Genomic DNA, 72089 nt, shown 5'->3' on the forward strand with positions numbered 1-72089 from the left:
CTCGAGGCGGGAGTCTAATCGGAAAAAACGCAGCCAGTGTGATTACTCTCATTGTACGTGAGTAGGCATCCTGCTCGGTAATAAATGCGGGGGTTGGGCCGCCCGGGTGTGAGCCGCCAATGGTGGAAGGGCAGCTGACTCGCTCAGACGGACACTGGCCCAATGTTTGGCATGAGGAGGCTGGAGATGGTGAAGTGACCCCAGACTGGTGCCGCAAGGCGGGAGTGAGTAGGCGGATAACACTAGGGAGGAGTGGGGGGACTCCTGCCGTGCCCAAGTGACTAGTAGACCGGTGAATGCAGTGAACAATTAGATGGCCATACTAATGTAAGGGAAGGCAGAGTTCTAGAAGCAACTAGGAGAATGGATGCCTCTACATATATTGTACTCGTGCAAAGCTTAGGTATGCCAGTGTTTACAATGAAGGATGACCAGTCTCGGAGGCACTAGGCGGGTGGGAGGGAAAAGGGGGAACAGAATCATCTTGATAGTTGGTTCCACGGGATGGAATCGTTCAGGCCACCGGTATCCAATTGAAGACGGTGCACCCATCTTTGCTCTAGTCTGTATAGTGCTTGTTGGTTAATGGATGGATGACATTCCAACACTGTCCATTGAAGGTTGTCTGCCCTGTGTCCTGCTTCTTTACAGTGATCATAGAGCCTGGTGTGTGTCTTCATACAGCGAATGTTGCTGTTATGCTCAATGATCCGTGTTTTCACAGTACGCATAGTCATGCCTATGTACTGCAGCCCACAGGGACAGATGAGCATGTATATACAGCGGCTGCTGTTACAATTAGTGTGTCTGTTCATGTGCCAGGTGAACGTTGTGGTCAGCTTGATATCTTTGCCTTGTATGGTTTGTGGACAGATGATGCAGTTGCCACACCTGTAGTGCCCGACCACTGGTGGCAGGTCCCACAAGGTGTTCTCATGGTGGGTGCCTGCATTCTTGGGTCGAGTGTGGGTCAGGGTGTCCTTGAGGTTAGCAGTTCTTTTAAAAGCAAACCGTGGGCGGGGGATATCCAGGCCAGCGGAGTTCAGAGTGCCCCAATGTGAGTTAATTGTTTTCTTAATGAAAGTAGAGTTCCTGGTGTATGTTGTTACGCAGGTGATGACATCACTAGTGGGCTTCGGGGTTGACTCCAGCAAAGCTTCTCTGTTGTTGTTACGTGCCCTTTTAAAGGATGCGTTCAACAGTCTGGTTGGGTAGCCCTTGTCCTGAAGTTTGTGTTGGAGGATAGATGATTCACGTACAAAATCAGTCAGTGATGTACAATTTCTTCGGATACGGAGAAATTGGCCGAACGGGAGATTGTCCCTCAAGGCTCGAGTATGGTGGCTTTGGTAAGGGAGGAGACTGTTCCTGTCGGTTTCTTTCCTATAGAGAGTAGTAGTAATCTCTGAAGGCTCCAGCCTGATAGTAAGATCCAGGAAGGGAAGGGAAATGGCGGAAATGGTACCCGTGAACTTAAGGTACGGGTTCTGCAGGTTAATCCAGGAGCAGAAAGCCTCACAGCTCGTCCTATCCCCTTTCCATAGGATCAAGATGTCGTCGATATAGTGACGCCAGAGGGAAAGCTGTTCAAGAAAGGGGTTGGTTGCAGCAGGATAGATGACCTGTTCCTCAAAGGAAGCCATGTAAAGGCCGGCGCGAAGGTAGAACCCATGGAAGTCCCGCGTATTTGATGGTATAATTGCGATTCATACCTGAAGAAATTTTCCGTCAGGGCTATACTCGCAAGGGCCATGATGAAAGAGATGGGGGTGCAAGATGTCCACTCCTCAGATCTCAAGGCATTCTCCACTGCTTCCAAGGTGGCTTGCTGGGGGATATTAGTGTAGAGTGCCTCTACGTCCAGGGTCACTATCAGATCGACATTCTCCCTCCCGTCCATATCTTCAATAAGACGTAGAACAGACGTAGGTCCCATCTAGGGACCCTGCTGCTTCAGATTCCTGCGTACGTCTAGAGCCCTGTCCAGAACCTCCTTCATCTGGATTATGTACAACTCAAGCGCATAGCAGGACAAATGCACCCCATCTTCTCTGAGAAAATAAACTGCTGCAGCCCGCAGCTCCGGATGTTCCACTCTCCCAATGCCTTCCCTGTCACAAAAAATGCGCATGTCCAGGTTGATCTCTCTCCTGGCTTTATCTATCCCTGCTGGTTTCTCCGCCCCCCTCCAATGCCTCCTGGGTATGAACTCTGACCAAATAACGTAACAACCTGACCACTGCTGTTTAATCTCCAAGAGATCCCTCTTCATTTGCTTCAGCAGAGCCAAACCTTTACGCTGCACCAGGTCATTCTCCCCCAAATGAATAATCACCACGAATGGAAAAATCCCACCTCTGATCGACCCGTTTAACGTTGTGAACAATTTGTCCCATCTCATACCCCTTTTTCCTTTCCATTAACACCGAAACAACAGAGTCCAAACCCAAATTCAAACCATTCCCTTTCGTAAGCTCATAACGTTCTGCTCATTTGACTAAAGAGTGTCCTACGATGAAGATGGAAAATTACGCCGCAGCAGACTCCACCACCGCACCTGAAAAGACACATATATGAGGAAGGAAATGAACATCATGGGTCCCCTTCCCCAAAGCCCCGCAGTCGAATGTAGGTTTTAAAGCAATCCGACTTCAAATGCCCTAACCACATAATTTCCTCCCTCCCCCAACCTCTTTTAGCTGCGTCTGTGGTTGACCCTATGCAGAAGGAATGTGTACCAAACTGGTGAGGAGACGCCTATACCCTGTCGCCCTATTTGCGCTGGAAAACCTCCCCGGCTCTCCGCACCAACCCCCTGGCCAGGATCCCCCCCAGGCCGCTGGACACACCGTCTTGTCCCCCACTGGCCCCATGACCACCCACTTCCCCACCCCCGCTGGTCTGTCTTGGAACGCTTCAACCGTAGTGTCACCCCACCAAAATGGTGGCTTGTGACACCTAACGGCCGGCTAAATAGCCCCCCAGCCCAAACCCAGCCCAAGTGCAGCCCAGCAAGCCCAATTGTACTCTGGCTGCACCCCTGGCCCAAAACTCCCCGGGGGAGGCAGGCCTCTGGTTGGTCGGCCACCCCCCCCCCACACCCACCAGCCCTATTGGGAGTACTATCTTCACAGACAGTTCAATATGCTTCCAGTTCTCTGATGAGCAGACTCATTTTCCTTTTTTGTTTCTGTTGCTTGTGGCAGGTGCAGCTTAAATTGTGCCAATAGTTACAAGAGTTGGGCACTGGCACCTATTTGTACAGATCAAGGCTTACGAATTATCATAAGACTTTGCCCCAGAACAATAGAGGGAAAGGCAAAAACGGGAAAAAAAGGGCGGAGAGAAGGAGAGGAAAACCATGACAACAGGGGAAAGCAGGAATGAAAAAGAATGTGTAAAATTAAGCAAAAAAGTAAGGAAGTGTGGGAGGTGGAACAAAAGGTGTGTGAGGTGGACTCAACATTCGGCTGCCTTGATATTCAGAACCCCAGAATTTGGCAGCCAACTGTTGAACACATAATATCTTTCACTCCTGCACTTATTTTTGTTTCAATAAATCCTGGGACAGCTGTGATTGTTTCAGAAGAGTGTCATGCGGGTTAATGTGTGCATTCAGTGTTGTCCATCTCCCCCATATTCAGTGCCTCCGTGCTATGGGTCCCATTTGAGTATATGGGGCAGGCTGAGACTCAGTTAGAAACACAACCATCACATCATCATTGTCATTATCTGCAACATTTAGGCAGGGCTCTCAGTATAAATACAATGGGCAGGCCTTGAAAGATACTTTGACATTTTCAAATCGACCTTTGGGTAGGCATTGGTTTATTTAAGTACTGTTACAAACATGCACATTTTCAACTCAGGCACATTGCTAGTTTATAATTACCTTTGGTTTACAAGTAAAGTCTCACCTAAGCCACTCCAACAATTCCTCTCCCATTTTGCTGATAACAGAAACTACTCATTGCTTTATCTAAAAATGTGAAGACGATTTAGGATATGAACATTTGAATAGGTGTTATGCTTTTAGAAATGATTTAATTGTGAGTGCTTGTCAAAACATTTATGCACAAAAGCTTATCTTTTATCAGCACTGCACATCCCGGTGGGTCAACAAGACAAGCTGCACAGATAAAAAGAAAAGAGATAATTAAAGGGTCACGGCAGCCATCCAACTCCCCCCTTAATTCAGTTCCCATAGTTTGGAGAAGGCAGATGGGAAGCCAAGCCTCTTTCAGTCAGACCATACCTCATATGTTTATCTCTACCTGTCCTCCGACACCTTGGGCAGCCAACAGCCGAACGTCGCAGCTAAAGGATAAAAGTAAGAACGCCTGCACCAAGGCTTCATTGAAGACACGCAGAGGTACGTAATGATGTGCCATGCATCATTTTTTGATGATATAGAAGCACTAGAACAATACAACAAACACGATGGGAAGAAAATGCAGGCCATTTCCATTTTTCACAGCAAGTTAGTGGGCACTTTGGGGGTGACCTCCACATACATTGCGCAGTCAACTGGTGCTGTGGACGTGGAGGTCATGTCCAAAAGCCCAACACTGAAAAACAGCTGTTGTGTGCTGCTCCGCCCCCCTCCTTCCCCCATCACCACTGTCCAGTTCGGAGAGGGAGACTCTCCCACTCCGTCACAGGTGAGGGGTGTGACTGTCCTGCCAATTATGCGATCACATCAGTGGAGTCATCCCATCATTGGCAAGACTGGCATCCAGGAAAAGGCTTCCTGGATTTCCCAGTAGTGTGAAAGGGGCTGAAAATAGCCCTTTTCTTCATGCTTCCAGAGAATTGTGCTAAAAGGAAGGTATCGTTGGAAAGCTGAGAACTCATCTTTTCAGAGACACCTCCCTTTCTCTTCAAAGAGCCAAGCAATTACAATAGGATGCGATGGCCTGGCGCTTATCTTAGACAACAAGTATTTTTTTGCAGGTGACGTGGCCTGTGCTCCCCCACACTAAGACTTTCAGTCTATCTGCCCCACTAGGGGCAGATGGGGTTTATTACCCCTAATTTGTCCCATAGGGAATAGAAAATACACAAGTCCATGCCTGCGACTCCAACAAAGAGCACTATGGTCTTTCTGCATTGCCTGGGGTGAAGACTGGGTGATTCATCCCCAATCTGAGCCCCAGAGGAACTGGGTGGGAAGAAAGCCTTTTAGACACCAGGAACATTTTAGTAAAAAAAAAACAAAGTAATGGGGCAGCTCATCATGCACAGGGCCTTTCGTGCACCTCAAAAATGCCATGACAGTCCATCTCAACTTCCAGAATCTGCAGGTATCCACAAAATTCCTACCACCCAGTATTTCACACTTCACCCAATAAAAATGCTACCCCACTTGTGCCATACAGGTACAGTCCCTGTGTTTAGCAGGTTTGCCTGGATGTATGCTGAGCCTGCCATAGGCACTAAGTCCACATCAGCCAATACTGCAAAAAAAGGATTGATTTTAAGTGGAAAAATGTGATCTGTCCATGTTGCATTTTGAACGGTCCCTGTCAAGGGCCCTAAGTCCAACCCCACAAGCAGAGTTCATTTTTTATCAGGAAACATATTGGAATGATGGGTAGTCGGTAATTTGTTGATTTGCACAGATTCTGGAATTTTCCCTCAGAAAAGTAAGGAAAATGTGTTTTTAGTTAAAGATTGAGATTTGTAAGTGCTTCTGGCTAAAAAATAAGCCCTAGTAGATCCATGCTAGTCACACACCCTCGTCTCCCTGAAGGGGGCAGAAAGTTTTAGAAATGTATGGGTTTGATAGGTTTCCCATGGCCAAGGCCCAAAAATCTATAGCTACTCACATTGCAAAAAGGGTTGATATTGAGTGGAAACATTTGACCTATCCATGATGTATTTGGGCCCTTCCCTGTTGCAAGTGCTAGGCACACCCACACTAGTGGGGTACAGTTTATTGGAAGACATATGGCAACACTGAGGGGTAGGAAATGTGTGGGCTCCAGCAGATTCTGGAACTTTCGCTCACAGAAATGTAAGGAAAAGTTGTGTTTATACTAGTGCAATACTAGTGCAGGTTACCCCACCCTGCAGTCTCACACATGTCTAGCTGACAGAAAAGTCTGTGTTTGGTAGGCATCCCTGTGTGGTGGCTGAGCCCAGCCCAACAATCTATAGCTACCCTCATTCCAAACAAATATCAGTTTTGAGTTGAAAGTTTTAATCTGCCCATCTTGCGTTTTTTAGTGGAGATGTAGGGTGCTCATGTTTAGTCTAAGTGTAAACTGATGTGAGGTATGGGTTGCTACAAGGAATGTTCTATGAATAGTTCCGATATTTATGCTTTTCATGGTGGCAAAAATCAAGCTAATACTGTTTGGATTTTCTTGTTCAGTATCAATAAATCATTTTTCCCTTGAGCTAGGGCTAGAGTGAGACCATTTTGGATTACTTGCCTCTTACAGCTCTTGTTTGACAATATATCTTTTCTGACCATTCAACCCTCATTACTAAATGCTCATGGAATAAGTCCAAGGATGGATGACTTTCATAGTCAAAAACAAAAACACTCTATGACAGGACATGCAGCTGAGTCTCCTTTTTTTCATAGTACCGGTACTGAAGTTGCTACTTGGTTTTTATCTCATCTCAATATTTAATTACTGGTTGTGAGAAGAATGTCTTCTGTACCAATTGGATGAAATGTACACAGACAGTGCTTACTTTCAATGATCCTTTGTAAAGGTGTTCAATTTTTTAAATGCCATAGCATTTTGCATAGATTTTACCCCTTTGCTTTTTCCTCTGAACTTTCAGCCTTGTTCTTTGGTAGTAGTGTCTATCAAGAATGGGATGGATAGGTGACATGTAGCCATCTTTGGGGATGGTTTTGGATATTTGCCCAGATGTTGGACTCCATGTCCCTGTGTGGGCACTGATTAATGAGGGAGGATACCTGGGTAATATATGTATTGTATTGTGGGCGCACCTACAAAGCACGTCATACCGCAGACGAGACACACTCGTACATTAAAAGATAGATAGCATTCTCACTGTAGATTGTTCTTGGCTGGAAGGATGTGGAATCATAATGTGAGATGTATTTTGTTGTCATGTGGGGCTACCAGATTGATGCTCTTACCTTATCATCTGTTACTGGTCTAAGCATGCAGTAGAGCCAAAAAGAGTGAGGGATGGAATGTTTGAAGTACATATTATTGGTTAGGAAAGATAGGAGCTGTAAGTGCTGAGATGTGACTTTTGCTTTAAGTGTTTTGGTGTCATGCGTGTCAAGTAACGGATTGGTCTTCTCTTGTTGTTGAGATTATTGTGTTGCATTGGAATGGAAAATAAAACAATGATAGATAGGTGTACATATGATCATCTGTACCGTCTAAGTTGGAAGTTCTTAGATAAGGAAGGAACCCAGTCATTTGGTTTTGATACCATCCTTTTGTGGAAACTGGAACTGTTTATTGGTTGATGTGATCATGTCATCTATTTCAGATGAGCCTTGTGTTGACCTCCTTGCTGAATTCCAAGTGATCTTGTATTTCTTGTCCTGTCTGGAAAAGAATTCCATAATTGTTTCTGCTTGTAAAAGGAATGAGGTCCCACCAACATGTTCTATTGTAAGTGTGAAGATTAGCCAGGCTACCAGTCTCAAATGGAGGGATCTGTTATTTATGTATCTATAGAGCTTCATTTGGATGAAACATGGATCCCTACAGGGGATGGACTTGTGGGAAAAGTAGAGTGCCATGAAGGCAGAGGGTCTGGTCATAGAAGCAAGTGAATCACATTGAGCACAGGTTTGATGCATTTCGAGGGGAAAACGCGTAAGAGAGGCCTTGATGCTGAGACATGGTTCTTTAAAATCTTCAAATAAGGTAGAGTGGACACCCTAAATACAGATGATTTACATAGTGTAGATGAGATCTGACTTTGTGATGATGGCCTATAGTCCAGGATCTGTCTTACATTTCTTACTTTGTCTGATGTCACTTCCTGTGTTCCTCACTGCTTATCCTTTCAGAGGATTCCTCACTAAGCTCTTTAGTTCTGATGGGTAACACAATTCCAGCAGGTTTCACACTTGGCCGAGGCTCAAAAGTTGTTCTTCACACTCACCTTAATAACCAGGGCTCGAGTCGGGGGTGAATGCAGGTACACGGCGTCCCCCCACTCTTTTCACAGGGTGGACGCCGTCCCCCCTGTCAAGAAGCTGGGACCCACATTAAAATGCTGAATGTGTCCCGGTGTAATTTTCAGACACCAGGACACGCTCAGCACGTGAAGTCATGAGGTCATTTGCATATTGTCAGTCCCCCCACTTCTTTGTATAGGACTTATGCCCTGTTAATAACCTATGCCAATTTTCAAGTTGGCACAGTATTGGTGCCCTGGTCCTCTTGAAATTATCCACAGAATTTAACATTGGCAATCACATCTTGATCTCATGACACTGGATTTACAACAGTAGTACTTCAATAGATGAGATCAAGCCTAACATTCAATTTCTTGTGTGTCCTATTTAGCTAACACCTTAAAAGTTCAATGAGGCACACCCGAGTGACTGGCACTTTCACTTTTATTCAACACCATTTTACCTCCTAAAGCAGATTATATTAAAACACTATTTGAATTATGCAAATAACATTTACATTATACTGCATGAGAAATCCCTGCCACCCTCCTTCAAGCCAGTCTTTTCTCCACTGTGATACTGTTGAAATGCCGGATGGAGTACAGTTGTTCGAAGCTAAATCCATCCAAAAAAGCACTTTTTCATGGGTACCTTCTCCATTATCATCAACCCAATTTGGCCGACCTCCTTGGGGGCATTGCTGTGTGTGCCAACAAGTTAAATTTGGGATCTAACTTGTCCTTTTCTCTCTGTGGCTACCCGAGTCGCTGTCTCTTCCACTTGAGTTCAAATAAAAAAAGTGTTATTATCTTCGAAAAGAACAAAGAGTCCATTGTACTCTACAGCGGAGGTGGGCTCCTTTGTATTTGATGGGACTGGTGCAAGAGCTGCAAAGTGTTGAAGCCAGGCAGGAAAACGTATGGTTTCAATTAAACAAGAACCCTGTATAGGTGCAAATTTTACCACATTCTGGACAGCTTAGTTCCTCGGTTTTGCATGGTTACTATAGCATTTGCACCGTTCCTTATCTTTTACCAAATTGTAACGTAACACCTGCCCATTTTACTGCGTTTCCATTATAGTGTTTGTGAGGACTGAGTATAGTGCACTCTGTTGTGCTACCGAGTGCTTTTCTGTTTTTGTTACTGGGAAGTGTGGGTCAGTTTAAGGGGATATGGATTAACCTCTGTTTTAAAATCTATTATTTCTAAAAGACTCGAGAGACGTTGAATTAATTGGAAATCGTTTTGATTTAAAAATCGAATCTTTCTAAGATCACTTATACTTTATGAGAAACTGCACTAGCACTTTAGTCATTTTTTTCAGTTTTTATCTCGGTGGCCATTTTAAGTCAGACCTTGAGGCTGACCAGCTGAGCCTTTTTACAGCTAGCTGAGATGCACTATAAAATATTACGCCATGTGCGATTGTGCTGGTGGTGCCGCAAAGATTCGCCTTAGGCAAGCCCATCTGCACAAGTCCATACCAGAACGCTTCCAGCCGCACACCACACTGCCAATTTAGCCTCAGGTAGGGTCTCCTAGTATTTTTAATGCAAAAAACAAGCACCCCCTGAGTTGGAATTTCGAAGTTCCAGAGGACAGGGACAAATACTTTGTATAAACAGACAATTGAAATAGGACAGCTGGCTAGGGAAATTCATAAAATACAAAAATTCATAAACATTATATATAATCAAAATAAACTAGAAACAAATCTACTTCGTTTGCTCAATTTTTAATAAATTTTTTTTAAAAAGAGAGAGAGGAGGGGAATTAATAAACATACATATAGCACAAAAAAAGATAACATCACAATAATTAAAAATGACAAAAGAACACAGTTCTTAAACACTTCTCATAAAAATTCCTATCTCAAATAATCTAGTTACATATATTCTCAGCTGGTGACAACCAAAGTTGTCCCTACTTCAGCAATTAAAATCAACCATGTCACAATGGGTGGCAAAACATAATCTGTTCGACGCGCGTTTCGGCGTTTCCACAAACGCCTTCTTCAGGAGCCACAAGTTTGTACTGTAACATATGTATAAAAAAGAAAAGGAATATTTTACAAACAATTCATTTTATTCCCAAAAATTCTTTCATATTAATTTTAACTGTTGAAAAAGACATATATACATTCCCTCCTTCATCAATATATCACCTAAAAATGCAGCCAGCATAACATTCATATCTTAAAAACCAGTAACAAAAACAATTTGTTCTCATTTCCCTAACTTTACCTAGCTGTCTTTTTTGATAAATAGTTAATTAAAAGAGAAGAAGGTCTCATCTCCTAATATACTTCTAGAGCAGTTGTTAGTTGAATCTAAAAGCAATGAGCAGTGGAAATGCTAGATAATTTTTTATACTAACATTCTAAAGAGCCAAGAATTATTAATGTAAAAGGCACTCAATTGCTGATACTCAAATTACCTCAATCTATTTTCTTTCAAAAAAATGTGTTGTCTCCATATTTTATATATATTATACTTACTTCAATTAAAAAGATCGGTCTTCATATGATCAGATTACTTCATATCTATATAGAGGACACTCCATTTATGGTCAGACAGGGGTGTCAATTTATGTCTGCAATTATCAATAAAAATTCGTATTACAAACAACGATAATTTCAAGGGTGCGATATACAAGTTTAAAGCCTCTCTGTTAGACAATCCATTGGTTCTAAATAGAACCATAAGGAATATACTATATTTTGTAAAGGTCAACAAAGGGGGAACTTACTACTCAGACTCAATATTATCTGTTACATCCAGACTCTAGGAATTCTTAAATGCCTCAAATGATGATGCTGATTATGATAAACAGGCGTCAATCATTCGCAAGAAGTTTCTCGAGCGTGGATACCCACACAGGCTTATAAGGAGCTCTTATAAGAGAGCCCGTTTCTTTGATCGCGACGCACTGCTAACTCCCAAAGAACAAACGGTAAAAGACCAATTGGTATGCGTAACTACTCATTCTACATTGAATGAGCGTATACGTCAGATAATTAATGCTAGTTGGCATCTGTTGAATTGCAATCCAACGTCGAGTGAAAAACTACCAAAACCATTATTTGCATTCAAAAGAAACAAGAATCTTAAGGATAAAATAGTCCACTCCAGATTTAATACCAACATCTCCAATAATGGCCCCATACAGAGATCATTGCTAAATAATCTGCCAGTACGTGGAACAGTAAAATGTTCCTCGTGCAAATCATGCAACAACATTATCGGAGGTGAGGAATTTACTCACAACGGGTACACGACAAAGGCAAATGATCTCTGGAATTGCAAGACTACAAATGTAATCTACTTTATAAGATGTGTATGTGGCCTGGGTTATGTCGGCGAAACCTGTAGGTCCATCCAGGTCCGCATAACAGAACACAGGTCCGCGATTAGGACTCACAAAGTGGCAGCACCACTAGTTAAGCACTTCCTTGAAGAAAACCACAAACCCGAGGACTTCCAATGGCGCATCCTTGAAAAAATAAGAACTCCCGATAGTAAAGGGGGATGCGCCATTAGGAAGAAAAGAGAAGTCTTCTGGATTTTTGTTCTTAATACATATAGGATTGGGCTGAATTGCGATATCCCCTGGGAGAACGCAATCATGTAAGGAAACAGTAGATATATGGTATAGTACCATGATATGGTATAGTACCATAATGTGGCCCATCGTCCCTTATATAAAGATAATGTAATATCTCTTTGCCTATGAAGACCGTTATAGCTAATAGAGATATACATATGTCACCCTTAACGAATGCCATTTGTTCGTATCAAAAAAACAAACCCTTTTTCTCCTTTAAATAGATTAAAATTATAAATTATAAGGCAATGGACTGACAACTTGCATATGTAAAAGGCCTTTGAATCGTGTATGACACGTACATGTCAGTGCACTGAATGCGTTATTTTTACCTGAATCGCATTTATTCGTAACATTATACATTGGCTATATTGTAGATATGCCTTTAAACGTTTACCTTCAGATTCTTGGACCCTTTGCGTCATGACCTCATTGGGTCACATGTGCGCGTAGCTACGTACAATTTAGACCTGAACACGTTAAAAGAAGGACTCCGTGTCCACACACGGAGGATATAATTTCCAACGGTCGGGAGACGCCAGCGGCTATAACCTGCCCGTCCACGGCTCGACGTTTTTGACTCTGTTACATCCTGATTAGAGGTAAGAAGCGCGATAGATAACGGCCGATCTACTTTAGACAGCTACAAGCTGTTCGAAGTGTTCTTTGAATGAGCGTTTTTGATAAACAGAAAAAATGATTCTAGATTAATATGTTTTTTCCAGTAAATACCGGCGTAACTCCAAAATACAAAGGACAGACCGGATTAAAGAGTTGAAAGTACTTTACTCCATATCTGGGAATGTAAAGCCCTATATCTACGTAAAAATTATGAGATAATATGTTACTAGAATACACATAAAATGTAAGTGAAAATAATACCCTAAGATAGACTTACAATGTTGTAACTACCAAATATCTTATATAAGCTTTATTTAGTAATTTTGGTTCTTGTATTAACAGCTTTTGCACCGGACAATGTTGAAAGGAAAACAAATAGATTGACGAGTGGCGATCTATCACTGTAGAACTTACCGGGGTGAGCCTTTTAGTCATCTAAAAATTTAAGATTTCTTGTACGCTATAGAGTATGATTGGTAAAATAGCCCCGGTTTACTCCAAAGGTAGCTCTAAAATGACTTTCTCGCTACTTACTGCGTTTAGCTATTCTGGCTTCATTTGAGGCATTTAAGAATTCCTAGAGTCTGGATGTAACAGATAATATTGAGTCTGAGTAGTAAGTTCCCCCTTTGTTGACCTTTACAAAATATAGTATATTCCTTATGGTTCTATTTAGAACCAATGGATTGTCTAACAGAGAGGCTTTAAACTTGTATATCGCACCCTTGAAATTATCGTTGTTTGTAATACGAATTTTTATTGATAATTGCAGACATAAATTGACACCCCTGTCTGACCATAAATGGAGTGTCCTCTATATAGATATGAAGTAATCTGATCATATGAAGACCGATCTTTTTAATTGAAGTAAGTATAATATATATAAAATATGGAGACAACACATTTTTTTGAAAGAAAATAGATTGAGGTAATTTGAGTATCAGCAATTGAGTGCCTTTTACATTAATAATTCTTGGCTCTTTAGAATGTTAGTATAAAAAATTATCTAGCATTTCCACTGCTCATTGCTTTTAGATTCAACTAACAACTGCTCTAGAAGTATATTAGGAGATGAGACCTTCTTCTCTTTTAATTAACTGTTTATCAAAAAAGACAGCTAGGTAAAGTTAGGGAAATGAGAACAAATTGTTTTTGTTACTGGTTTTTAACATATGAATGTTATGCTGGCTGCATTTTTAGGTGATATATTGATGAAGGAGGGAATGTATATATGTCTTTTTCAACAGTTAAAATTAATATGAAAGAATTTTTGGGAATAAAATGAATTGTTTGTAAAATATTCCTTTTCTTTTTTATACATATGTTACAGTACAAACTTGTGGCTCCTGAAGAAGGCGTTTGTGGAAACGCCGAAACGCGCGTCGAACAGATTATGTTTTGCCACCCATTGTGACATGGTTGATTTTAATTGCTGAAGTAGGGACAACTTTGGTTGTCACCAGCTGAGAATATATGTAACTAGATTATTTGAGATAGGAATTTTTATGAGAAGTGTTTAAGAACTGTGTTCTTTTGTCATTTTTAATTATTGTGATGTTATCTTTTTTTGTGCTATATGTATGTTTATTAATTCCCCTCCTCTCTCTGTTTTTTAAAAAATTTTATTAAAAATTGAGCAAACGAAGTAGATTTGTTTCTATTTTATTTTGATTATATATAATGTTTATGAATTTTTGTATTTTATGAATTTCCCTAGCCAGCTGTCCTATTTCAATTGTCTGTTTATACAAAGGGTCTCCTAGTATACCATAATCTAGTGAGGAATGTATAATGCTCTGGCGGCCTGAATAAATCCCCAGTTCAATACCAGTAGTTTTCAGCTGGTTTCCCCTGGTTTGTCTTTGGGATGCTGGCATATGGCAGGTTCACTCAGTGAGTAATAAAGGGGAATCTTGGCCCAGAAAGCTCCTGGGCAATAGTATCAGTCAGTGCTGAGTGCCAGCAGGTGGCGTCTGAACAACCCTGGCCTCTGTCTGGGCAGGGATTTTAGAGATATAATACGCCCAAAATTGAAGAATTGTAACTTCCTTTGCTCCAAAGAGGAGAGTGGGACATTAGCAGGTACTCCCATTAAATTACAATTTCCATCCTCACTCATGGGAATACATTGATTACAAATGTAATAACTTGTAGTAATGTGAAATCTAGCTTATATAATGCAATGGTATGTCTCCAGTTTTATTAAGCTTATTTATGTTACTCCCCCAGCCACTAATTTACCCACAGGTACATTAACAGATGGTCTCAGTGTGAAACCATCGAAGGAGGAAAGAAAAATCATATTTTTAGAAAACACAATTTTAGAAAGAAATATTTGAGATTCAATGTTCAACAATCACAAAGAATCATGACACAATATATGATTCACAATTTAATATAGTCATCTTTTGGTTCAATAATTCACAAAGCACCAATAAACCACAGTGCCCCGGAATGGGAAGGGGGTAGTGCAGGGAATTGTGTGGGTTGGGGGACGAATAGTGAAATAATACTGGTCAATAGGACCCAATTTTAAACAGAGATTCAAAAGCGTGTTGGCTCATAATTTTAGCCACACTCTGTGCATAAATGTCATACAATAATTAGTACAATAGCCTCAAAAAATAACCATTAGATCAGTGTAACAATATGGTTGGTTTGTGGGCACGGTAAAAGATCTTTTACCGTGCCCACAAACCAACCAGCTAGCTATGGAAGAGGTGGCCCTTTTCATAATGATGGGGAAAGTAATATGCGAGTTATGAAGAATATATGTGTTTCGTTGAGTGAGAGAGTTTATGGTCACCCATTTCACAAAAGACTGCGCAGTTACAGGGATTTGTAAAGAAAAAACAAAAAATAACAGCCAGCTTGCTGAGTATTTGTGTTCCCTTTGGAAAGCAAAGGTTTCTGCTTATATGGTTTCTTTGACCCCAATATCCATGCAGAAGCACTGAGTAAATCTTTGTGAAGAATGAGGATGTTTTTCCCCTCCAGACCTTGATAGAACACCAGACCCTGAATGTGGGCCGGCTGGGTAAAAGTTAGCACCAGTGAAAGATGCTCCCCAAGGGTGATTATTCTAAATATAGGGAAATCAGGGATACATTATCACATCACCACACACAGAATCACTTCTAGGGGCTTCCAGGTTGAACACAATGCCCCAAGTTTTTTTTAAACATTTTTTATAGCACTTTTATCTAATGTTCAGCCACGATGCAATAATTTGAGTACTGTTGATATACACGGCAGTTAGTGTTAGCACCAAGATCTCTCTGGTTACATTGTTTAGTAAATAGGGCATTAGCCAAGGTCAATACAAGTCTAAGCCCCCTAAACTTGGCTTTGCAGTCCTAATTAATAATTTGTATCTAAAGATGTACTTCTTAAGTATCCCTAAGTTACAAAATGTACCCCTCAAACGTATGCAAAGTGGTTTTGTCCAAACAGGTACACAAACACATCTTTGCATTACAAAACATTTGTCATCTATCGTTCTGGGAATTTAGATCACATACAGCAGTATTTCACTTTCCTTAACCAATTCATGTGGTGTCGGACCTTCTGTGCCAAGTATTGTGCTAGTTATTGTTGGACAGCTGAGCATCTCTGACCAAACATTGAAACGTTACCTCTTCATATGTGATGTAATAGAGGCAGTGCCCATCTCTGAGAGACACCAGTTAAGGAGGCTAAGTGGGCAAAAGTGCACTTTGTGTTATGGAATACTTGACACTGCTTTCTTGGATGTAGGTTCACAGACTGCCCAAGAGAACAGGCTGTACATTCCTACAGGTACACATTACCTCCATCGCTGGCCATGTACACCTGCTACTGGGCGACAGCATTCCCTCATGGGTGTTAAGAACACTATGAAAATACAAAGCACTTACCATAACGTGACGGGACGTGATGTGACATAACCATTTTGCACCCCTGTCTATCTGCAGTTCTGCCTGTGTTTTTCTTTTCTAGGATGTAAGCTGATGACGTTTTTTCCTCTACAAACTAATACATTTCATCATGGTTGCATGCCTGCATACAGGCATTTTATTCATGCATGAATACATCCATACATTTGTAAATGCATGCAGGGAAACACGCATGCATTAGTTTTCAGTTGCTGATGAGCTAAGAGAACAAAAATCACATTACTGTGTACATTGACTTGCATATTTCTGCTCGGACATTTCCTGGTGCCTGAACCACATTTGGGATGTCACACCATTTATAACAACAGATGAGTTCAAAACAGAAGAATTTTGGGGCAGATTTACAAGCCCCTTGCGCCACCGGTGCGTCACTTTTGTGTCGTACCGGGGGCGCATTTTACTGCTCCATATTTACAAGGACAGGAAAAGCCACCCTGCGTGACTTTTCCTGCCCTTGTAAATACGGCCCCTTTACAAGCAACACTTTGCGTGAAAGGGTCGTTCCAAGGGTGTTGCTGTAGGTGTTCCCACGCAACACCCATGGAACCATACACATTTCCAGATTTATGAGGAATCGTAAACCTAGAAACAGTGGCGTGGCAAGGTCAGATGGTACCCGGTGAAGAAAATATCTTGTCACCCCCCGCCCACATTGAAATTATTAAAAAAAGGTAACAAAAGATAGTTACACATATTTTTGCCATTTTGTAACCCCCTCAGTGCCATTTTGTCACCCCCCCTCAGTGATGACACCCGGGGCGGCCCGCACACACCGGACCCCACTTCCTACGCCATTTCCTGGAAATGCGTAAAAATGCTACACATAGCCGTAGCAAGGTTCAACGAGGAGAAATGTTTTCATTTCTCCTCGTTTTTTTCCTCTATCAATCCCGCTGGCCGCGCGACGCGCGACGCGAAGGGGAGCTAAGCAGGACAGCATCTTAGTCCCACATTCCGCGCGCACGCCAGCTCTGGCCCGCCCCCTTTCATACATGTCCTATGGGCGCGGGCCACCAGGTGTGAGAGGCGGCCCTTATGGGGTTTAAGTTGGGTGCGGCAGCGAGGCTCGGCCTTTCCTGCCGTCGCGTCCCGGCTGCTCTGCGCTGTTTGGAACCGTCGTCGTCGTGTGTTCTAGGTAGGTGCCACTCTCTCGCCTCCCCCCGGCCCGTCCCTGGCATGATACCGGGTTGCACAGGGCCCGGTGGCAGGATGCCACGGGGGATGGAGAGGTGGCCGCGGCAACAACCCCGGGTCACAGGCTAGATGCGCTCGGGTATTTATTGCACTGGGTCAAGCGCTCGTCAGGAGGCCCCTGTTCGCATATAGGCTATCGGCAACCTCCCTGACGTTAGGTGCGGGAGGGCGCGTCGGGCCCAGCGTAACTACAATGCCTGACCAGAGGGGCTTGCTGCCACGCAGCAGGCCAGGATTTAAATGGCCGGAGGTTTCACCTGGCCCCGTGGCACGGGTTAAAATGCCCCCCATCAGTAGAATTGCATTCAATGCAAAGTTAGCGGTCCACTCCGGGGCTTGGTACGATCGCGAGGGGGTCTCGGTCATTAAACTGGCTGTAGTATTTAACACATGAAGGGATGTTAGCAGACCGACACCGCCAGAGTATGGGGGGGGGGGGTTTAAACTTAAGTTACCCCCCGTCGCGCACCCGCTAGCCTCGCGGCACAATGAGGGACTGTGAGCGGCCCCGGGCTCCTGTGCCGATCCAAACGTGTGTCTTGCGGCGGGATACCCGGGGCCATTATGGCACCAAGTGAACAAGGAGTTTGTCTCGTCCGGGAAAGGAACGTACCACCCCAACCCCGCCGCCACCAACGGTCCGGGCAGCCGGCGACAGGGTTCGTGGTGCAGCATTGACGCTGTACATCTTGCAATTCTAGAGACAGTGTGGTGGAATGGGAACGCCGCTGACTATGACGCACAGGCTGTCGGTTCGAATACAGCCAAAGTAAATTATTCCGCAGGCCAGGAGGGCGAAGCACTTAAGCTCCGTGCCTAGAAACAGGAAGGTGGCCCCATGTGTCTTGAATGGAACAATAAAGGTGTCGTAGGAGTTTGTCGCGTCCGGGTAATTTAAACCTTCCCCCATCGGCTGATTTTGCGCGCGTATGTGGGTAACAGATGCCATCATCTCCAGGGTAGAATCCAGAAAGGATAAAAAATATTTAGTTAGGGAATCTCAGTGAGTAAATATGCTCAATGCAGAGCGTTTTAACGGTGTGGTGTAACATACATTGGCGCATGGGGACGGTCAGCTAACTAATTGTGTTTGTTTTATGAAATCGGGTCATAATTGTTGTAGAGAGAACAAACAAAAGCAAAACAAATATACAAATACATTTGCTTAAACGATGTGTTAGTGGTGCAGAGAGTAAAGGAGCCTGTGAAATAGCTTCCGCACTGGGAGACAAGGGTTCGATCCCTAGCAGGGGCAGACAAACGTATTGCCGAAAGTCACCACTGTTTATCAAAAAAGTAAAAGTGAATCGTCCCGACAAAGGCACGACAAAGAGGTGAGCGTAACAGGGATTATTCTAGAAATAACAGTAGGTGCTGAGATGGAATGCTTTTAGTTATTTTTTGGAAATGGAGGAGTTGAGCGACAGCTATAGGTCCGAAGGGGGTAAGGTTTCCGGCAATTTTACAGGCCTGAGTTGTGATGACAGGCTACCTTTCGCCCTTTAAACGGTTGACGCTAACATTTGTATCTTTTAAGGTCTATGAATTGAAAGTATCAATGAAGTTAATGGCTGCTATGCGAGCGCCACATGTAATTTAGGGCGTTCGGAAAGGTAATTCCGTTGGCACTTGAATGTATGTTAGTGTGGGTTGCTTCGGGACGGGTCGCATTTTTAGTTCAGCATTGTGGGACTCGCACTGGCCATCTTTGTGCGCGTGTGGATATGGTTTCAGACTTGTTGCCCATACGGTAGCAGGCCTCTCTGCAGACAGTGCACGTGCAACACTAATTGAAAGCGGATACCCGGGCGCATGTCACCAGTCATCTCCAGTCTCGTGTCATCTCCAGTCTCGTGTTTATCCGGTTCCAGTAGCATCTCTGGCCCACACTGATGTAACAATAGTATATCTCGGTTAGACGAATAACAATCCACGTTAGATACATTTAGAAATAAACCTGCACCACTGCTTTCCCACTAATTTGTCTCATGGTTTCCTTGGTATGTGAGTGTTATGGGGCGCAGAGTGGAGTAAGCGCTGGGAGTGTGGGCACTATGCGTGCTGCATTCTACAGCACACATTGGAAGAGGAAAATGCCTGTAGTGGTTGTTTTTGTGCAGGAAAAAGCCCCTTCCTGCACAAAAACAATCTTCCCATGACGCAGGCATCCTTGCACATGGTGCAAGGGTGCCTGCGCCAACGCATGGCAGCTGTTTGTGCGCCAGGGGAGAGCACAGGAATATGACATATTATTGTAAATATGTCTCATTCCTGTGCTTTGAAAGTGCCGCAGCGTGGCACAGCCAAAGGCCTTACTGCTGCACTTTCTTGTAAATCTGCTCTTTAGAGTTTATATTACGAAATTATGTCAGTCTGCTTGTAAGCCTTGGATTCATGTTTTTTTTTTATTGTAGTTTTATATAGCGCGAACTCGACCTGAAGGTATCTAAGCGCTTTAAATGAGCATTACAGACTGACACATTTTTTTTTTTTTTTTAGGCAGGCGGAGATTAAGTGATTTGCCCAGAATCACAGGATGATTACGCCTCCCGCCAGACTCGAACCTGTTTCCAAAGCTTTCTACAAAGGGTGCATGACAACAGCTTCTTCAAATTCAAAGTTTAATGTGCACTAATGTGATCATTTTCTCTGGTAAGTCGCTGTACAGTTTTCAATTAACAACCCCGCCGTTAGTACTGTGCACTGCCGCAGCTCACAAATGTTAGTTCTTTTGACGGCTCACCCGCAATGCGGCGTGACTATTACTCAACAAGAGCAGCTTCCGGTTATTCGCAGACTCTGAGAGGCGCAGCCACGTGAGAGCTTGTGGCAGGTAGACGTCAGAGTCCCAAGCCTTAAACGCCGCCCCAGTGCGGCCAAATAGTAAATTACGCATCAGCACCGAGAATGGAAACAGAAGGTGATTTTAGATTTAAAAAACAAGATTCGTTTTATGATGACCTTCTATGTGAAGTGGGCAGGCCGCTTTTTCACAAGAGAAATGCTGAGTGGGAAGTCCAGCCGTGAGTCATTGAAATCCCCCTTCTTGAAAGGCCGTGTAACCTTGCATTTGACACTAGGTGGGGCTGGGCTGAAAAAACAGAAAAAGTGCCTGGAGCCACAGTGGTCACGAAAGTGTCATTGTTTCGGCTTTTGCAGGATTTTGGTGCTGAGAAAGTGAGCACAGCAGGTTATAGGCCAACCCTATGCCTGAGGGGTGTCGGGGCACCAGGTGGCTTTGAAGCACATTAATGGACAAGTGTTCATGGTTCAAATTCACATAACAAGCATTCTTACTAATAGAATAAGCCGTTTGAAACGTTGCGCTACAGAAATGTTTGAGTCAGAATATTGACATTGTGAAAGTAAGTCTAGATAGGTAAGTATGGGTTTACTGTACTTAGCTCCACAATATGTCCCTTGAATATATCTAAATTTTCTAAATACGTTGATGTGGAGTCCTGGATAGACGGTGTGTGATTGGCATATTATTTATTATGAGATGCCAGATATATATTTTTAACCCACATCACAACATTTGACTGGTTTCATTACATTATGACTAACATGTTTGTGCTATATGCAACATAGGTACTTAAGAGAACGTCAAAATGAGGGAGGTGTACTGTCCAGCTAGACTCCAAATTCATCCTTCTGGATGATTGTTTTAAATAAAGTCCTTGACATGTTTGTAAGTTGTGAGGAGACTGCCTAATGGATGTCCCCAGAATACACATGTGGAGTCCTCATACCAGGGTTCCTTTGCATTCATCATGTCTAAGACATCTTGCGATGTGTGTGTGGTGGTTAATTAACAGGTAGGCCAGTGAAAAGTGGGGTGCATTCAGACCCTGATCGTCTTCTTTACAAAATGGTGGACTCCTTTGTGTCAAACTTGTGATTTGCATCTCCAGCATCTCAGCTTCTACATACACATTTGTATCTCCTTCTTCAAAGCGCGGGACCCTGGTGGGTGAAGCCCGTGTCATATCAGTTCCTTTGCTCATTGTAATTGGTTCCTCTGCCAGTTCAAAACTCACCCTACCCCACATTTCCTGTGCTATGCTTATCGCCCTTGGTAAGAGGTGCAGATGCAGGCCTCAGTCTGAGGCCAAAACAGATTGAACCTGGGCCTATCTGAACTAGCCTGACTGGGGACTGTGAGGTCAGAAGTGCGCAAAATCTGAACTTCAACATTAACACGTTGAACCTCAAGAATTGAAGAAGTCTGCAAATCTTTGAATAAAGCAGACCCTGACCTCCTGTCTTCAACTTCAAAGGTCTATTAGTACAACCACGTTCTGTGCAGGTAAGTGTGGTGGGGCGGGGCGGGGCGCGAGGTGGGGGTGAGTCAACAGACAGTGGAATAGGGAAAATTAAATTAATAAATACATCCTATTATGTCTATCAACTCCCCCCTCCGGTCCCACCATGCTTATCTGCACCGGCCGCGGCTGTCTTTGTATGGGGCCCCTTGACCAATACTTGGCCCATTCTTCATCATCTGGACACAGAGAAGTCCTGCTCCCAATTCTTGTTACATTAGTTGGATTTATAGAGTGATCAACATGCATACTTTTCACTAAAACTAAGAAACTGCTACCTTATACCATAGATAGGGATTATACTGCCAACTGCCAACATCTTCCTGAAATTCTGGAGATTATTGACTCATTTTAGAGAGAGAGATTTGTTACTTCAGTTTTTAGCTAAAATGGTGGTAATGCCCTATTACCAAATGTTTGTGTCCTGGTCTTTCTAGAATGAAAGAGATAGTAAACACCTTATGTAAAGGGCCTTGTCAATTAAAATCAAGGTAGTCTTTCAGAAATGTTGCTCCAACCACATGTAGAAGGTATGTTGAGCTATAGTAAGAATTTTAAACTGAATTCGCCCCTCAATAGGAAGCCAGTGAAAGTGTCAAACAAGCTGTATTGCATGTGCTCTGATTATGGGATCAGTGGCATAATGAGATGCCATATTTTGGAGGCATTGTCATTTTGGAACTTCAAATTTCCTAAAACTGGTGTAAGCTCTTTTAGGATGTTCACACCTGGATTTAATCATGGCTCCAGGTAATCATCCTCTGTCTGTAATGTTCTCATAATAATGGCATCACTGTGGTAAATCTTTAGATCCACCTAACACGACTGCATAACTACATTGATTGGGGGTGACAAGGAGGTTCCTCATCAATGATGACACCCACATCCTTAATTGTAGAGCCTGAAGAATTGATAAGGCTAAGCTAACCTGGCCTAAGGTCTTCTGATCACAGGTTTGTCACTTTAAAAGTCAATAAAACCTTCTGTTTTGCCCCATTTTATTTACTTTGTCTGAATCCAAGAGTGATTGGCTCGCATACCACGTTTTAGATTATTTCGGTATCAACTAGTTGGAAAAAAATCTGAGTGTGATCAGCATAACTGAACAACTACAGGTTTGTAAGTTCATCAAAATGTGTTAAGGGCTGAAGGTTTACGTTGAGCAGTTTTGATGTGATGGAAAAGCCCTGACGGATGCCACAAGGAAGAGGTAATGCCTCTGATGAGAATGAAGAACTGGACAGGTCAAAGTTTAGGCCGACCGTAATGGAGCTCAGACTGGATACAAGACCCACTCGGGCCCCAGTGAACAAATTACCTTTCCTGGTCACAACAGCGAGATTCTTTGTGAAATGTGTCAATGTTGATCCCGCTGGTTGAGGATGCGTCAATTCTTCTCCACATAACCAGGTCGATGCACCACATCAGACATGAGATGCGTTGATGTCTGTGTTGCAAATATTTGGGTCCACTTTCAGTGACCCAGACACAGAAGCAGGGGTAGAGACTTTGATATCCCTGAGTCTCAAGCAGCTGGAGGCAAGCCAGCAAGCCCATGGAGCACACTTGGAAAAAGGGAGAGTTCGGCTTTCCGTCATCAGAGTCAGAGAGCAGCAGGTAGCAGGGCAACACGTGAGAAACACAGGAGAAAAGCAGGCCTTCCAAGTCTGCAGTCCAGAAATGAGTCCTCCAAGTAGCACAGCAGTCCTTCTGGCAAAGTGCAGTTGAAGGTCCAGAAGTGTCTGAATTTAGGGGGTCAGAGACCCGATTCCTATGTCCAAATGTGCCCTTGAAGCGCACTTCAATTCAGGCCTTTGAAGTGCACAGATCCCCCTTTCTTACCAGCCCTAACTCCATACCAGCCCTTTGTGTGCCTCGTCAGGGGAAGTAAGCATTATATAAATGCAATTACAATACAATACCTTAAGGGTGACCTTTGTGGAACAAAATGTGAGTTTAAGGCTTGGCAAGTAGTTTTAAATGCTGAGTTGAAGTGACAGTAAACTGCACACACAGGTACTGCAATGGCAGGCCTGAGACAGGCTGAATGGCTGCTGGTGTGGGAGGCACAATCAGTGCTGCAGGCCCACTAGTACCATTTAATTCACAGGCTCTGGGTATATAGTATACCACTGTACAAGAGATTAAAAATAAACTAAAGATGCCAATCACCTATACACCAATGTTACCATGTTTAAGGGAAAAGCACATGCACTTTAGCACTGTCCAGCAGTGGTAAAGAGTGCAGAGCCCTAAGGCCAACATAAAGAATAAACACATTGACAGCTGTAATTTGCTGCAAAGATAATTGTCAGTGGGTGTGTCCCCATGCATTAGTGCTGGAGCAGATGGCACTAGATCAAGCGGGAAATCTCTGCATAGTTTATTTTCTTCCCCTTGACTGTTAATAAGTCTTGAGAGCCTGCAAATTCACCTTACTGCTGTAACCTGTCTTGAGACAGGGAACCTATCTGTCTGCCATGGCCTTGCAGTATGCCTATACAGGAGCCAACCTGGTCCATGGGGGTCCTGCTTCGGGAATACTTATTCTCAACAGAATGAGCCTGCTCAATAACCAACAAATTGCCACAGGACTACTGCCCCGGAGGCAACAAAGCAGAAAGAAAGAAAGAAGTGCATCATCTAGGTCGTGAATCTGCTTCATATCCAAACCCCAACACTACAAGTAACAAGAGGCAGCATGCCCTGACATTGCTTTGTAGGTCCAGGTCCAATGGCTAAGATGAGTTACCTTTATACTGGAACTGATGGATGATCTTCCTGGATTATCTTCCACAGAAATTGTTTTTTTCTAGTTATGGGCAAGACCACACTCTAACGAAACAGGTAATGGTTGATCCTGATTAGACCAGCTGTTCCCATGGGTGCCTCACCACTGAAAACATGACTGTATCAGGTAGTTTCTATTATTAAAGGTTGCTAAAAGTAAAAAGTGCCCATGGGTATGGGTATTGGCTCATTAAACATCTGGCCCTAGCATAACTTGATTCGCCAGTTGGTTAGGCTTGAGAGTTTGGTCTGTGCCCCTTAAAGGAGACTAGTAAGTAAGTAAGTAAGTAAGTAAGTAAACTTTATTGTACAGTTAATTAAAACCATTACAAACAATTTCCATTTTTACGCAGTTTCAAGCTAAAAAAGAGAGGACAACAAATTACAATAATAGTTCAACACTAAAAAGGCTTTTTTGTTCAGAATACAAGATAAAAACTATAAAACACGTGGTTAATAATTTCTGAGCCTCAGATAAACATAAAGGCTAGCCCAGAAATTCCCTTGTCAGAACCCTTTCTACTACAGGGGATGCTGGGAAGGGAATAGAGTACCATTCGTACGGATTATTAAAAGCCTTAATAAGGCGACCAGGGGGCCTATGGAACGATTTTGTTGCTCAGTGCACATATGATTCAGAAAAGGGGGTGGTGATGAACAGAGTGTCTGAATTAAGCAGACCACTCTTACCCAGTCCAAAGATCAGGGCTTGATCCATCACCGTTATTTATCTCACTGCCCCATCCCAGCTCAGAACCTGGCTATATGCAAATTAGTCTGTCCCTGGCCCAGTGCATCATGGGAACAGGGCAGACCAAACTACCAAGCCAATTCTTCACCAGAAAGGAGACAAGCTACCGGGGACCGGTTTCTGGCATTTCAGCCTCTTCGGCGCGGCTTGCTTGAATCCTGATGGAGCAGTGAGAAAGGGACTCATGTCTGAGTATACCCTGCCACACCTATAGTGGCCAAAATCGATTCAGAAAAGGGGGTGGTGATGAACAGAGTGTCTGAATTAAGCAGACCACTCTTACCCAGTCCAAAGATCAGGGCTTGATCCATCACCGTTATTTATCTCACTGCCCCATCCCAGCTCAGAACCTGGCTATATGCAAATTAGTCTGTCCCTGGCCCAGTGCATCATGGGAACAGGGCAGACCAAACTACCAAGCCAATTCTTCACCAGAAAGGAGACAAGCTACCGGGGACCGGTTTCTGGCATTTCAGCCTCTTCGGCCCGGCTTGCTTGAATCCTGATGGAGCAGTGAGAAAGGGACTCATGTCTGAGTATACCCTGCCACACCTATAGTGGCCAAAATCGATTCAGAAAAGGGGGTGGTGACTGGGTGAGAGTACTCTGCTTAATTCAGAGACTCTGTCCATCACCACCCCTTGTTGTAAATAATTTTGTCCACCCCAAGCGTGGAAGGGTATACTCAGATGTGAGTCCCTTGCTCATTGCACCATCAGGATTCAAGCAAGCCGGGCCGAAGACGCCTGAAATGGCAGAAACCGGTCCCCGGAAGCTTGTTTCCTTCCCAGTGTAAGAATTGGCTTTTGTAGTCTGGTCTGCCCTGTTCCCATGATGCACTGGGCCAGGGACAGACTAATTTGCATACAGCCAGGTTCTGAAACTGGGATGGTGCAATGAGCTAAAAAACGGTGTTGGATCTAGCCCTGATCTCTTGACTGGGTGAGAGTACTCTGCTTAATTCAGAGACTCTGTCCATCACCACCCCATGTTGTAAATAATTTTGTCCACCCTAAGCGTGGAAGGGTATACTCAGATGTGAGTCCCTTGCTCATTGCACCATCAGGATTCAAGCAAGCCGGGCCGAAGACGCCTGAAATGGCAGAAACCGGTCCCCGGAAGCTTGTTTCCTTCCCAGTGTAAGAATTGGCTTTTGTAGTCTGGTCTGCCCTGTTCCCATGATGCACTGGGCCAGGGACAGACTAATTTGCATACAGCCAGGTTCTGAAACTGGGATGGTGCAATGAGCTAAAAAACGGTGTTGGATCTAGCCCTGATCTCTTGACTGGGTGAGAGTACTCTGCTTAATTCAGAGACTCTGTCCATCACCACCCCTTGTTGTAAATAATTTTGTCCACCCTAAGCGTAGAAGGGTATACTCAGATGTGAGTCCCTTGCTCATTGCACCATCAGGATTCAAGCAAGCCGGGCCGAAGACGCCTGAAATGGCAGAAACCGGTCCCCGGAAGCTTGTTTCCTTCCCAGTGTAAGAATTGGCTTTTGTAGTCTGGTCTGCCCTAGTCCCATGATGCACTGGGCCAGGGACAGACTAATTTGCATACAGCCAGGTTCTGAAACTGGGATGGTGCAATGAGCTAAAAAACGGTGTTGGATCTAGCCCTGATCTCTTGACTGGGTGAGAGTACTCTGCTTAATTCAGAGACTCTGTCCATCACCACCCCTTGTTGTAAATAATTTTGTCCACCCCAAGCGTGGAAGGGTATACTCAGATGTGAGTCCCTTGCTCATTGCACCATCAGGATCCAAGCAAGCCGGGCCGAAGACGCCTGAAATGGCAGAAACCGGTCCCCGGAAGCTTGTTTCCTTCCCAGTGTAAGAATTGGCTTTTGTAGTCTGGTCTGCCCTGTTCCCATGATGCACTGGGCCAGGGACAGACTAATTTGCATACAGCTAGGTTCTGAAACTGGGATGGTGCAATGAGCTAAAAAACGGTGTTGGATCTAGCCCTGATCTCTTGACTGGGTGAGAGTACTCTGCTTAATTCAGAGACTCTGTCCATCACCACCCCTTGTTGTAAATAATTTTGTCCACCCTAAGCGTGGAAGGGTATACTCAGATGTGAGTCCCTTGCTCATTGCACCATCAGGATTCAAGCAAGCCGGGCCGAAGACGCCTGAAATGGCAGAAACCGGTCCCCGGAAGCTTGTTTCCTTCCCAGTGTAAGAATTGGCTTTTGTAGTCTGGTCTGCCCTGTTCCCATGATGCACTGGGCCAGGGACAGACTAATTTGCATACAGCCAGGTTCTGAAACTGGGATGGTGCAATGAGCTAAAAAACGGTGTTGGATCTAGCCCTGATCTCTTGACTGGGTGAGAGTACTCTGCTTAATTCAGAGACTCTGTCCATCACCACCCCTTGTTGTAAATAATTTTGTCCACCCTAAGCGTGGAAGGGTATACTCAGATGTGAGTCCCTTGCTCATTGCACCATCAGGATTCAAGCAAGCAGGGCCGAAGACGCCTGAAATGGCAGAAACCGGTCCCCGGAAGCTTGTTTCCTTCCCAGTGTAAGAATTGGCTTTTGTAGTCTGGTCTGCCCTGTTCCCATGATGCACTGGGCCAGGGACAGACTAATTTGCATACAGCCAGGTTCTGAAACTGGGATGGTGCAATGAGCTAAAAAACGGTGTTGGATCTAGCCCTGATCTCTTGACTGGGTGAGAGTACTCTGCTTAATTCAGAGACTCTGTCCATCACCACCCCTTGTTGTAAATAATTTTGTCCACCCTAAGCGTGGAAGGGTATACTCAGATGTGAGTCCCTTGCTCATTGCACCATCAGGATTCAAGCAAGCAGGGCCGAAGACGCCTGAAATGGCAGAAACCGGTCCCCGGAAGCTTGTTTCCTTCCCAGTGTAAGAATTGGCTTTTGTAGTCTGGTCTGCCCTGTTCCCATGATGCACTGGGCCAGGGACAGACTAATTTGCATACAGCCAGGTTCTGAAACTGGGATGGTGCAATGAGCTAAAAAACGGTGTTGGATCTAGCCCTGATCTCTTGACTGGGTGAGAGTACTCTGCTTAATTCAGAGACTCTGTCCATCACCACCCCTTGTTGTAAATAACAGTGCACATATGAGGCTGTTCTGGTCTTGAGAGCAATTAGCCAGATCTATAAATGCGAGGTTACCAGGGCATGATTTGAATTTGTGCTAAAAAAAAAAAAGAAAAGAAAAATGAGGGGGACTTATTACAAGCAAGAGCAATGACAGTTGTTGCAGAGTAGCTAGGGTTTGCCGCCCCCGGGGTAAAATAATTTCGCTCGATCTCCCTTTCTGCCCGACTAGATATTGGAACCTTTGGTGCAGGGAGGCGACATGAGATAACCCACTGCATGATCTTAAGCTATCATAGTTTCGAACCATCAAAAGTTTAAAACATGTGATACCAAAAAGTATTCATTAACAAAGTGATTTTAAAATCGCGATCGTCGCCCCTTCAGATGTAGTGTCTTGGATCAAAAAAGTCCAAATGCCAATGCTGTTCTTCCTTTTTCTTCGCTGGGATATTCAGGAGGTTTTCTTTAAATAAGTCACGAGAGTGTGTTCTCCTCTGCATCCGTACTCCTGTCTGCGTGAGGCTCTATTTGTTTTTGAGTCGAGCTTCGGTCGCTGTTAAGAATTTTACCATCCGGCAGCTCAATTAGATATCATCGCCACTAAAGCATGCCAGCACCGCTTGCCTGCAAGTCCGAATCCTTTTTCTCTATAAGAGCAGTCTCAGCAGGACCCGTTGATCTTGTAATAGTTCCCTGCATATGGTTATCAGATGCACTATGTTTTCTTCACCTCCGTCTTAAAGACAACACTTTACTGGTGTCTGGGCCCGTAACCAAGGGGGTAGATGATTTGCAGAGGGTAGCAGCCCTAGACACAGCTACAACAATTTCTCTTTTGTTTGTTTTGAGAAGCCAGTCTGGAGGTATCCTTGAGGCAAGGGTTTAGTGTAGGATTGTATTGTAAGCCAGCCCTGTGCACGTTCTACTAGGGACGCTTAAGGAGACTAGTCTTCCAGAACAAGGTCACCAAAACATCACCACCAGGCATACCAGGAGCACCAAGGATTTTGCTTGGTGTGTTCCTAGTCCTTTGGGTGGTGAGTTTCAGGGATACATCTAATTATGGGTGTGGATGTTTTTTCAGACAGATCTTTTTTTGCGAGCGGTGGGCAAGTCAATGAAAGCTCAAGCCAGGCTAGTCTGAAGATTGGCAGAGCTCGAGGTCCTTTTGGAACCTCAAGCCCATAACGAGCCAAGCTTTCATGGGACTTCTGCCTGACATACTGCCTCTACCCAGGATGTAGCGTTGTGGCCAGACTGCCATCTTTGGAACTGGGTAACCAGATTCGAGTCTTGGTGTCGGCTCATCATCCTGTGATTATGGGCACATCATTCAATCTGCCCTTTCCTATAAACAATGAATTTGACCTTGTGTAATGAAACTTGTGCTCTTGTAAAGCGCTCCAATACCTTCAGGGCAAGTTTGTGCCATATGGAAACTGCACGAAGAGTTAAAAGCAAACATCTACCAATTTACTGGCTGATTTGTACAACGTGTAACCAGAAAGCCTGGATAAATTGTGGCTACCATACCTACATTCTGTGATCTTAGGCAAATATTTTCTTTGACCAAAACTTCTTTTTGTTCATTATCACATATGAAAGCAATTTCAAATATGTGAGTTCAGATTGCTATTCGTACAAAAACCAATTTGTTTGAGTTAATAGATAATAACTTTGCTCTATAATAATCTGGGTCATGCACCGAGTTTACATAACAGCGGTTCAGCCACTTAGATCACTGATAGTTCATGTCTAAGAACTTTCCCTTGTAATAGGCATTTCTCAGTGCAGTGCTATAGTGTGAAACATTAATGTCAAAGTTTCTACATGTTAAAGAAATACACTTTTTTTAAATTTTCAGAGACTTTATCATATTTTATATGTTGTATGATTTACATAGCAAAAGTTTTCAGGGCTCGGCTCGTTATTGGGCTCTTAGAGCCAAGCCAGATTCTTGACTCTGCTCTCCCTGTTAATTTGTTGGCACACCCACCTCTATATTTTCCAGCTACACTTGGCTTCCTCCCAATATGTCTTCCTCCTCTTCTGTTGCCAAGTGCATATTGCATGTCAGGAAAAACATTAGAAGATAAATTATGCTGTGCACGGGATAACAAACAAGCAGTATTTTGCTTCCCCCATGATAAAAGACGTAAACTGGCTCCCCCTTGAAGCCTGGATCAACATCAAAACCTCCTGCATCACTTAAAAAGTACTTTAGAACAAGAGCACAGCTTACCTGCCAAGAAAACTAGCCACGTCTTGGAGACAACATCAGATCAGGAACATGGATATTGCCCAATTGGGGACAAAACAATGGATGAAGATCAAAACAGAAGGCTAGCCTTTTTTGTTCAAGCTCCCAAAATCTGGAACACATTTGCTATCAACTTCATATAAGGACACAATATACCACAAATAATAAAAAAACATCTGAAGACACATCTGTTCAAAGAATACTACTCTTGATCCAACAGGCTACCTTTAACCATCTCCCAGTGATTGTATCTTGTGTTTGTGTTCTCCCTTTATAATATCTACAGTACTTTTTCTTTGTGTTGAGGCTACTTTTGCATGTTATAGAACACTTTGCACATGTGGTTTCTGCAGTGTTCTAGCCTCCTAGCATCTGTTGAGACCTGACTGGTAGAAATAACAGTGCATGCCAACTCTTACAGAAATGTGGAAATTAAGAGAATGTGGTTAGAAAAAGCTTAGCTAGATGTCAGTGGAGATGATGGGCATATGATATGCTATGACATACACCACTCTCCCCTGGATGCCATATTAAGGATAATCTCAGATAATTAGGTTGCTAGAAGCAACAAGTTCTCCTCCAAGGGAGAAACAAAAGAGATAAACTTGTCGATTTGGCAGCAGCCGCAAGACTCTGCTGGGAAGGTGCAGGGTCAGTGAGAGCGATGGCACATTAAGCATTGGATTTTTGGCCATCTCTGGGTTGCCAGCACTGAGGGGACGTGTGAGTGCATGGAGAAACACACTGAGGCCCGTCTCCAACCAAAGCTACGCCTCCATTGATCAGCACTGTTGCATGTAGTGGGGTCTATTAAACCCTTGCATACACAGCAGGAACAGACCCACTTCCAGTCTTCACAGGTACACCTACAGGAAAAGGAAAAAGAAACCTTAACAGCAAGTCTCCTCAACAGACTAAGTTTGCTCGAGTCATTACATTTTTTATTGTGTGTTTTTAGTAAACATTTGAAAATGTTTTAAAATTGCATTTTGTGTGGGGGAAAAGGAAAGGAACTGTGACTGCTAATCATTTATGTTGCTTTTCAGGAAAATTGTGGGGGGAACAATCCTTCTGTGTGGGCCATTTTGAATTAGAAGACAACAGAGGTACGGTGTTCCTGGGTGGAAAGTTGGCCACCTGGTGAGTACTTAGAGTGGTGGGGAGGTGGGGAATACCTGCTTTCGGTACTAGGCCCCTCATACACCCAGCAAGCTAGGTGTCATGCTTCATCATATGGGTCTGCTCCTCATCGAGCCGGCAATGCTTGACGGGCACCCATAAAGAAACTCTTTATCGGAGATCTTTTGTTCCTTGCCGTGCAGGTGCCGTGGGTGTGAGGGGCCTGGAAAAATGTAGATGTGGTGTGTGGGTTAAAACAGGTAAGGGAATCCTCTATAATTATTTTTATTCTGGAGAGGTCACAACCTGATTAAAAAGTAAAAAGAAGTAGGAGGGCGACTATTTTGTTTTAATCTGACATAAATGACGCTCTACCCCTTAGTGGTTAACATGTTTCTCACCTATAAAATGTCTCTAATAGATCAGTTGCCCATTCCTCAGGACCTAGTGACTAAATGAAAACTATCTACAGTGTGTGGTGTGGTTCTACATACCACTTCTTCTCTCGGTAGGACGTTGCCACGGAGAAAAGCAGCCAACTTCTTAAGGATTCAAGTGCTGCTTCATAAGACCGCAGCAGAGTATATGGACATTCAACGTAGTGTCGCTGCTCCCACTCAGAGCAGTCCGGCTCACCTACCAGCTCCACGTTGAATGTCCATATACTCCGCTGCGGTCTGATGAAGCAGCACTTGAATCTTTAAGAGGTTGGCTGCTTTTCTCCGGGGCAACGTCCTACCGAGAGAAGAGAAGTGGTATGTAAAACCACACCACACACTGTAGATAGTTTTCATTTAGTCACTAGGTCCTGAGGAATCACCAACTGATCTATTAGAGACATTTTATAGGTGAGAAACAAGTTGACCGCTAAGGGGTACAGCGTAATTTTTTTTTCAGATTAAAACAAAATAGTCGCCCTCCTTCTTCTTTTTACTTTTTAATTAGGTTGTGACCTCTCCAGAATAAAAATAAGTATAGAGGATTCCCTTACCTATTTTAACCCGCACACCACATCTAAATCTTACCAGGCCCCTCACACCCATGGCACCTACACGGCAAGGAACAAAAGATCTCCGATAAAGAGCCTCTTTATGGGTGCCCGTCAAGCATTGCAGCGCCGACTCGATGAGGAGCAGACCCATATGATGAAGCATGACACCTAGCTTGCTGGGTGTGTGAGGGTCCTAGTTCCGAAAGGAGGTACTCCCCACCTCTCTTGAGTACTCCCTAGGTGGCCAACTTGCCACCCAGGAACACCGTACCTCTTTTGTTTTCTAGTTCTACCCAGGGCAAGTACGGTGGACCTTTATCAAGCCCTCATTGTCCCCCTTATTGTTTACTAAGGCCATTTTGAATTGCCATCTCTCAAGGGCAGTTAGTGCTCTAGCGCCAAATACTAATCTCTGCCTCACACCAGCGTACTTAAACACTGCCATGGCACGGATATACTGGCTCTCCTCCACAGACTAAGGTCGCTCAAGCTGTTATGTTTTTTACTCTGTGTTTTTACTTATCATTTGAAAACCTTTTAAAATAGATTTTTTTGTGGGGGAAAAGGATTTGTGATTTGGGAACTGTGACTGCTAATCATTCTATTGCTTTACGGAAACGTTGTGGGTGGAACAATCCTTGTGTGTCGGCCATTTTGAATTCCCATTCCTCAAGAGCAGTTAGCGCTCTAGTGCACCGAATCCTCATTTCTGCTCACATCAACTAACTTAAACATGGCCATGGCATAGATGCTCAAAAAGCAAACCTGTTGTTGTGATGATGTATAAACATGCTAATGTCTAATGTGATGTAATACCTATTCCCCATCCTCATTGGCACTGCGTGTCACACCATACCCCACATTCCATACTTGTCAGTTGAATATCGGTTGCTTGTCATTATTCAGTTTACCTTCTTTTGAACCAGATGTGTCTGGGGCTTACTTGAATAAATCTTCATTTTGAACCGCATTGCACACTTTAACTTCATTTCTAAAGTGGCAACGAGCGGAGACGGTCCCAGACGCTACTTCCTTTCAAGACGAGTTTTTCAAAGAATTTGCATGATAATTAGTTGATTCTTTCTACATCAAAAACATTCGGCAGAATGATGTAATCATGCAAGCACCGCCAAAGTCAGCATGCATCCCGGAGGCAAGTAGCTCATCTTCATTTCTGTGGCTGGAAGTGTTGATGAGTTATGACATGTGGACGTGTATGGTGCAACTGAGCGGAGCGCACCAATGTTGATCCTGGGCTGCACTTGATGTTATGGTGACGTCAGGTCAGTGAGGTATCCAGCACGCACAGCTACCAGCTCCTACGCTCCCTAGATGCGCCCCACAGGCGAAAGAAAAATAAATGTGTGTGTGAAGCGGCCATCTTCGAAAACAGCACTATCATTGCAAGTAGCTCCATATGCTTTCTCCTCAGCTATTTTGACACCAATCATCTCTAACCTAAGATGTCAGCATAAGTGCGTCCATCTGGCCAACTTACTTTTTGAACAGTAATCTGGTTTAAATCTATGGCCCATTCAGAAGGAATATCACAGTTCTGTAACTATTAATGGTGAAATATATCTATATTTATTTATTTTCTCTTTCACAGTTTGCATAAAAAATAATAAGAGAAGAAGGATTACAGGTCCTAAAACTTGAATTTATCAAACTACTAGGTATAAAGGTAAACCGTATGCTACAGGTTGTTTGAATATTTGTTGAATAGTGACTTAATTACATAGCACCACACTTGAGTGGAATTTATAAGTGTGTTTTCATGCTTGGGGATTGAGACAATGTGTGCTTTAAATTTTATGAATCTTACAAACCCACAGTCATTCCTACCGTCAAAGGATGAACCATCTTTACCCTGGAAGGAATGGAAGGAGTATTTCTGCATTTACATGGACACATCTGAAGATGAGGACTTCATTCCTGAAAAAAGAGAAAGTTTTATTGCATTGTTTGGGTCCAGGAGGTCTAAAAACATATAGCCAAATAAAAAAAAGAACGGGATGGGGGTGATGTATTTACATATGCTCTAGAGGATCTTGATGCACATAATTTCCCTATTGTTTGTGTAGCAGTGGACAGATACAAACTTTCTCAACGTAAACAGGGTAAAAATGAGTCTGTGGAAGATTATGTGTCCGCATTGAGGGTGTTAGCATTCACTTGCAGATTTGGTACTCTTCAGGATTAATTTATACGTGACCAAATAATAATGCATGCCAGTAATCCCAATATTCAGGATAAGTTTTGGGTGAATTGGGAGTCACCTTTAAAGGAAGTTGTTGCTTTAGTAAAGAATGTGGAATTAACAGGACATTGTGCCAAGGCTGTTCTTGATGATGGCCAGGATGTCAAGCTCGTCAGTAAGGTCAGTTCTGTAAGAAACAAGAACCTGGAATCTAAACAGAATAGCAAATCCAATGATATGCAAGGGAAGTTCACCTTTTTTAGAAAACAAAAAGAATCCCTCTAGAATTGAGTCTGAATCTCTCTAATTCTAGAAGATTTTATCACTGTGGTTCTGAAGAGCATACTTTAAAAAGTTACCGGCAAAGTTACAGAAGTGTTCATCTTGTGGCTTAATTGGTCACTATGCAAAAATGTGTAGGAGAAGGGTTGATTCTTATAACAAGAAGGTACAATGTATACACAATGTTAATGATAGTACTTCAGACGAGTCTGATGGTTGTGATAATCCTAATGTCAACTATCTGGCAGATGCATCAAAGTAAATACCGGGAGCAAATGGGCAGATTCTCAGAATCTGCACCTTTGCTCCCGGTATTTTTGCATTTGGGATGCATCATCCCAAATGCAAAAATCGCAATTTAAGGAATCTCTAAATTGAGATTCCTTAAATGCAATGCATGAAAGTAAAAAAAATAGCGAATTCGCTAATAGGGGGAGCAAATTACCATGAAGTTGGACTTCATGGTAATTTGCTAAAACTTTGAAAAAGCACTTTTGTGCATTTTTCAAAATTTCATGTTGCGCACACACATGCCCTTAGGGCATGTGTGTGTGCAACATATGTGCATAGATCAATTTCAGGGGTGCAACAGGGTGTCATTTTGACACCCTTGCACCCTTGAAATTGCATGAGCAATTTGCGAGTACCTACTGGTACTCGCTAATTGCTCATGCAATCTCCAATACATTCCTATGGACCTGTAGGCCCATAGGAATGAATGGGACAGCATTCCTTAATTGCGATTAGCAATTTGCGAGTAGCAATTAAGGAATGTTAAGGAATCGCTATTTTAATAGCGATTCCTATATGCATAGGCTTTTGCTATTCCTAAATAGCGATTCCTTAAAAATCGCTATTTAGGAACAGCAAAAGGCTACGTTGATGCATCTGCCAGTATGTGTTTTGCATCGATTACGACATACTTGATGTTGATAAGATTAGGGTTAAGAAATACATTTGTGAGATTGTTATGGCTGGTGTTAAATCAAATGTTGTAGCAGACTGGTTCACCTTTCACAATAGTCTGCGAAGAAATTTGGAAACGTCGCTTTGTGGAGAAACTGGGCACGCAATTGGACAAGGCGGAGGTCATTGCAAAAAGTTATACAGGTGATAGAATTGATTTTGTTGGATGCAAAAATGTAATCTTTCAATACAAGGATAGAACAGCCAACTGTGGATTGTTTGTTGCTGTTTTAGAGTGGAAGGACCAGGGAAATTGAGACACCATTCTTAATACAAACAGTGCTGAACCAGTGTTATCCATCAATGATTTAGACATGAACTGTTCATCATTAGTTAAAAGTTACCCCAAGGTATTTTCGGGCAAGGTTGGCTTACTTAATGATTTTGTTTATTGAATTGAAGTCCATCACCTGTTGTTTTTGCAATTGAATTGAAGTCAACAGCCGTTCCATGCATTCACAAGGCCTGACCATTACCCATGTCAGTACGTGATGAAGTACATAAGGAATTACAAAACCTAATTTCTGCAGTTATTATTGAACCTGTGGAATCTGCAGAATGTGTTTTTCCCTTGCTGGTTGTGAATTGTCCCAGAGGCAAGGTCAGATTTTGCATTGATCTCAGGGTAGTCAATAAAAATATTTTAGTGGGCGAATTTCCACTACCCCGCATCAATTAAATGTTTTCTGCTACCAAAGGGATGTGTTGGTTCTCAACTACAGACCTAAAATCAGCGTATCACCGGATACCTTTAGATGTAAACAGCAAAAAGTACACTTCTTTTATAACACCATGTGGATGCATCCAGTTTACCAGGGTACCTTTTGGATTAGCATCTGCTGCCGCACTTTTTCAAAGAGTTATGACCAACAACTTTGAGGTCGTTTGTGGTGTGATGTTCTTCCAGGATGATATCCTAATAATGGGAAGTGACAAATCTGAACACGATCTTCGTTTGAATCAAGTGTTGGAAAGTTTGAAAATGAAAGGAGTGACTGTGGAACTCAGCAAATGTAAATTTGCATTGAATAAGGTCGTGTACCTAGGTCAAAAGATTAGCAAGGAAGGAATCAAACCCAGACAAGGCCATATTGATGCAATTGTTAAAGCACCAAGTCCCACAGGGAACGATGAGGTCAGGGCATTTTTAGGTCTCACGGAATATTATACGAAATGTATAATGAATTTCTCTGAAAAGACCTACCACATACGTCAACTTTTGAAGGGGAAAGCCAAGTTTGTTTGGTCCAGAGATTGCCAAGTATCCTTTGATAAGGTAAAAAGAAATTGACAAATGCACCTATTCTCAGATGTCAAATTATTGAATTATTGAATTTTGTCAACCCTAAGCGTGGAAGGGTATACTCAGATGTGAGTCCCTTGCTCATTGCACCATCAGGATTCAAGCAAGCCGGGCCGAAGACGCCTGAAATGGCAGAAACCGGTCCCCGGAAGCTTGTTTCCTTCCCAGTGTAAGAATTGGCTTTTGTAGTCTGGTCTGCCCTGTTCCCATGATGCACTGGGCCAGGGACAGACTAATTTGCATACAGCCAGGTTCTGAAACTGGGATGGTGCAATGAGCTAAAAAAACGGTGTTGGATCTAGCCCTGATCTCTTGACTGGGTGAGAGTACTCTGCTTAATTCAGAGACTCTGTCCATCACCACCCCTTGTTGTAAATAATTTTGTCCACCCTAAGCGTGGAAGGGTATACTCAGATGTGAGTCCCTTGCTCATTGCACCATCAGGATTCAAGCAAGCCGGGCCGAAGACGCCTGAAATGGCAGAAACCGGTCCCCGGAAGCTTGTTTCCTTCCCAGTGTAAGAATTGGCTTTTGTAGTCTGGTCTGCCCTGTTCCCATGATGCACTGGGCCAGGGACAGACTAATTTGCATACAGCCAGGTTCTGAAACTGGGATGGTGCAATGAGCTAAAAAACGGTGTTGGATCTAGCCCTGATCTCTTGACTGGGTGAGAGTACTCTGCTTAATTCAGAGACTCTGTCCATCACCACCCCTTGTTGTAAATAATTTTGTCCACCCTAAGCGTGGAAGGGTATACTCAGATGTGAGTCCCTTGCTCATTGCACCATCAGGATTCAAGCAAGCCGGGCCGAAGACGCCTGAAATGGCAGAAACCGGTCCCCGGAAGCTTGTTTCCTTCCCAGTGTAAGAATTGGCTTTTGTAGTCTGGTCTGCCCTGTTCCCATGATGCACTGGGCCAGGGACAGACTAATTTGCATACAGCCAGGTTCTGAAACTGGGATGGTGCAATGAGCTAAAAAACGGTGTTGGATCTAGCCCTGATCTCTTGACTGGGTGAGAGTACTCTGCTTAATTCAGAGACTCTGTCCATCACCACCCCTTGTTGTAAATAATTTTGTCCACCCTAAGCGTGGAAGGGTATACTCAGATGTGAGTCCCTTGCTCATTGCACCATCAGGATTCAAGCAAGCAGGGCCGAAGACGACTGAAATGGCAGAAACCGGTCCCCGGAAGCTTGTTTCCTTCCCAGTGTAAGAATTGGCTTTTGTAGTCTGGTCTGCCCTGTTCCCATGATGCACTGGGCCAGGGACAGACTAATTTGCATACAGCCAGGTTCTGAAACTGGGATGGTGCAATGAGCTAAAAAACGGTGTTGGATCTAGCCCTGATCTCTTGACTGGGTGAGAGTACTCTGCTTAATTCAGAGACTCTGTCCATCACCACCCCTTGTTGTAAATAACAGTGCACATATGAGGCTGTTCTGGTCTTGAGAGCAATTAGCCAGATCTATAAATGCGAGGTTACCAGGGCATGATTTGAATTTGTGCTAAAAAAAAAAAAGAAAAGAAAAATGAGGGGGACTTATTACAAGCAAGAGCAATGACAGTTGTTGCAGAGTAGCTAGGGTTTGCCGCCCCCGGGGTAAAATAATTTCGCTCGATCTCCCTTTCTGCCCGACTAGATATTGGAACCTTTGGTGCAGGGAGGCGACATGAGATAACCCACTGCATGATCTTAAGCTATCATAGTTTCGAACCATCAAAAGTTTAAAACATGTGATACCAAAAAGTATTCATTAACAAAGTGATTTTAAAATCGCGATCGTCGCCCCTTCAGATGTAGTGTCTTGGATCAAAAAAGTCCAAATGCCAATGCTGTTCTTCCTTTTTCTTCGCTGGGATATTCAGGAGGTTTTCTTTAAATAAGTCACGAGAGTGTGTTCTCCTCTGCATCCGTACTCCTGTCTGCGTGAGGCTCTATTTGTTTTTGAGTCGAGCTTCGGTCGCTGTTAAGAATTTTACCATCCGGCAGCTCAATTAGATATCATCGCCACTAAAGCATGCCAGCACCGCTTGCCTGCAAGTCCGAATCCTTTTTCTCTATAAGAGCAGTCTCAGCAGGACCCGTTGATCTTGTAATAGTTCCCTGCATATGGTTATCAGATGCACTATGTTTTCTTCACCTCCGTCTTAAAGACAACACTTTACTGGTGTCTGGGCCCGTAACCAAGGGGGTAGATGATTTGCAGAGGGTAGCAGCCCTAGACACAGCTACAACAATTTCTCTTTTGTTTGTTTTGAGAAGCCAGTCTGGAGGTATCCTTGAGGCAAGGGTTTAGTGTAGGATTGTATTGTAAGCCAGCCCTGTGCACGTTCTACTAGGGACGCTTAAGGAGACTAGTCTTCCAGAACAAGGTCACCAAAACATCACCACCAGGCATACCAGGAGCACCAAGGATTTTGCTTGGTGTGTTCCTAGTCCTTTGGGTGGTGAGTTTCAGGGATACATCTAATTATGGGTGTGGATGTTTTTTCAGACAGATCTTTTTTTGCGAGCGGTGGGCAAGTCAATGAAAGCTCAAGCCAGGCTAGTCTGAAGATTGGCAGAGCTCGAGGTCCTTTTGGAACCTCAAGCCCATAACGAGCCAAGCTTTCATGGGACTTCTGCCTGACATACTGCCTCTACCCAGGATGTAGCGTTGTGGCCAGACTGCCATCTTTGGAACTGGGTAACCAGATTCGAGTCTTGGTGTCGGCTCATCATCCTGTGATTATGGGCACATCATTCAATCTGCCCTTTCCTATAAACAATGAATTTGACCTTGTGTAATGAAACTTGTGCTCTTGTAAAGCGCTCCAATACCTTCAGGTCAAGTTTGTGCCATATGGAAACTGCACGAAGAGTTAAAAGCAAACATCTACCAATTTACTGGCTGATTTGTACAACGTGTAACCAGAAAGCCTGGATAAATTGTGGCTACCATACCTACATTCTGTGATCTTAGGCAAATATTTTCTTTGACCAAAACTTCTTTTTGTTCATTATCACATATGAAAGCAATTTCAAATATGTGAGTTCAGATTGCTATTCGTACAAAAACCAATTTGTTTGAGTTAATAGATAATAACTTTGCTCTATAATAATCTGGGTCATGCACCGAGTTTACATAACAGCGGTTCAGCCACTTAGATCACTGATAGTTCATGTCTAAGAACTTTCCCTTGTAATAGGCATTTCTCAGTGCAGTGCTATAGTGTGAAACATTAATGTCAAAGTTTCTACATGTTAAAGAAATACACTTTTTTTAAATTTTCAGAGACTTTATCATATTTTATATGTTGTATGATTTACATAGCAAAAGTTTTCAGGGCTCGGCTCGTTATTGGGCTCTTAGAGCCAAGCCAGATTCTTGACTCTGCTCTCCCTGTTAATTTGTTGGCACACCCACCTCTATATTTTCCAGCTACACTTGGCTTCCTCCCAATATGTCTTCCTCCTCTTCTGTTGCCAAGTGCATATTGCATGTCAGGAAAAACATTAGAAGATAAATTATGCTGTGCACGGGATAACAAACAAGCAGTATTTTGCTTCCCCCATGATAAAAGACGTAAACTGGCTCCCCCTTGAAGCCTGGATCAACATCAAAACCTCCTGCATCACTTAAAAAGTACTTTAGAACAAGAGCACAGCTTACCTGCCAAGAAAACTAGCCACGTCTTGGAGACAACATCAGATCAGGAACATGGATATTGCCCAATTGGGGACAAAACAATGGATGAAGATCAAAACAGAAGGCTAGCCTTTTTTGTTCAAGCTCCCAAAATCTGGAACACATTTGCTATCAACTTCATATAAGGACACAATATACCACAAATAATAAAAAAACATCTGAAGACACATCTGTTCAAAGAATACTACTCTTGATCCAACAGGCTACCTTTAACCATCTCCCAGTGATTGTATCTTGTGTTTGTGTTCTCCCTTTATAATATCTACAGTACTTTTTCTTTGTGTTGAGGCTACTTTTGCATGTTATAGAACACTTTGCACATGTGGTTTCTGCAGTGTTCTAGCCTCCTAGCATCTGTTGAGACCTGACTGGTAGAAATAACAGTGCATGCCAACTCTTACAGAAATGTGGAAATTAAGAGAATGTGGTTAGAAAAAGCTTAGCTAGATGTCAGTGGAGATGATGGGCATATGATATGCTATGTTATACACCACTCTCCCCTGGATGCCATATTAAGGATAATCTCAGATAATTAGGTTGCTAGAAGCAACAAGTTCTCCTCCAAGGGAGAAACAGAAGAGATAAACTTGTCGATTTGGCAGCAGCCGCAAGACTCTGCTGGGAAGGTGCAGGGTCAGTGAGAGCGATGGCACATTAAGCATTGGATTTTTGGCCATCTCTGGGTTGCCAGCACTGAGGGGACGTGTGAGTGCATGGAGAAACACACTGAGGCCCGTCTCCAACCAAAGCTACGCCTCCATTGATCAGCACTGTTGCATGTAGTGGGGTCTATTAAACCCTTGCATACACAGCAGGAACAGACCCACTTCCAGTCTTCACAGGTACACCTACAGGAAAAGGAAAAAGAAACCTTAACAGCAAGTCTCCTCAACAGACTAAGTTTGCTCGAGTCATTACATTTTTTATTGTGTGTTTTTAGTAAACATTTGAAAATGTTTTAAAATTGCATTTTGTGTGGGGGAAAAGGAAAGGAACTGTGACTGCTAATCATTTATGTTGCTTTTCAGGAAAATTGTGGGGGGAACAATCCTTCTGTGTGGGCCATTTTGAATTAGAAGACAACAGAGGTACGGTGTTCCTGGGTGGAAAGTTGGCCACCTGGTGAGTACTTAGAGTGGTGGGGAGGTGGGGAATACCTGCTTTCGGTACTAGGCCCCTCATACACCCAGCAAGCTAGGTGTCATGCTTCATCATATGGGTCTGCTCCTCATCGAGCCGGCAATGCTTGACGGGCACCCATAAAGAAACTCTTTATCGGAGATCTTTTGTTCCTTGCCGTGCAGGTGCCGTGGGTGTGAGGGGCCTGGAAAAATGTAGATGTGGTGTGTGGGTTAAAACAGGTAAGGGAATCCTCTATAATTATTTTTATTCTGGAGAGGTCACAACCTGATTAAAAAGTAAAAAGAAGTAGGAGGGCGACTATTTTGTTTTAATCTGACATAAATGACGCTCTACCCCTTAGTGGTTAACATGTTTCTCACCTATAAAATGTCTCTAATAGATCAGTTGCCCATTCCTCAGGACCTAGTGACTAAATGAAAACTATCTACAGTGTGTGGTGTGGTTCTACATACCACTTCTTCTCTCGGTAGGACGTTGCCACGGAGAAAAGCAGCCAACTTCTTAAGGATTCAAGTGCTGCTTCATAAGACCGCAGCGGAGTATATGGACATTCAACGTAGTGTCGCTGCTCCCACTCAGAGCAGTCCGGCTCACCTACCAGCTCCACGTTGAATGTCCATATACTCCGCTGCGGTCTGATGAAGCAGCACTTGAATCTTTAAGAGGTTGGCTGCTTTTCTCCGGGGCAACGTCCTACCGAGAGAAGAGAAGTGGTATGTAAAACCACACCACACACTGTAGATAGTTTTCATTTAGTCACTAGGTCCTGAGGAATCACCAACTGATCTATTAGAGACATTTTATAGGTGAGAAACAAGTTGACCGCTAAGGGTACAGCGTAATTTTTTTTTCAGATTAAAACAAAATAGTCGCCCTCCTTCTTCTTTTTACTTTTTAATTAGGTTGTGACCTCTCCAGAATAAAAATAAGTATAGAGGATTCCCTTACCTATTTAAACCCGCACACCACATCTAAATCTTACCAGGCCCCTCACACCCATGGCACCTACACGGCAAGGAACAAAAGATCTCCGATAAAGAGCCTCTTTATGGGTGCCCGTCAAGCATTGCAGCGCCGACTCGATGAGGAGCAGACCCATATGATGAAGCATGACACCTAGCTTGCTGGGTGTGTGAGGGTCCTAGTTCCGAAAGGAGGTACTCCCCACCTCCCCACCACTCTTGAGTACTCCCTAGGTGGCCAACTTGCCACCCAGGAACACCGTACCTCTTTTGTTTTCTAGTTCTACCCAGGGCAAGTACGGTGGACCTTTATCAAGCCCTCATTGTCCCCCTTATTGTTTACTAAGGCCATTTTGAATTGCCATCTCTCAAGGGCAGTTAGTGCTCTAGCGCCAAATACTAATCTCTGCCTCACACCAGCGTACTTAAACACTGCCATGGCACGGATATACTGGCTCTCCTCCACAGACTAAGGTCGCTCAAGCTGTTATGTTTTTTACTCTGTGTTTTTACTTATCATTTGAAAACCTTTTAAAATAGATTTTTTTGTGGGGGAAAAGGATTTGTGATTTGGGAACTGTGACTGCTAATCATTCTATTGCTTTACGGAAACGTTGTGGGTGGAACAATCCTTGTGTGTCGGCCATTTTGAATTCCCATTCCTCAAGAGCAGTTAGCGCTCTAGTGCACCGAATCCTCATTTCTGCTCACATCAACTAACTTAAACATGGCCATGGCATAGATGCTCAAAAAGCAAACCTGTTGTTGTGATGATGTATAAACATGCTAATGTCTAATGTGATGTAATACCTATTCCCCATCCTCATTGGCACTGCGTGTCACACCATACCCCACATTCCATACTTGTCAGTTGAATATCGGTTGCTTGTCATTATTCAGTTTACCTTCTTTTGAACCAGATGTGTCTGGGGCTTACTTGAATAAATCTTCATTTTGAACCGCATTGCACACTTTAACTTCATTTCTAAAGTGGCAACGAGCGGAGACGGTCCCAGACGCTACTTCCTTTCAAGACGAGTTTTTCAAAGAATTTGCATGATAATTAGTTGATTCTTTCTACATCAAAAACATTCGGCAGAATGATGTAATCATGCAAGCACCGCCAAAGTCAGCATGCATCCCGGAGGCAAGTAGCTCATCTTCATTTCTGTGGCTGGAAGTGTTGATGAGTTATGACATGTGGACGTGTATGGTGCAACTGAGCGGAGCGCACCAATGTTGATCCTGGGCTGCACTTGATGTTATGGTGACGTCAGGTCAGTGAGGTATCCAGCACGCACAGCTACCAGCTCCTACGCTCCCTAGATGCGCCCCACAGGCGAAAGAAAAATAAATGTGTGTGTGAAGCGGCCATCTTCGAAAACAGCACTATCATTGCAAGTAGCTCCATATGCTTTCTCCTCAGCTATTTTGACACCAATCATCTCTAACCTAAGATGTCAGCATAAGTGCGTCCATCTGGCCAACTTACTTTTTGAACAGTAATCTGGTTTAAATCTATGGCCCATTCAGAAGGAATATCACAGTTCTGTAACTATTAATGGTGAAATATATCTATATTTATTTATTTTCTCTTTCACAGTTTGCATAAAAAATAATAAGAGAAGAAGGATTACAGGTCCTAAAACTTGAATTTATCAAACTACTAGGTATAAAGGTAAACCGTATGCTACAGGTTGTTTGAATATTTGTTGAATAGTGACTTAATTACATAGCACCACACTTGAGTGGAATTTATAAGTGTGTTTTCATGCTTGGGGATTGAGACAATGTGTGCTTTAAATTTTATGAATCTTACAAACCCACAGTCATTCCTACCGTCAAAGGATGAACCATCTTTACCCTGGAAGGAATGGAAGGAGTATTTCTGCATTTACATGGACACATCTGAAGATGAGGACTTCATTCCTGAAAAAAGAGAAAGTTTTATTGCATTGTTTGGGTCCAGGAGGTCTAAAAACATATAGCCAAATAAAAAAAAGAACTGGATGGGGGTGATGTATTTACATATGCTCTAGAGGATCTTGATGCACATAATTTCCCTATTGTTTGTGTAGCAGTGGACAGATACAAACTTTCTCAACGTAAACAGGGTAAAAATGAGTCTGTGGAAGATTATGTGTCCGCATTGAGGGTGTTAGCATTCACTTGCAGATTTGGTACTCTTCAGGATTAATTTATACGTGACCAAATAATAATGCATGCCAGTAATCCCAATATTCAGGATAAGTTTTGGGTGAATTGGGAGTCACCTTTAAAGGAAGTTGTTGCTTTAGTAAAGAATGTGGAATTAACAGGACATTGTGCCAAGGCTGTTCTTGATGATGGCCAGGATGTCAAGCTCGTCAGTAAGGTCAGTTCTGTAAGAAACAAGAACCTGGAATCTAAACAGAATAGCAAATCCAATGATATGCAAGGGAAGTTCACCTTTTTTAGAAAACAAAAAGAATCCCTCTAGAATTGAGTCTGAATCTCTCTAATTCTAGAAGATTTTATCACTGTGGTTCTGAAGAGCATACTTTAAAAAGTTACCGGCAAAGTTACAGAAGTGTTCATCTTGTGGCTTAATTGGTCACTATGCAAAAATGTGTAGGAGAAGGGTTGATTCTTATAACAAGAAGGTACAATGTATACACAATGTTAATGATAGTACTTCAGACGAGTCTGATGGTTGTGATAATCCTAATGTCAACTATCTGGCAGATGCATCAAAGTAAATACCGGGAGCAAATGGGCAGATTCTCAGAATCTGCACCTTTGCTCCCGGTATTTTTGCATTTGGGATGCATCATCCCAAATGCAAAAATCGCTATTTAAGGAATCTCTAAATTGAGATACCTTAAATGCAATGCATGAAAGTAAAAAAAATAGCGAATTCGCTAATAGGGGGAGCAAATTACCATGAAGTTGGACTTCATGGTAATTTGCTAAAACTTTGAAAAAGCACTTTTGTGCATTTTTCAAAATTTCATGTTGCGCACACACATGCCCTTAGGGCATGTGTGTGTGCAACATATGTGCATAGATCAATTTCAGGGGTGCAACAGGGTGTCATTTTGACACCCTTGCACCCTTGAAATTGCATGAGCAATTTGCGAGTACCTACTGGTACTCGCTAATTGCTCATGCAATCTCCAATACATTCCTATGGACCTGTAGGCCCATAGGAATGAATGGGACAGCATTCCTTAATTGCGATTAGCAATTTGCGAGTAGCAATTAAGGAATGTTAAGGAATCGCTATTTTAATAGCGATTCCTATATGCATAGGCTTTTGCTATTCCTAAATAGCGATTCCTTAAAAATCGCTATTTAGGAACAGCAAAAGGCTACGTTGATGCATCTGCCAGTATGTGTTTTGCATCGATTACGACATACTTGATGTTGATAAGATTAGGGTTAAGAAATACATTTGTGAGATTGTTATGGCTGGTGTTAAATCAAATGTTGTAGCAGACTGGTTCACCTTTCACAATAGTCTGCGAAGAAATTTGGAAACGTCGCTTTGTGGAGAAACTGGGCACGCAATTGGACAAGGCGGAGGTCATTGCAAAAAGTTATACAGGTGATAGAATTGATTTTGTTGGATGCAAAAATGTAATCTTTCAATACAAGGATAGAACAGCCAACTGTGGATTGTTTGTTGCTGTTTTAGAGTGGAAGGACCAGGGAAATTGAGACACCATTCTTAATACAAACAGTGCTGAACCAGTGTTATCCATCAATGATTTAGACATGAACTGTTCATCATTAGTTAAAAGTTACCCCAAGGTATTTTCGGGCAAGGTTGGCTTACTTAATGATTTTGTTTATTGAATTGAAGTCCATCACCTGTTGTTTTTGCAATTGAATTGAAGTCAACAGCCGTTCCATGCATTCACAAGGCCTGACCATTACCCATGTCAGTACGTGATGAAGTACATAAGGAATTACAAAACCTAATTTCTGCAGTTATTATTGAACCTGTGGAATCTGCAGAATGTGTTTTTCCCTTGCTGGTTGTGAATTGTCCCAGAGGCAAGGTCAGATTTTGCATTGATCTCAGGGTAGTCAATAAAAATATTTTAGTGGGCGAATTTCCACTACCCCGCATCAATTAAATGTTTTCTGCTACCAAAGGGATGTGTTGGTTCTCAACTACAGACCTAAAATCAGCGTATCACCGGATACCTTTAGATGTAAACAGCAAAAAGTACACTTCTTTTATAACACCATGTGGATGCATCCAGTTTACCAGGGTACCTTTTGGATTAGCATCTGCTGCCGCACTTTTTCAAAGAGTTATGACCAACAACTTTGAGGTCGTTTGTGGTGTGATGTTCTTCCAGGATGATATCCTAATAATGGGAAGTGACAAATCTGAACACGATCTTCGTTTGAATCAAGTGTTGGAAAGTTTGAAAATGAAAGGAGTGACTGTGGAACTCAGCAAATGTAAATTTGCATTGAATAAGGTCGTGTACCTAGGTCAAAAGATTAGCAAGGAAGGAATCAAACCCAGACAAGGCCATATTGATGCAATTGTTAAAGCACCAAGTCCCACAGGGAACGATGAGGTCAGGGCATTTTTAGGTCTCACGGAATATTATACGAAATGTATAATGAATTTCTCTGAAAAGACCTACCACATACGTCAACTTTTGAAGGGGAAAGCCAAGTTTGTTTGGTCCAGAGATTGCCAAGTATCCTTTGATAAGGTAAAAAGAAATTGACAAATGCACCTATTCTCAGATGTCAAATTATTGTATCCACGGATGCTAGTGATAAAGGCCTCAGCACTGTTCTTTCACAAAGAGATAAAGAACATAAAGAATGGGTGGTAGCTTTTGCGTCACGTTCCCTCACCACTGCCAAAGAAAAATACTCGGTGATAGAACGTAAAACATTAGCATGCACATGGGCCTTTGACATTTTCGATTGTATGCTTGGGATTTTCATGTTGTACCTCGCACTAACCATAAACCCTCACGAAAATGTTGTCTACGTCTGGGTTAAAAAATGCCTCCCGCAGATTAAGCAAAATGACTGTGAAATTACTAGATTTCACTTACGATATTGTGTATTGGCCCGGGGTTAAGAATCGGATTGCTGATTTTTTTAAGCAGGTTACCCTTACCCTTAGCTGATGAGAATAATGATATACAGGATGAGAATGAATGGTTGCATTACTATTTGATGTTGGGCACGAGGGAATCACCCTTTCAGAATGGATAGAATCTTCATGCGAGAGGGATTACCAAATGTCATTATTACTGACAATGGTACACAATTTACCTATTTTGCGTTTAAAGATTTCTTAAAGCTTAACTGCATCAAGCATAACACTGCATCTGTTTATCATCCTGAAGGGAATGGTTTGGTTGAATGCTTTAATAGGTTACTCAAAGGTAGCATTCAACTGTCTAGATGTGGTAATATGAGGTGGAAAAGTGAGCTATTCAAGCTGATTTGGTTTTACAGAATTACCCCAGGTCTGATAAGTGGGAACAGCCTGTTCAGAATAATGAGAGGAACGCTAGCACTTAGTAAAGAATATGGGGCCGATTAGGATGGAGGAAGGACTGTGTCCGTCCGCCATCCTGTCGTGGCAAGGGACCGTCCGCCATAATGGCGGAGGTCCCGTGCGGCGAATTAGGATGCACCCACCACAGTGGCGGGTGCATCCCGCATTTTTAACATTGCGGCGGGCGGTGCCTCAGTCCTCCTGACCTCATCCTGGTGAGGTTCGCATCTGCTGCCCGCTCCGGTTTCTCGATCCTGCTTGCCCTCTGCTCACTCCACATCATGGCCTTGCCTGCAGCCCTTGGCCATCACCTGTTCTCCTGACACGTTATTTAAAATTCAACTTTTTCATTTTTGCAGCCCTTAGCAATCACCCATTCTCCCGCCACCGTTTATTTAATTTTTCTTTTTTTTGTCTTTACCATTGTTCCCATCGCTGCTGCCCCTGTGGCCCCTCTCCCCCAGACTGCCCCTGCTGCAGCCTCTAGTCCCTCCCCTTCCCCTACTTAATGGCGGCCGCTACAGGGGAGCGCCAAGTAAGACCCTATGGTTTAGGTGGACTCCCTCCCCAGCAGCTCCGCTGTGCCGTTGCTACTCCTCAGTCCTCCTGACCACATCCTGGTGAGATTTGCACCTTCTACCCGCTCTGCTGCCTGATCCAGCCTGCCTAGGATCCTGTCTGCCCTCTGCTCACTCCACGTTCTGCCCTTGCCTGCTGCCCTTAGCCGTCGCCTGTTCTCACACCACCGTTATTTAAAATGCAACTTTTTTCTTTTTGTAGCCCATAGTTGTCGCCTGTTCTTCTGCCCCGTTTCTTTAATTTTTCTTTTCGTTGTCTTACCCATTGTTCCTGCGCTGCTGCTCCTGTGGCCCCTCCCCCGGACAGCCCCTGTTTCCACCTCCCAGCCTCTCGTCCCTCCCCCCTCCCCCACCCCTACTTAATGGCGGCCGCAGCGAGGGAGCGCAAGTAAGACCTCTGGTCTAGGTCAACTCTCTCCCTGTGCCATCGCCGCTCCTCAATCCTCCTGACCTCATCCTGGTGAGGTTTGCGCCTGCTGCCCGCTCCGCTGCCCGATCCTGTCTGCCTAGGATCCTGCCTGCCCTCTGCCATCTCCACTTCCTGCCTTTGCCTGCAGCCCTTATCCGTCGCTGCTTCCTCTGTAGCCCCTCCCCCGGACTGCTTCCGCTCCTGCCTCCCAGCCTCTCGTCCCTCCCCCTTCCCTACTTAATGGCGTGCAGTGGGTGCACCAAAGGCAAGCCTTTCAGAGCCCGTCCGCGGCCAGCACCGGGGACCCTGGCTCACCTATCATTCACAGCTACGATCCAGCCACCCTCCTCGCACTCAACCCCGGAAGAAACAGCAACTGCCAGCAGGCCACGCCTAACATGACCCACGGCCAGTTCTCCTGCCACCACTGCCGCCAGGCCTTCACCACCGCTCAGGCTGCCAACACCGCCAACGCCCTAAGATGCATCTTCCTCAATGTGCGCTCCATGTACTGACACACCATGGACAACTGGAACCTCCTGGACTCGCTCTTACTCAACAGCGCCTTCTTCAAGGGAACTTGGACCAACGCCTCCTCGGCCCATGATATCGCCATCACCATCCCAGATGGGTACAAAATCCAGAGGAAGGACCACCCTAACCACCCAGGAGGAGGCATCGCCATAGCGCACAAAAGCACCCTCCACCTCCCCACCTCCCCACCTCCAGCGAAAACTTACCAGCCGACGAACACCTGCACTTCCAGATCCAGACCAGCCCCAACTCCACACTCTGTGGCACCCTCGCCTACAGACCTCCCGGACGCTGAGCACCCTTCGCTGACCTCATTGCACCCCACGACATCTCCGCCACGGACTACATACTCATTGGAGACCTGAACTTCCACCTCAACAACCTCAGCGACCCCAACTCCGCTACCCTCTGTGACAACCTCACCAACATTGGACTGAAACAACTCATCACCACACCAACCCACAAGGCAGGACACACTCTCGACCCCATCTTTGCTGGAGGTAGCAGCCTTCACACCACGCAGTCCCCTATGGACTGACCACGATTGTGTACACTTCTGCATCAACAAACAAAAGCAACCCGAACCTGCCCCGCGCCTCATGCTTAGGAACTGGAGCAAGGTCACCAAATAACAACTCAACTCCACCCTCAACGGCAACCAACTCTAACCTCGCGGCCATGGAATTCCACACTTGGATCGCCAACTGCGCAGACAAGCTCGCCCCGTTACGCAACCCTAACGAGCAACACCCCAGAAAAGCCGCCTGGTTCACCAATGATCTCCAGCAAGCCAGGCGCACCTGCAGATACCTGGTGAAGAACTGGAGAATTAGTAAGACACCCGAAGACTACACCACCTACAAGGACGCTATGACGGAATACCATCAATGCATTAGAACCATCAAAAGGACCTTCATCCACAACAGAATCTTCGCCAACTCCGGCAACTCCAAGAAACTTTTCACCATCATCCAGGAACTCACCAAGCCCCTCAGCGATGCCACGGACATCACCCCCTCCCAGGACCTCTGTGACAAACTCGGCTCCTACATTCACCTGAAGATAAAGAACCTCTACGACAACTTCAATGACCACACGCCTGAGCCCGCAGCCAGCCCGCCTGCCGGGTGGCAACACCAGCCAGACCACCATCTCCGCTTGGACACCGATCACGACCAAGAAGACCATCGCGACCATAAAAGGCATCCACTCCGGGGCCACCACAGACCCCTGCCCACCCCACATATACCACTGAGTCGCCACCACCATCGCACCCGTATTACAACGAGCCATCAACACCACCTTCAAGGGATGTATGATGGTACCACGCGTACTTTTACAACGCGTACCGTTACAACGCTACTTTTACCACGCAAGTCGTTACCACGACTTGCGTGGAGGGGCGCTGGATAGTAAATTTTTTTATTTACTATTCCAACTCCAGTCCCCGTGGACTCTAGGGAAGGAGTTGGATAGTAAATTAAACTATTTACTATCCTGGAGCCCCCCCCAGCGCAAGTCGTGGTAACGACTTGCGTGGTAAAAGTAGCGTGGTAACAGTACCGCGTTGTAAAAAATGCGTGCTAACCGTTGTTTACCCCTTCAAGACCGGCTCCTTTTTGATGACTAGAAATGCGCAGAAGTCAGGACCCCTCAGCAGACCCAATAGACCTCAAGAACTACCGGCCAATCTCGCTCCTCCCTTTTGCAGCTAAAGTCGCCGAGAAGACCGTCAATGCAGATCTGTCAAGGTTCATCGAAGACAAAGCCATCCTCGACCCTTCCGAATCCAGATTCAACCACAGCACCAAGAACGCCCTACTCTCTTCTACTGACGACATCTGCACCCTCCTTGACCAAGGCCACAACACAGCCCTGATTCTACTCGACCTGTCAGCAGCCTTCGACACCGTCTTCCACCGCACACTCACAGCCAGACTACACAACGCCGGCATACAAGGCACCGCCCTCGACTGGATCAGATTTTTCCTCACAGTCAGCAGCCAAAGAATTAGACTGCCACCCTTCCTCTCCAAACCCAAGGAAATCAACTGCGGAGTACCACAGGGATCATCACTTATCCAAAACCTCTTCATCTTCTACATGGCTCCCCTCGCCATCATTGTCCGACGGCATGGCCTCAGCATAGTCTCCTATGCCGACGACACCCAGCTCATCCTCTCCCTCACCAAGACCCCCACCACCACCAGACTCAACTTTCAAGAAGGAATGCAGGATACCGCAGCCTGGATTAACAACAGCTGCTTAAAACTCAACTCAAAGAAGACAGATGTCCTCAGAACCATTCCTTCGGCATGGAATAACACCTGGTGGCCCAACACCTTCAGCAGCCCCCGACCCCCACAGACCATGGCAAGAACCTCGGTATCGTACTCAACTCCTTCCTTACCATGAACCGACAGGTCAACGCCGTCACCTCCAGCTGCTTCAACACCCTCTGCATCCTCCGTAAGACCTTCAAATGGATCCCCCCCAAGGCAAGGAAGACAGTCACCCACGCACTCATCACCAGCAGGCTGGACTACGGAAACACCCTCTACGCCGGCATCAACAAATCCCTACTCCGCAAGCTCCAGACAATACAGAACACCGCCGCCAGACTCGGGGTCCGTCGACACAAACACATTAGCCAACACCAAGCTCCACTGGCTCCCCATTGAGAAAGAGTCACCTTCAAGATACTCACCTACGCCTACAAATGCCTACACAATACCAGACCCCAATACCTCAACAACAGAATTGCCTTCCCCGTGCCCGAACTCAACCTCCGCTCCACCAACCTGCTCCTCGCCAGAGCCCCTTGCATCCGCAGAGCCAGAGCAGGGGGAAGATTCTTCTCCTACATCGTGGCCAAGACCTGGAACGAGATCCCCACCAACACAGGCGTGCCCCCTCCCTGAACATCTTCAAGAAGGCTCTGAAGACCTGGCTCCTCGACTGATACGGAACTGCTGAACCCCCCGCCCCCTCAGGGCCTTGAGAACTTCACAGGTGAGTAGTGCGCTCATAATTCCCCTGATTGATTGATTGAGGTACCCAATATAGGCTCAAGTAGCAACTCAACCATTCTCCCCTACCATTACACTACATAACAGCTCTTGGGACTGACCTTTTACCTCGTTACGGTACTGTCTACCCGGAAAACTAGCCTCATCCATTATGCATGAGGATTCTTGGAAACTCAGCAGGACTACCATCTCCTGCATAATAAATATGTATAGGGGTAATTCCTTCCGTCATCCTGAGTCCGACATGACACACCAAGGTAGAACCCCGAGGGTAGCACTTTGGGTTCATAAACACCATATCTTGCTGAGGTAGTCAGTGGAGAAAAGGACTTCCATGCAGATACACTGACGCGAGACACTGAGGTTCCTGCACACAGACACTCCAGCTCGCAGTGGTCTGATATCACTTGCTGGGTGTCCATCTTGAGACTAAGACAGGGCTCCACACTCACTCACTGCAGGTAATGGGGTTAACTTCATCCTAGAGGGATTCTTCGCACTACACCTACATACATACTAGGTACACTCAGGTACATCTAGTTAGGATCGCATCTGTCAGAGTTCGCTTATTTAGTGCTTCAACCACTGTACGCAGGAGCAGTATGTCGCAAGTTCCCAATTCTCTCCTGAAGCTCCCTCAGCCACATACGATAAGAAGCATGTAAGCCAATGGAGTTCCACGGGGGAAAGGGGATGGGACAGAGAAGAGACTGCCACACACTCGTCTGAGAGATCTTCTACTTCTTCAGACTTCAGACTTCAATTGTTCTTCTTCTCAGGCTGCTTGTAATTGTGCTGCAAAAGAAATATAATTACTTCTCTTCTACTTCCTATATATTTCCTTATTTACTTTTCTTTGGGGACTCTGATTTTCTATCCATCCTGCCCTTGTGTGGATTTGCTTCTCTTCTATATTTTTCTTGATTTCTTGTTCTTCTTTTCTGTGTGCTGCACAAATGTGCTCAACCAGAGCCAAGTGCGCCACTCTTCTCGCGCTTCACCTGCTTCAAGATAATTGGGGCTGGAGACTAGACTGCCAACCTTCCTTCCATCTGCATAAACTTTGGCGGCCATTTTGATTGTCACTCGAGATCGCTTTTTAACAGCCAAAAAATGTTTTCCTACATTTTCTGTGCTTGCCAGTTCTAAGCACATTGACTGATTTCCTGTTTGTTCTTTGAAATCTTGTGTTCCTGACAGCATCGTAGAAGTACGCATTTTACAATAATGAATTTTAATACCTGCTTGTATTCACTGTTTTAGCACTCTGGTAGAAATCCGGCATCCTTTTACTTTGTTGGTGCTTATAATAATTTATATCTGTAACTGTCTTATGGTTGTTACAGCACACCTATTTTACACTAGAATGACGCAAATTCAATAAATGCTTATTGAGAAATGGCCCCACTGTTTATTCTGTGTATCTCTTTGAGACGAAGTGAGCACGAATGACTGAGCGAAAAGTATTGCACTGTCTCCACCATCCCTGATGGTACAGAGTTGTCATGTTCGATAGTTGCCTAGAACTATTCTCTCTTTGGTAAGAGGGGTTTCTAGAGGCACTGTGAGCTAGCTGGTATACAGGCTAACTTACCCAGTGGGGGTGTCTAGAATCAGTCTGGACACCAATCCTACAGTGTATGTTGTCTAAACTTGCAGATCCTATATAGGTTTATAGGAACTACACGACAATGGATGTAAAACTGATAAACTATCAATTACAGATTGTAAACCTTTTATTTTTTCATCATTCTTTGCCCATAACTTCACGCTGTCAGGAGTCCTTATATATCCCCCACCTGGCAATGTGGCCAATTGGAGTTTGAGCACCGCAGAAACTCTTGCATCATGCATTCTTAAAAGCCCGAATGTTACTATCTTGGGCGATCTTAATATCCACTTTGATAATGTGGCCTGATTTACAGCTACATCTGTAATAGAGTATGCAGCTTATTAGAAAGCTTCCCACTCACGCTGCTGGCCATCTGCTGGATCCAATTTTTACAAACTTCAAGAATATTCAGACTGACCAGACGCTTTCCCTGCTTGGTTAGACCATTTTGCAGTCCTGTTTCTCCCCCTGCTCCTTCAGGAGCACATATTCAATACTGTCAGAGGAGCTCCACTGGCAGGAACTGGGCAAAGTTGATCTTCCTGCTTTAAATTCATTACTTGAGGCCAATTTCCCTGTATTGAATCATTCGCTGGAAGTTGATTCTGACAACGTAAATGTGTGAATCAGATCTTCCTTGGATGTTTTTGCTCTGAATACTTGGAGGAAACAACATAGAATTCTTCCCCTGGCCTCATGCTACAATGAGTCACCATACCTCCAGGACAAAAATGTGTAAAGGATTGGAAAGAACATGGCAAAAAGCCTATAACAATGATGAAAAACTAGGTTATAGGAGGGGTTTCAAAGACTATCAGAAAAAGTGCAAGAGCCAAGTTCTGCTCAGATGAGGTTGCGGTGGCAAAAAACTGCCCTAAAACCCTTCTTAGGGTTGTTAGGAATCTCTCTGATCAAGGTATTTCGACCCCTTCCTCTTCACTCTCACAAGCCCAATGTGACGAAATTGCAGACTTCTTAAAAGAAAATAGAAGACATCAAAATGGCATTTTCTGATACAGACGCACTCTGCTTCAATAAACGCCCTTCTTGGTCGTCTACCTGCTTACAACACCTCTGAGAATGACTAATGGTCTGCTGGTAGTTTGTGAATAGCTAGCTAGCAGCTGCTATCATTTTTATCCCTAATACCTTCACTGCATCCCAATTAATTTAAGGAAGCCAATAGGAAGAATTCCCGAGGTCTTGCTTACATCCCCCCACCGGTAAAAAAATGGTGGGGAGCCACGGCCAACTGCCAATTAGTTCAAGGGAGCCACAGGTTAAAAAAGTTTGGGAACCACTGGTCTAGCACCTTGAACACTTTTTGCCCTACAGAGGTGTCTTTTTTTAATCACTTGCAGCCACGAGGTCAGGTCTCGCCTATGGATCCTTGCCCCCTTCTGTATTAAGGAAGCTGGTTAGCCCACTTATGGAACAACTCACACAGCTTTTAAATGTTTCTTTGTTTGAAGGCAGTGTTCCCTTAGCTTGGAAACGGGCCATAGTTACACCTTTACTTAAAAAACCTAATCTTGCCCACTTACATGGCCACTTCGCCTTTGCCTATCCTAGCCAAGGTGTTGGAACGACATGTCAATCGACTAAATACATCGTAAATTGAGGATAATGGGATCCTGCACCCATCACAATCTGGCTTCAGGGCTGGCTGCAGCACTGAATCAGCCCTCCTGGGTGTCATGAAATATCTCAGAGGCCAAGTAGATTCAGGCAGTTTGGGGGCAGTGAGCCGTTTAGATTTCAGTGTCGCATTCAACACTATGAATCACTTCATGTTGTTTTGCAGACTAGAAGGGATGAGAATACAGGGCACTGCAATGTTGTGGCAAGATCTTTTCTGTGTAAACGCACCTTTCAGGTGTATTCACATCAACACAGGTCTAAACTTCACTACCTAGCCTTGGAGGTGACACATGGTTCAACCCTTAACCCACCTCTCTTCAACCAATATGTAAGGCCGCTTGCAGCGATTGTGGAATTCCATGAGTTCACACTTTTCTCATATACCGATGACACCCAAATTGTGGTATCCTTATCCACCCAGGATAACCGCAATGAAGAAGCCCTCCATACCTGTCTTGCCCAAGTCACAGCATGGCTGAATATCAACTCACTGAAACTGGATTGGGACAATACGTAGGTTTTGCTAGTGGGCAACCATCCCCACCCTTGGGGTTCTCATTTTGGATATCGAACCTGGGCATGACCCCTTCCCCAGTTCAGGTGGTTGAAAGTATGGGGGTATAGTTAGATGACAAGTTGACCATGCAACATAAGATAAACAAAGTGGCTGCCATCTGCTTTGGTACTCATAAATGCCTAAGAAAAATGCTGATATGCCTTCTGGTCTCTGCTCAGCATACCTCAGTCCAGGCACTGACTATTTCCAGAATGGACTAGGGCAATGTTCTGTATCTGGGTGTTGCAAAATCCTTACTAAGATGGATTCAAGCTGTCCAAAATGAGGCAGCTCGCCTATTTCTTCATCCACTCAGGTTCACCTCTTCAGCCAGTCCGCTTCACACTCTGCACTGGTTGCCTATTGAGTGGCGAGTCCATTTGAAAACCTTGTGCTACATGCACAAGTGTCTTGCATATACTGGGTCGCTGTATCGAAGACTCTTGGTATCTGGTTACCTTCCAAATCATGCTCTCCGATCCAGCCATCAAGATGTGGGAATGGTTCCTAGGATCAGGAAGTCTCGCCAGGTTGGCCGGGCATTTGTGTTTCTTGGCCCTAAACTTTGGAATGATCTGTCACATCCACTGAGAGCCTGCAAATTGCTCACAGTTTTTCGGAAGCAGCTAAAAAGTTGGCTGTTCCCTTCTTTATAACTGGTATTGCGACCTGTTTTCGTCCTTGGTTCAGGTGAGAAGACTAGCACTGGGAAACCTTCTGTGTAGTCATGCGCTTTATAAATCACAATAATAATATTAAAAATATTCTTGATAAAACACTACCCCACTCCTCTGCTAAAATTAGGAGCAACCATTTCCAGGGAAAGGCAAGTGCTTTAACACAGTGGGAAGGGAAACTGTTGTAGCACAATGAGAATCTAAGAGCCATCCTTCATAACTCGCTTTACTGAGGTTTTTTTTTAGCTTTTTATTCACCAAGTCATTTTCTCATACAAAGGGGCATATTTACAATAAGTGGCGCATCCCTGCATATCAGCAGGGATGCGCCACATATTGTGCGCCATGCCTACGCCAACATGGTTGCGCTGCATTTACAATGCGGCGCACCATGGGGCAAAAACGGCACAGATGCATCACGCATCTGTGCCGTAAAAGTGTCGCATTGCTGGAGTTGCGTCGCAAGCACGACGCAGCTTCAGCAATGCTCGGGGGGGGGGGCCCTATTATTCCAATGCTGCGTCAATCCATACACCAGGGTTTTCACGCAGCATGGGCACCAAAATGACTGAGTGAAATCTTGTAGATTTCACTCAGCCATTTTCGGGAGGCGTTCCTGCGCCGGAACGCCCCCCCCCCCTGCGCAGGAACGCCTCCTTCTGGCGTAGAGCTTTACAACGTGACGCATCTCCCAGATCCGTCACGTTGTAAGTACCCCGCACCTTGGCGCATCTTTTGCGCCACCGCTACGTCACAAAAGTGACGCAACGGAGCAGCAAAAGCGGCGCAAGGGGCTTGTAAATATGCCCCAAAGTATTTAAGATAAATAGTCCCTGTTCTCTTGCTGTGGAATTCCTGCAAGTGGCGTAACATAAAATGATGGGGACTCCCTGCAGAATTTGATGAGACTCTGCCTTGAAGGAAGCTCAATATTTAGTGAGCCTGAGTAAATTGTGGAACAATGAAAACATGTGTTAGGATGTGCCCTCAGCGTTAGAACCATTTTTTTTATTTTTTTATAAGGTGTTTTGGTCGCTACGAATGACTTTCTTTCCTATGTGTAGGAGGCGCGACAGTGTTTATTTCAATATAAAGTGTGTTTTATTAATTTCTATTACTTCCGAGTGGACAACTGTAGGTATTAACAAGATAATAATTAAAACGGTTTCGATGAAGTTTACCGGCATGCAAGCATGTTCATTTGCTAGGTTTTAATTTAAAGTAATGAATGCAGATTGATTTGTAGCTTACGACGAGTCGTCACGAATTGCTGCTGAGATATTGACAAACCTTTGTACATTAATGTTTAGTTAGAATCGTTCGCTCGTTGCTTTGGTATTTGCTTCTGGCGAACACTTTACAAACAATATAAGAGAACTTAAGTTTAAACACACACCTCATGGCGCGTTGGGTCGGGGTTACAGTTTTCATTCCACAAACATTTTGGGTAAATGCTCGACATTGTTTATTTAAATTTAAAGTATAATGTTAGTAACTACCACCACCTAGTGGACAAATGAAGGTTTTAAAAAAGATCATAATTAAAACTGTTTCGATGAAGTATTACCGGCATGCAAGCAAGCTTGTTTGTTTGCTAGATTTCAATTCGAAGTACTGAATGGAGATTGATTTGCAGTATACGCCTGTCGTCACGAACTACACACGTTAAGATATTGAACAAACATTTATATATTTATGTTTAATTAGAATCTATAGTTCGTTGCCCAGTTATTTTCTGCTGTCGAACGCAATAAAAGAGAACTGAGGTTTAATCACGTACCTGATGGCTGTTGGCACACGGTTACAATTTTCAAGCGACAGACTTTAGTGGTTGACTGAGGAGTTAAGGAGTTGTCATTCAATAATGCTATTCAAATTCGTGTAGCCCAATTGACCACACAATAAGGACCAGGAATCAGTAACTAAAGTCAAGTGGGTATATTACACATTAATAGTCAAGTCAAATCAATGCAAATTAAGCATTGTTTAGATACAAAATTTAAAAGGAAGCGTTAGTCGACAAAGTAAATTCAGTTTAATAGCATCAATATGCAACCATCCCAGCCACGTGAGTACGAATGGCAAAAGTCTCAGGGGGATATTCACAAGGACTCAACTCCGGTTTATCCCCACCTTAATGCAACAAATGTGGATCTAGATTTAACACCCCATTCACAAGCTCGTGCAAACTGCACACATCGCCTGTATTCCCACGATAACTGCCCCATAATTTATCTCCACGGAGGACACCACCAACTAACCCTAATGAGATGCAGAGTGGGTGTTCCCGTGCTAAACACATGAAAAAACCACAACACCACATTCACAACGAACTGCCAGATCTGCGAAGCGAACCAAAAACAGGCGATAAGCCACGGTAGCAGCAGGGAATTAACACCTGCCTTCTGCTGGTGTTAAGCAGGACGACTACCTGCAGCATGAAAGGGAGCCCAGCCAAGAGCCACACCTGAAGACCCATAGATGCCATGGAGACAATGATCATGCAACGCGGATACCCATGAGGGCCACAACACCCCCCGCAACCACCCCAGCCCCCCCACCCACCTCCCCCCCAGACATACAAATACCTTGCACGACACAAGAGCCACACCAAACACACGATGACGCACAGTGCAAAAATAAATACACACATGTGTGAGCAGAAGAATGAGAAACAGTCACACAGCACTGAAGTAACAACCAAAAACGTTATTGAAACACAACACAAAACAGCAATGCGAAAGACTCCTGTTGGGTCTGCCAGGGACAATCTCGACGACACAGCCTGGAAAAGAAAGCACAAAATCAGGACGTGTGTCATGCACACATCAAAGGAGCAAGACAGTGAAACAGAGAAGAAAAGTGAACCAAAGAGAGAAAGAGAGGGAAGGAAAGGAAGGGAGAGAGAGTGAGGGAGAGAGAGGGAAGGGAGAGAGAGTGATAGAGAGAGAGAGAGAGAGGGAAGGGAGAGTGAGAGAGAAAGAAATGAAGGGAGAGAGAGACAGGGCCGCCCCTGCGCACACAGGCCCCACTGCTCACCTGCTGCCACCAGTGTGTCCATCAGTAGGCACACCGCATGCCCGTGCGAGCTCCAGACCCTGGTCACTCTACCATGGCAAGATCCACATCATGCTGGCCGGCCCCGCGGCCCAGCAGGTCCCACACATGACGCTGAGTCCTGAGTCATCAATGGCGGAGACCACATCAGTACACACATCATCATCTCAGGCTGCACACCCACTTAGCAATTACGTTTCCCACCAACCCTATGCAATGCCAGTCAGCGCCATGTGATGGTAGGCCCGTGTCGGCCGTAAGGCCTCGGGGGCCACTAACCCTGTGCTACACCAGTCAGCGCCACATGGTGGTAGGCCCTTGTCGGCCGCAAGGCCTCGGGTGCCACCAACCCTGTGTGCAGCAAATCATGGGCCCTTTAGGATTGAGCACAGTGGAGCGTCCGTCATCCAGTCACCACTGGGAAAGGGGAATGTGACGTTGTCTGCCCCTTATATTTGTGGGGTCACATGGCCTCTGACGCCTGTGCCGGATAGGTGTGGTGTGTGTGCAGACCTGCCCTCAGGGAGTGGCTGTGACATGCTAACAACTTGACCTGTGACCTGCACACAACCAGCGAGTACGCCTGTGACAGGTAGCTATGTGGGCCCCCCTGGAGCATCAGTGGAGTGGTCTGGCCTGGCGTACACTGGACCAGCGCAGGGCTTGCAACAATGACTCGGGGGCTCTGGGCATGGTTCCGTACATGTCCGGGCAAGGAAGTGACTAATGCGTGCGTCCCTGTTGTAGTGTCCACGGCACATGGGACACAATAGGCAATGTAGCACACGGTGATTGGCATCCCACTAGATGAGCATCATTGACGTAAGGGAAATCACTGTCCCTACTTCTATCCACACATTCATGCGGGAATGATGAAAAACATGACACAAAGGGGCAGTATTCATTTAGCTTTTATGGACCTAACCTGTGCTGTTGACACAGTAAATCGTAAATTATTGTCCATAATGTCAAACATGGGATTAATGGTGCAATTATCACCCTGTTAAGTTGAATCCATGAATGCACCTTAGCCGCAGTACGCTATAGTAGGGGAGGATATTTACAGAAGAATTCCCCTCCGATATAGGGGTTAGGCAGGGGTGTATCCTGTCCACTTTTATCTTTTTATTATATACGAGCAGCCCATCCCCACGTTGTCCGGGTATGAAATAGAATGTGTGTAATGTGTGTATTTGGCAAGGGCAATTTATTTTAAAATCTCGCGGTAGACAACATTTTTTGTTTCATTAGAATAGGGAGGGAGAAGGCCCAGCTGCAGCCCTGGTTGATGTTAGCAGGCGCTTGTAATTGGTGTAGTGATCCGCCGCCTGAGCCCGGCTACAGCCCTGGTTGATGTTAGCAGGCGCGTGTAATGTCGTTGAATGAGAGAGTTATCAGCCGCGGGTAAATCCGTTTAATGAGAGAGTTGAGTGACAGCGAGTAGGAGAGGCTGCAGTAATTGCCCCGCAGACACGCTAATTTGCGTGTTCCCCCAATTGAGGCCCAGATGCAGGCCTGTTTGATGTTAGCAGGCGCGTGTTCTCCCGCTTGAGGCCCAGCTGCAGCCCTGGTTGATGTTATAAGGCGCGTGTAATTAGTGTACTGATCCGCCGCCTGAGCCCAGCTAGAGCCCTGGTTGATGGTAGCAGGCGCGTGTAATTTCGTTGAATGAGAGAGTTCAGTAACAGCGCACAGGGGAGGCTGCAGTAACGTTACTTACCAGGCCTCCAGGTAAACTCGATTGTCACGTCCCCAGCACACGGCCACAGCAGACGATCTTCTGATTAATGTACGACCCACATGGCAAGAAGGGCGGAACGTAGCACACGCCCCCAGCGTTTCTCACGCCCCCAGCGTGCAACTTGATGCGGGGCAATTGCGTTCACACACCCCCTCAGCGTTTCTCACGCCCCCAGCGTGTCACCCCCCCAGTGTGCCCCTTGATGCTGCGCAGCAACGTAATTGGCGCTTGTATGTACGACTCACATGGCATGAAGGGCGGACACACGCCCCCAGCGTTTGTCACGCCCCCAGCGTTTGTCACACCCCCAGAACAGGCCCACAGCCCACGATGTGATGGCCGTACCACACACCCCCAGCGTTAGTCACACCCCCAGCCCACGCCCACAGCACAACGCAGACACGCCCACTAGAGACTATTTTGCTGACACGGTTCTTTTACCTTTTAAATGTGTAGAGGCGCTCAACCTCGGACCTGGGGATCTGGGTTCGAGTCTTGGTAATTACGCCAAACATCCTGTGATTCTGGGCAAATCAGGGTCTTGGGTCTATGTCCGCGGACTCGATAATTCTCGCCGAGGTGCCTACGCTAACCATGGGTTCCACTCTGCAACTCTGGGCAATAGCTTGCTTAATCTCCACTACAGTCCCATCAGCGCCGGGGATGCCTGCTTCACCTTGCAGGTGCCCAGGAGGGACAATCTCACAGGGAAAGCCAGGATGGGCTCCCCAGCGGTATACAGCGCCAGGACACTCCGAGATGGAGTAACATTGCGCTTTACAAGTATACTTACCTTTACTTACCTTTACCTTAATCTCCCCGTGCCTAACAAAAATTAATGTGTGTCCTCATGTAACGTAACTGGTGCTATGTAAAGCGCTCTGATACCTGATTCAGTTCGGGTCAAGTTCGCGCTATATAAAACTTTGCAAAAAAAAAAAAATATATAGTGACCGTTTGCATAGCCTATGTCCTTTTGCTGCAACTGCCCTTTCCAACGCTGTATTGGGTGTTGTGATTGGGGCTGTGGTTACTGAGATTAACCGCCTCAAAGGTTTGGGCTCGCTCTTTATAATATTAGTATGGATAAATGGACTTGGAGAACACCTCTGTGCAGTGGGGAAGGATATTCCAAGATTAAATATGTGTCAAATCCCTGTATTTCTATATGCTGATGACGCGGTCCTGATAGCCAGGACAGCAAATGGCCCACAAATTTTGCTTGATTCTTTTAATGTTTTTATGAATGATCCGGGCTTAAAAGTTAATCGCACAAAATGGTTCATAGTGAAATGCGTACGTAAAAACTCTAAAACGAAGAAATGTTTATGGGGGGGGGGTGAAGAAATGAAAAAAAGTTCTGCATTTTACATATCTGGGGGTAGCATTCGATGTTGATCTTAATTGGAAACACGTTCTAAATATTAGAATGATGCAATTTCATAAATCCAATGATGCTATTTTTAGATTTGCTAAAAGATTGGGCCACAAACCAACAAAGGAGATTTTATGTATTCATAAGAACAGAAGCCTCTCAGTGGTAACCTTTGGGGCTGGGGGCTGGGGACATATGAATTGCAAACCGTTACAAATAATAGAAAATAGGTTTTTAAGGAGACTTTTAGCAGTGCCCCAGATTTCCGCTGTTACTTTTTGTCATGATGAAGTAGGATTAAGTTACTTGAAAGATAATATTGCACTTCAACCGCGGTTGCTCTGGTTAAAGATTTGGAAAAATCCTGCGGCCACCCTGTGCAGAACAATATTGACTGATTGCATGGAGCAGGATAAGAGCCTGTATATACTGTGGTTAAGATACGTCAAAATGAAGTTTACTAAAATCGGTGTCCCAGAATACTGCACTAACAGTGACACCCTTAAAATGGCTCATCTGCCTCTATTAAATCCCTCTTTTACCAAAGTCTCCAGCAGATAGATCCTACTTATAATATGTTTAAACACCTAGAAATGCCCCCCAGCAACAAATAGAACCTGCATTTTACTTACAAATTGACCTAAATGAAAGGCAACATTTTTTGCTGCCTAGGTTGCAGTTAAAAACAATTCATTACCTAGTTGCCTTCTCTACTCGAGGCACATGGTTTGCATCACTCCCATTATGCCCCTTTGACGGCCGATCATATCAGAGCACTGTGCACTTTATCTTATTTTGTAGTCTCTATACATCCCAGAGGAAGCGTTTTATTTGCCCATTTTTACTTGCTTCTGGGGTCAGAAAATATGAATTGGCAATGGTGTACCTACTCTCACTAGAAACAAATGAAATTATAAATTGTCTTTTAAACTATCTTTTTACTGCTTTTAAGACTCGTAGTAAGTAATAATTACTGTTTATAAATGTGCAGATTCTGTGTACGAGGACCTGTTGGTTTTTTAAAGTTTTAAATTGTAAATATGTATGTGCAATCATGTATGGCTCTTCCCAGAGTCGAATATAGTATTTTCTGATCTGGTCTGATCTACATCCTCCCACAATTTAGTGTTGAGGGTTACCCCCTACTACTCATGAGTGCAAGCAATGTATGCCCACTGTCTACGGAGGCTGCACCACAACCTCCATCTTATGTGATGTAGATCCAGAGGCAATGCATCTTAATGGTCTCACCAACCATGCATTCAATCCACATCCTGCAACAATGCAGACTTAACCCAACATGCACTCGACAAGCCCATGAGATGTCAGAGCAAGGATCTGGATGTCTTTTAGAAGAGAAACGTTATGCAGACCACTGCTTTATGACAACACAGGGACATGCTCAGAGTACCATGTCAGCTAGAGGGAGGCTTGGTGTGCCCATCCAGGTCTGAGAACCAGGTGCAGGACCTTACAGTTATAGAACTGGCATAAGCCTCTGCAGGCACACTGGATCAGCATGTGAGTTGTCCTCCCAAAAGCCAGAATGCCAACTATCTCTTGCAATTGAGTCCCTCACTGAAGAGGTGCATGTCCATTTACTGGTAAGAGAACATTCCCTTCCCAACAACAGTCCTGTCCTGAGATATTTCATGACCTGTCCCCATGCATTACATATGGTATACCCATGCAGCTCTCATGGCTGTGAATGCAGCTTTCGGACTGAATGTTTTGGCTCTTAACATTAAAACCCAAAATGATATATAGCCTGTTTCAAGGCAATCTAGGAGTAAATGAATGTTACCCCCAGGATGGTGAATAATGTTTATTTCAGACTTAGCCGTATAATAAAAGGCATGTGTTCAATTTCCTTCATAGTAAAATAGTTATTAGTAGTGTGAAGTAATGTCAACAAAAATTACAGAATTTATGTATGTTTCAAAAGCTTAGAGAACAGTGAAGCTTGTTTATTTCATAAGAGCTAGCTCCAAAGAGAATCTTTTCCTGCGGGTGTTCAAGTTAGAGGGGTAAGTACCTGTAGCTATCTCCTCCCCCCTGCTCCAAGCCTCCACTCCAAGGTCCAGGCCAGACTCCCCTGCCTGCACTGAAAACCCCTTACAGTCCCCTGACTGCCACGCAGGCCATCCCCTGCTCTGTATCGCTTGCATCACTGCACTGTCTGTACATCTATACATCTTATAACTGGCTGAAGTGAAAGGTTAAAGCAACCATTTCCTGCTGCAGGATGTCCCACCCCACAGGACACCCAGCAGCAGTGGGCTGAGCAGCTTAAACTTTACGTCTGGCAAAGTAGTGAACTTCACTAAGAGAGAGGTTTTCTGACTTCGCCTAATTTTATGAGAGAGAGGTGTAAAACTAGGCCTCGGCAGAAAACTACGGTACGCTCGCGATCAGCAACATCAAGTTGCCAATCTCGAGCATGGAAAATAAACCTCCCGGCGAGATTCTCAACGCAGGGAGGTCAGGTTTCTCATTGCGAGTGGTCGCGTATGCTCGCCACCGCTCGCGATGAGAAACTACCAGTCCGCGTTGAGAAAACTGCTGCTCAAGTACAAATCTACTTGAGCAGCAGAAAATGACCGCTTGCACTGTGCAAGATGCCGTTTGCAATGATTGCACAGTGCGGACAAGCATCCTTCACTATGCAATCATTGCGAACAGCATTTCCTTACCGCACTACGCAGTTCGCGTAGTGCTTGCATAGCTTGCGTAGTGCGAAGTGTACTTCGCGTAGCTGTGCGTAGCGCTACTATGCGAACTACGCCCAGGGTTATATAAAACTTCACCATCCGTAATAACCATGCAGCTCTCAGGATGGTACATTCTCTGGTTATTTTGCCTCTTCAGATAGCAGGTCTTATGCGTAATGGGATTCAGCTGAAATCTGGTTACCTGTGGACCTGATGAATTCCACCTATATCCCCCAATAACAAGTGAGGAGGAATTCAATTATCTGTGGAAGTCTCAGGCATCTGGAATCTCCGTTATAGTCACGAATCTCTGGACATGATTACATGTTATACTGCAAGGATTAGGGAAAAGCAAATGGGGACGAAGTTACCAGGCAGAAATATACATGGAAATCCCAATCCCATGTGATTTAATACAGGCATTTATCACCTGTTCTGAGCAAGTGATGTTTCTCTGAGAGGAGTCAGTGTGAGGTGAAGGAGAGGAGGGTGGACAGGTTGGTGGAGAGAAGGGAAGTATGTAAACCGGTAGGGGGAAGCATTACATGCCCCCACGAGTGGAGGGTCAGTTTGGAGCTGAGGAGGATGTCAGGCTGCAGAGCTCACCCACCAACCTGGTTGGTGGCATGCTTCATCATCGGGCCCACTCAGTGACACCTAATGTGTCTCGGGTGTGCTGCGACGCCTGATTACAGCGGAGCTGGTATTTTACTGAGAGTGCAGTGTGAGGTGTAAAATGAAGTGTGAGTTAAAACGGCTTGGCGAGGGTCCCAATACCCGAGGGTAAATTAAATTTTAATAACTGGGCCCCCGTCAGCGGTTAAAATAAGGCTTGGGGATGTTTAAGGGAGGCGAGTTATTACCTCCTACATCCATCAGTTGGTCAACATGTTTCACCCAGTGCCTTAAACTAAATCTGGCTTCCCTCAGGACCTTTTTAAAATAGAGTGTAGTGCAGGTTAAAAAGGAGTGTAATCCAGGCTATGTGTTACGCTCACTAAGGTGTTTCTCTAAGTGTGAGAGGGGGGATTCCCTTCTCATATATGCCTGTACCGACAACATTGAAGACATAGACAAAACATGTAAGAAGAGGAGAGTCAAATAGGCGTCTTCGCCACATAGTCATATACATAGAATGCCGAATCTACAGTGCTCAGTGGGTAGACTACAGTCGGCAAAAGTGTAATGGCACTGGTGGTACCATTATTGTGATTATCGCAAATAATTGGGGGTGGTGTCGCTAAAACACGGGTATCACACATATGCATGAGATACAAAGTATGATGGGGCGTAAGTAAACACTCTTACGCTTAGATTTTGCAGCCAATGCTTCCAGGAGTGAAGCGGTAAGGGGTTGATCCTGTAGGGAAATAATGTTGGCCACTGGGAGTTAGAGACCTGTAAGGAGGGGAAAGCGCGTACCCAGAGATTGTTGCTTGGAGGTTGTCATACTCACAGCTTTTCTGGTCAGAGCCTGCCTTGTACCTGTTGCACCGTCCTCGTACTCCAGTAGAAAGAGCTGGGGTTTCTTGTTCGTTTTTATAACCGAGAAAAAGCGTAATAGAATACGAACCATCCTCCATGGAGTGATCCTAGCCCAATACTTAAGAACCAACACAGCGCCAAGGGGCCTCATCGTTACTAATGCACCCAGGATTTTCCTAGATGACCCCACCTTCCAAAAAGAATGGGCCCAGATCGCCTGGCACTGTACCAGGGACTGGATGGTACTGATCATCAAGACGGCCAAACGTCTCTCTGACGCCATCGTCATTGAGATCCAAGCAACAGAAAGACATTTTAAAGCTACATTAACCGCCTACAAAAAGAAACTCGATGATCAGAACAGAGAAATGAACGAATACAAGGAGCATCTGACACTAGCAAAAATCACGAAGTTTGACAAAGATCTTAAAAAATGTAGCTATGCTAAAACATACCCCTACTCTGAAGATGACTTCACCCCACCACCCAAGACCCCGAACGCTTCAGACTCATCGGCTGATGACAGTTCCGCTTCCAGTGACTCAAGCACTGGCTCATACAAACGAGGCGGCAGAGGCTGACGTGGCCAACGGTGGCCTAACATGTGGCAAGGAGCCCAACAAGGACAATACTACGGAGCCCCTCATAATTTTGGCCCCATACAGAACCCGTATTTCGGATTCCTACCCATGTATCCCCCGGGACCAATGCCACTCTTCCCGGGCAATCCCGGCCCCCACATTCCTTTTTTAGGACAGGGCCGAAGATCAAGAGGCAGGAGAAGACAAAACCAACAACAACCGCAGGTACACTGGGCCGAAGAGGAAAATCCAGTGAGCTCCAACACCCGCCAGAAGACCAAAGACCAACCGGGCACCAGCAAACAATAACAGACTCAAATCAAACATCATGTATATTCAACTTATCCAGCATGTCCCTGACACCCAAAGAACAAGCAGTACTGGAAAAAGGCCTATCTTTCGCCCCCACATCCAGACTTGACAAATTCAAGTTACACGTGGAACTGGCTGAGTTCTTCCGTAAGCTCAAACTCAAGGTCTTTTTTGAGAAATCGACAATGGACAACCAACCTACCAATGAGAACCCAAATGTCACAGGCCTAAGGACTAAATCCACCTTCAACCCTCCACCATCCACAGTGCCCCCTGAGATCAGCACTTTTGAGTTGGCAGTATACAAGGACGTTGAAAATCTTAGTCCAACTAATAATTTCAACAACCTATCCAAAGATGAAAGAGACATCATCCAACATCTCAAAACCAATCCTTCAATCATAATTAAACCAGCTGACAAAGGGGGAGGTATTGTCCTTCTAGACAAAAAAGATTATGACACGGAGTGCCGCAGACTGTTAAGCGACAGCAGAAATTACAAAAGATTGGAACAAGATCCCACTGACACTCTTCAGAACACTATCCAGACACTAATAAAGAATGCCTGCGATGCTGAACATATTTCCAAGCAAGAAGCAGAGTACCTCTGCCCCCAGAAAGTCAAAATTCCATACTTCTACACTGTACCCAAGGTACACAAGGGCAAAATCCCCCCACCAGGCAGACCCATAGTGTCTGGTATCAATTCGCTCTTAGAGCCCCTGTCACGCTACTGCGACTTTTTTCTCAATCCGCTAGTGCAACAAACGCCCAGCTATATCAAGGACACCAAACACTTACTACAAGTGATCAACAACATGGAGTTCAACACTAGGACCCAACTTCTTGTAGGGCTGGATATTGAGAGCCTCTATACCAGCCTACCCCAAGAAGCCACAATAAAAGTACTCAGGTATATCCTCAGGGAGTCACCATGGCCCTACCACACCCCAGAGAATTCATCCTCCAATGCGCCACACTGGCACTAAAGGAAAATTACTTTGAATATGAGGGAACCCTCCACCTCCAGACCAATGGAACATCCTTGGGCAGCGTTTTTGCCCCAAGCGTAGCATGTCTTTACGTCCACCAATACGAACGCACGCACATTGCTGACAGCACAAACCCCTATGCCAACCACATCCTCGCATGGCGCCGTTATATTGACGACATCCTTGTGATATGGGAGGGTCCACAAACAACCCTGGATAAATTCCTCATCTGGCTCAACGGCAGGGACCCATACTTGAAGTTCACCAGCACTATCAGTGCAAACCAACTTGCTTTCCTGGACCTAAATATAACAGTCAAAGATGGCAGACTCACCACGACAATCTACTATAAACCCACGGCCAGAAACTCTTTACTCCACTTCACAAGCTTCCACCCACGCCCGCTAAGGGAGAACCTTCCCTTCGGGCAATTTTTACGAATACGCAGGAATTGCAGTGATATAGCAGACTATAAAAAACAGTCCGCTGAACTATCCAAGAAACTGGAGGCCCGGGGCTACCCACAAGCCATCATCTCCAAAACCAGGAAGAGGGCCAGGAACCAGAATAGAGAGGCCCTCCTTGAAACCACAGCTACAGAGGAGCAGGAACAACCTATCAGCTGCGTCACTACGTACAACACAGCCTCCAATGAGGTAGCCAAACTCATTAAGAAGAACTGGAAGATCTTGAATTCTGGCCAGAGGCAGTGGGACATACCGCGTTTTGCTTACAGGAGAAGCAATAACTTGAAGGACCAACTAGTTAACACCCGTCCCAAAACGCATAACACACAAGAACCGAACACCATTCTGAATGCATGGGCCCTACCAAAAGTAACTGGACACTACCCCTGCAATGATTGCAGTGTGTGTCATTTAACCACCCACACCAAAACTCTAACCCTAGAACCTAACAAGGTGTGGACACAACGCAGCCACACCAACTGTAATTCACGTAATGTGATTTACCTTCTCACCTGCTCCTGTGGTCTCCGCTATATCGGCATGACCACCCGCAAAATACGCACTAAGGTCACTGAGCACAGAAGCACCATTAGGTGTAAGAAAAACATCAGTAAATTAACCAACCACTTCATCACCCATGGCCATACCCCCAATGACCTCACATGGACAGTCATCGAACAAATCCCTGAGCAGGCATTAGACAATGAAAGAAGACTGATGAGCAAAGAACAGCGTTGGATCTATCGCCTTTCCTCACACATCAATGGCCTGAACGATGCGATCCCTTGGAACTCAGTCACATGCTGACGTAAACCTCTATACAGAGGTCTTTACTAGTACCCATCCAACCCAGTTGACCTATGAACTCCCACTCAACTGAGGCTCCCACCCCTAATCGTGCCCAACCCATATCGGGTTGTGACTAGTTGCCATACCCAGCCATAGCCTCCCGCTCTTACAGCAACCTGTGAAGATTCATTACACTATGCCCGACCTAATTCCATGCCCGCACTATTGATAGTGGCAGATTGCATACTTCAACACAACACATACTCTACCGCGCACTTGCACTAATAACTAGTGGCTCACCCCCGCTCATGCACAATAGACACAAGCAGCACCGCGCATGTGCTAGAGACTAGTGTCTTTCCACCAACTAGTGTCTCACCCCCGCTCATGCGCAATAGACACAAGCAGCACCGCGCATGTGCTAGAGACTAGTGTCTTTCCACCGCCCATGAGCAGACAGCTAGGAACACACCCGGGGTAGTCTTTCTACCCTTACTCCCAGCTACAGGTGCAGATAGTTAATCCAATTAGCAAGCATATAAAAACGAACAAGAAACTCCAGCTCTTTCTACCGGAGTACGAGGACGGTGCTACATGTACAAGGCAGGCTCTGACCAGAAAAGCTGTGAGTATGACAACCTCCAAGCAACAATCTCTGGGTAAGCGCTTTTCCCTCC

At 44.6% G+C, this 72089-nt stretch overlaps 2 long non-coding RNA genes across 2 annotated transcripts; both read right to left on the reverse strand.

Annotated features, from left to right (window-relative positions):
• Positions 1-30480: 30480 nt before the first annotated feature.
• On the reverse strand, positions 30481-34728 carry LOC144785488 (uncharacterized). The gene is made up of 3 exons (XR_013601923.1): positions 34641-34728; positions 33707-34123; positions 30481-31551 (listed from the first exon to the last, which is right to left on the reverse strand). It is a non-coding gene; the product is annotated as an uncharacterized LOC144785488 (long non-coding RNA).
• A 7239-nt stretch (positions 34729-41967) lies between these two features.
• LOC144785489 (uncharacterized) lies at positions 41968-45269 on the reverse strand. Its single transcript, XR_013601924.1, has 3 exons — positions 45182-45269; positions 44248-44664; positions 41968-42085 (listed from the first exon to the last, which is right to left on the reverse strand). It is a non-coding gene; the product is annotated as an uncharacterized LOC144785489 (long non-coding RNA).
• Between the last annotated feature and the right edge of the window lie 26820 nt (positions 45270-72089).

Source organism: Lissotriton helveticus, chromosome 10 (genome assembly GCF_964261635.1).
Source record: "Lissotriton helveticus chromosome 10, aLisHel1.1, whole genome shotgun sequence".
NCBI classification, from domain to species: Eukaryota; Metazoa; Chordata; class Amphibia; order Caudata; family Salamandridae; genus Lissotriton; species Lissotriton helveticus.